The sequence below is a fragment of the Podarcis gaigeae genome (assembly GCF_964106915.1).
Source record: "Podarcis gaigeae genome assembly, chromosome: 17".
NCBI lineage: Eukaryota > Metazoa > Chordata > Lepidosauria > Squamata > Lacertidae > Podarcis > Podarcis gaigeae.
The window spans coordinates 23290714-23361459 of record NC_139694.1 but is presented as its reverse complement, the minus strand read 5'-3'; the positions used below and the strand labels follow the sequence as shown (position 1 = coordinate 23361459).

At 45.6% G+C, this 70746-nt stretch overlaps 3 protein-coding genes across 3 annotated transcripts; 1 reads left to right on the top strand and 2 right to left on the bottom strand.

Moving 5' to 3' along the window:
* Positions 1-16026: 16026 nt before the first annotated feature.
* Positions 16027-17363, bottom strand: LOC310835168 (transmembrane protein 138). Its single transcript, XM_083719968.1, has one exon. It carries the CDS (start codon positions 16922-16924, stop codon positions 16403-16405), a length of 522 nt encoding a protein of 173 aa, XP_083576094.1. The 5' UTR covers positions 16925-17363; the 3' UTR covers positions 16027-16402.
* A 1673-nt stretch (positions 17364-19036) lies between these two features.
* Positions 19037-45910, top strand: PTGR1 (prostaglandin reductase 1). The gene is made up of 10 exons (XM_083719637.1): positions 19037-19196; positions 24928-25043; positions 25927-25972; positions 27341-27400; positions 29859-30026; positions 30973-31090; positions 36030-36185; positions 38795-38900; positions 43663-43781; positions 45085-45910. Exons 2-10 carry the CDS (start codon positions 24938-24940, stop codon positions 45193-45195), a joined length of 990 nt encoding a protein of 329 aa, XP_083575763.1. The 5' UTR covers positions 19037-19196; positions 24928-24937; the 3' UTR covers positions 45196-45910.
* A 54-nt stretch (positions 45911-45964) lies between these two features.
* LOC310835116 (thioredoxin) lies at positions 45965-65598 on the bottom strand. The gene is made up of 5 exons (XM_083719881.1): positions 65438-65598; positions 52598-52702; positions 50516-50575; positions 47942-48007; positions 45965-46179 (listed from the first exon to the last, which is right to left on the bottom strand). The coding sequence occupies exons 1-5, from the start codon at positions 65540-65542 to the stop codon at positions 46117-46119; spliced, it is 399 nt and encodes a 132-aa protein (XP_083576007.1). The 5' UTR covers positions 65543-65598; the 3' UTR covers positions 45965-46116.
* Between the last annotated feature and the right edge of the window lie 5148 nt (positions 65599-70746).

Sequence of the window (70746 nt, the reverse complement as noted above, 5' to 3'; positions counted from 1 at the left end):
CCAAAGGGCGGCGCAATCCCCAGTATTGGGCTTTCCGGCGAGCAAAAAATCGTTGAGATAATGCGTCACCCCAGTTGAATTGGTTCTGTAGTGCAAGGCCCAGTCCAAAAAGGTACCGAACATCTCAAATGCAAAGCATGCTACAGAGCAACCCATTGGCATAGCTTTATCAATGTAATATTTTCCTTGAAATTTAAACCCTAATAAATGGAAATCATTAGGGTGTACAGGCAGCAAGCGGAAGGCCGACTCGATGTCACATTTAGCTAAGAGTGCCCCATGGCCAAAGCCTTGAATAAGTATTACTGCCTGATCAAAGATGGCGTATTTTACCGAGCAGAGGTCGGGTGGAATGGCATCATTGACTGAACCGCCTTTGGGATAGGAAAGGTTGTGAATTAACCTAAATTCACTGGGGGCCTTCTTGGGAACAATACCCAGGGGGGAGATGTGTAGGTTCTGTATTGGGTGGGTGGGTGTGTGAAAATGGGCCTGCCACCCTCCCTGTAGCCACCTCCTTAGCAATTTTTCTTTCAGCTACTTTGGGCCTTTCCCTGACTGACTTCTGGTTAGGGGAGTCCTTTGCAATTAGGGAGCCAGTTACTGGGATTCTAAAACCTTCTGAAAAACCCTTCTAAAGGTAGGATGCTGCGCTTTTCATCCAGATAACATCCTAGGAGGTTGCGAAGGGGGGGGGGAGTTTGATTGGGGAAAATGCTAGACCCAGTGAGTCCCTATCGTCGGTTCCCTGCTGTGGGGGCTCCTCTGGAACTAGAGTGGTGGAACCCCCTGCCCCCCCCAAGGCTGCTTTCCTTTGTAACATGCTGTGGCTGGGTGAGCACCTGCGCATCTCACACACTCGTGTGGATACTTAACACGAGTTACAGAGGTGTGGCTCCACTGGGAATTACAATTTTGGGAATTACAGTTTTCAGTGCAGAAGAAATTGCATGACCTTTTCTGGGCAAAACTCCGAAGGAATAGGTCGGCATATAGAATTAAGTGAAAGAAGTCACACACAACTTTTGTTTGGGCATATTCCGAAGGGCTAGGACTGGTGTTGAGATCGAGGGACAGAAAGGAGGAGAAGGCATTTTTTCAAGGGTTAAGGTGAGGAAAAAAGTAAGAATTTGAGAAGTATAGGTTGCTGTGGTTTGCAGAATCCCACCACTACCCGTTTTTCCTGTTTACACTCACTTTGCAAGCGTGCTGTCTCTCTTCCTTCAGGGAACTTCCAATTTTGAGAAGACAGGAATGTTGGGGAGAGAAAAGTCAGAAGGAAACCCCCCCCCCCAAACATCCGGCTAGATCACCGTTGCTTTTTCCTGGTTGGTTCTGCTGAGGATCCTAGTTAGAGCCGGGACTCAAGGTCTACCGGGGAAAGAAAAGCCCCCCTTGCAAAAGGCTTGGTGCGCTTGGGCTCTCAGTCCCTGGCACCCCAAAAATCCCGGGAAACCAATCCTCCTACCTGGCTCACCAAAAATGTAATAGATAATTAATTGCCTCACCAAGGGGTCCCTGCCTCAGGAGGAGGGACCTCAGGAGTGCGATTGGAGGCTCCGTGTCGGGAAATGACAGAGACCACACCAGGATTTGGAAAAAGCAAAGCCTGATCTTTTATTGGAAAAACAGAAAATGGAAAAAAAAAAACTGTTGCAGCAGGGTCCCCGCTCACATAATGAAATGGCGTGAGACCCTGAACAAAAGGACTGCCTTGACTCATATACCTTTTGATTTCCATACAGACCAATAGCAGCGGAGGTGGTGGGGAGGTGGGAAGCGACATAAAATGATGTGAAGAGTGGATTAACATAAGGTAAGGATGTTGAAAGGCTTTCTGGAGGTGTCAATTTGCTGAAGGTCTGGGATAATATGTGGTGAGCTTCACCCCATTTAATTCTGGATCTGCTTAAATGGCTTTTTCCTTTACCTACAGGAAAATACCTCAGTAACTGCTGATAATCAGTGTACAGATCGTGAGGAATGTGAAATCCTATTCTGCATTGCTATCAATTTGGGTGTGATAGCCTGATGTTTGCATACTTGCTGGAAAATAAAACTATTTTGAACTGCTATTTGTGTGTATTCATGGTATTGTTTGCAGACCCAGTAGATGGCAGTGTGGTGGAGATAGTTTTGGCAGACTTTTGGATACAATATTGAGTTAAGTACATACATTTGAAATACTTTTGATTGTTACATTCTTCAAAACTACATTTTGGATACATTCAGAAAAGTACAGCATAATAGAGCATTTCAGTAAAGATATATTCACAAAAGATACATTTTGTAAGGGAAACACATTTCAATAAAGATACCTTCATGGAGAAAGAGGTACACTTCTTAGAGGAAAAGATAGAGTTCAGTATCAGACAGGAATAGCAAAAGGCACATTAAATCACATTTGATACATGAAAAGACACAGCAAAATGACATATTCCCAACGATCTATTCTTCAAGGCACAGTTTATTCTTGTGGGGCTTTTGGGTAGAATGATAATAATCTGATATCAGTAGGGTCATTTTTCTTTTCCCCTCTTGTTATATTTTAAAATATAACTATATTGAATAATACAATCAAATTTCCAGATATATCTGCAAAAAAACCAAAAACTCTTACATATTTGTCACACATAAACGGAAAGAAAATAAAAAATAAGAGAAAGCAAGAAGAGAAAGAAAAAGAAATACCGGTTTCCATAAAAATTCCAGAATTACACTTACATACATTATAAAATAGAAATCTTGATTAAAATATGTTAAAAGTCTTCCACCGTCTAAACCACACTTACGTTATTTAATTCTCCTTTGCCTCTGTTCTTCACTTCCATCTCTTTAGATCCCTTAAGATCTTCCATAATCCATTAAGTTCTTTATATTCTTTATAGTCCGCACAAGGTTAGTCTAGGCACAACCAAATTTTTGTAGTTGAGCCCTGTTTTAGTAAATACTCATTTAAACAATCCCAGTTTCTTTACCATGTTTTTAGGTTTTCACCTTATTAAGTCCATCAGTTTAGCTAACTTCAATACTCACATCGTTTACTTGACCATTCTCTTTTTGTTGGTATAATCAAGTTCAAGTTTTATTGCGGCAAAAGCCAGTGACATTAAACACCACAAGATCAAACAAAAAGAAATCAACAACATCAGGGGAAAAAAATTACACAAGGGAACTTCGCAGTGTGCCATTCAACAGAAGAGATTTACGCTTCCTGATTACTAAAGTGCAAAATTTGGCCACCTCATATGATACTGAGCTTGAGGAGTCTTCCAGAAGGTATTTTCGTAGAATTTTGGGGGGTAGGATTCCAAATAATGTTGTAGGGGTATGAATTTTGATAAAAGCGGCAAAATAAGTTGAACTCGTTCTTCACTATAAAATTCGCAAAATAGAAGGATGTGTGTGACAGATTCTACCTTATTAGACATACAGGGGCAGAGACGCACCTTTTGGCTAAGATCAAGTGTAGTGTAGTTGGTATATTATTTCCTTTCTAGTAGCTGGCTATCAATATTCTCGCTGCTGTTGTTGCATATAAGAATATGTTAATTTTGTCTTTTGGTATATCTTTACTCACGATTCCTAGTAAATACGCTTCTGCCCGTTGGCTGTATTAAATTTTTATCAATTTTTTAATCTCTTCATGGATCATATCCCAGAACTTTCTAATCTCTGAACATGTCCACCACATATGGTATAGAGTACCCTTCGTGTTGTTACATCTCCAACATTTGTTGCTAATCGCTCTATTCATTTTTTATATTCTGCCTGGAGCCAAATACCATCTGTGGTGGATCTTCATATAGTTTTCCAATCTTCCAAGTCAATTGTATAGCCTAGATCTTGTTCCCACTTTATCATATTCTCCATTGACCGGAAGATATTTTTTCTAGCAATCTATACATTTTTGAAAGTATTTTTTGATTATTTTGCAGTACCTCTTTCAAATGTTGAGATTTTGTTTTCAAAACCCTTAGTTTTTACATTTTTCTCACATGTTGCCTTCAATTGGAAATATTCTAGCCAATTTATTCCCATTGTTTTGAGTTCTTCATAATTTTTTTAATTTGATATTTGTTTGTTTCTTCTGCTAATTCTCTATATGTTGGCCAGATAGTTTTTATATTGTTTTTTAATGTTGAAGTTGCTTCTAGTGGGGAAATCCACCACGGGGTTTTTTCTATAATCCTCTCTTTCGTTCTCTCCCATACCTCAAATAGGGCTTTCCTTACTAAGTGGTTTTTAAATCCTTTATATAGCTGTATCTTCCCGTAAAATAAATATCCATGCCAACCATATATTTTATCCCAGCCTTCTAACTTCAAAACTTCTGTATCTTTTAGTAATATCTACTTCAGCCAGTTCCAGCATGCTGCTTCAAAATATCTTTTTAAATCAGGGACTGCAAATCCCCCACTTTCCTTTGATTTCATCATTATTTCTGATTTTATCCTGGCTTTCTTCCCCTGCCATATAAAATTGGCAAGGTTTCTTTGCCAACTTATGAAATACTTTGTTCCAATTGCTATTGGGATAGTTTGGAATAGGAAAATACTTTTTGGTAATATCACCATTTTAATCATTGATACTCTCCCCCCTAATGATAATTTTAATTTGTTCCATTTTTTATACTTCCTTTTATCTCCTTCCATTTTTTAACATAATTGTCATTAAATAGGTTCCTATTTTTATTTGTAATCCATACCCCTTAATAATTTACCTCATCTTCTATTTTTAGTCCTGTTGTTCTCTCTAATTCATTTCTCTTTTTCACCCATATTTTTTGTTAATAATTTTGACTTATCTTTATTCAATTTAAACCCTGATACCTCACCAAATTCCTTCATATTTATTAGTGCTTTCTGGATGCTTTCTATTGGTGTTTCAGTTGTTATAATTACATCATCCGCGAACGCTTTAATATATAGCATTGTGGTTCTAGGTTTATACCCTTTATTTCCTCATCTTTCCTTAAAGCAATTAGTAATGCTTCCAGTATTGTTATAAATAAAAGTGGTGATGGGGGCATCCCTGTCGTGTCCCTCTTTCAATATCAAATTCTTCTGTAATTTCATTATTTAAAATTAATTTAGCTTTTTGTTTTTTATAAATTGCCTGGATTCCATTTCCCATTTTTAAACTCTAGCAGGTTTTAATTAGATAATTCTATGAGACACTATCGAATGCCTTTTCGGCATCTACCAGTAACATTGCTATATAATCCATTCTCTAGCAGGTATTTTTGAATTTTCTTTCAATTCTGCTTTGTACAAATTTTTATAGTATTTTATGAATCTGTCTTTAATCTGTTCTGGTTCGATAATTTCTCTTTCTCTTTCTATAATTTTATTACTCTTTCTATCTGTCTTTCTTTAATGAGCCATGCTAACATTCTGCCCATTTTATTTGCTTGTTCAATGTATCTTTGCTTTGCCCAAATGATTTCCCCCCAACTTCTCTATTAAATTAGATAAATGAGATTGTAGGCTTTTTATGTGTTGGAGATGTCTTCATTTTTTTGGATTCTTTACCAATTCTTTTTCTTTCTCTCTTACTTGCTTATTTATCTCCATAATATTGGTTTCTTTATTTCTCTTTATCCTCCCCATTTGGTGTATTACGTACTTTCTCATATAGGCTTTACTTGCCTCCCAAATTATTTTTTTATCTGTACCTTGATTCTCATTTAGTTCAAAAAATTCTTTCAATGTTTCTTTTGCTTTTATTACCCTTTGTTCATCTCCTCATACCCCATCATTCTCCACCTCCCCTTTGTATGACTTTTAAATTTCATATGGACTGTTTCAGGGTTGTGGTCTGATATTGATCTATTCAGTATTTCTGCTTTATCCAAATTTAACATCAATTTCTTTGATAACCAAATTGCATCAATTCGCCCCCTGGATTTTTTAGCCTCAGAATAATCAGATATATCTTTGATGCTTGGATTTTTGGTTCTCCAAGCATCGTATAAGTTAGTTTTCTGTTAAATGAAAGGAGGAGAGTTTGACATTCTGTCTCTTTGTGTTCTATCCATTTCTATAGATGTCACCCCCTTTAAGTCCCCCATAATTATTATGCTCTCGTCTGCATAATCCCACAATCTCTCTTCTAGATTTTTATAAAATTCTTCCTTTCTATTATTCGGAGGATATATACCCACCACTATAATTTTTCCTTCTTTTGTTTGTATTTCTACACCTAAGATTCTAAGTAGGGTCATTTTTCTTTATTCCCCTCTCTGACCCTGATTCTTTTATGACACTAGTTAAAACCATACTCGCACAGCAACAATAGTTCAAAACACAGCGAGTAGTCAAGAATCCTTTCACTGGTCAAACGCCCCCAGGCGAAGTACCAAGGCAGGATGTTTTGCATCTGAATTCCCAAATCCTTTTTCGTTGAAAACCACTGGAGGGCAGGTTAGGGACCAATCATTTCCTTAAGTTAATTACCAATTTACCAATGGCTGTATGCTGAGACTATATCTCCTGATTGTCAGGAGACCAGCACAGCTGAACTTTGTTTAGACTCAGAGACCTTAAGATCAAAAGGCTCTTCCTTGTTCCCAGGCCTCTCTTACATGTACCAGGCTCCTAGATTGTAAATGACTTGATAGCCTCCTGTGCCTTTTTTACAACCCAATCCACACTCAGGCCCTCATCTGTGTCAGGGTCTGCAAATCAGATAACATCTCAACCAGCCTAGAGTCAAGATGTAACTGACTCACTTCTAGAGACAGGGAGTTTTACATTTAAAGAGACCAAACACCCATTACCCAGAAGGCCACAATGTTATCTCTCCCACAATGCCTCACTCCTGCATGAACCATTATTTGACATACCAAGATTTCCCAACTTCACCACATCCTCCCCTCTAAGATGAAATTAAAGGGTTAAGCCCCTAAATTTCATCAGTAATACTTACACAATTGAGGTAGTACCAACCAATCTGGGGCATTTAGTGCCTCTAAAATAGTAGCTCACTCCACAGACTGGTACATGTGGAACAGGGTGTCCGCATGTTCAATGACTAGGTTCATTTCCCAGGTACTGTATATGAGAAACTGTGACCTGATATTCTTGCAGGGTCAGACTCCATCTGAGTAACTTCTCGTTAGTGTGTTTCACTCTTTCTAATCAGCACAAGGGTGAATGGTCAGTTTGGACTTCAAAATTATTTCCCCAAATGACCAAAGCCCAAACCAAAGCAAGACAATCTTTTTCAACAGTGGAATAATTCTGCTCACGTGGTAGTAACTTTTTGCTGAAATACACAACTGGATGCCAGGCTCCTTCCTCATCTTGCTGAAGCAGTACACCCCCCCCAACCCTGTTTGGCTAGCGTCTTGTCTGTACCACAAAGGTATGCTGCTGGTCAGGTGCAAGCATTACTGTTGAGCTCACTAATGTCCGTTTTAACATTTCAAAAGCACGCTGACACTCCTCAATCCAAGTCACCTTAACAGGCAGAGATTTCTTACACAAATTCGTCAAAGGGGTGGCAAGGGTTGCTGTGGCGTTTGTACGGAGCCCCCGGTCATCTCACAGACCCTGGTAAATCACTTAGTCTCAGTCAGGTTCTTAAGTTAACAAAGAAGTGTAGTTTATTGCAGACACAAACAAACTAACTGCATTCAAAACGTTGTTACTCTTTACCTTCTTAGTCTTATTTTAATCCTTCTATCCTTATTTTTATTCTTCTACCTCCCCTCTGCCAAACCAAGAAATTTTCAGCTGAGCAGATAAAGAGATCACGCCCAATGCCGGTCCAATACACAATGCTATGGCCCAGAATCCAAATTTGGAACACAGGTGGCACTAAAAGAAAGGAAATGACAAACAGGTAAGTCACATGAGCTGCACAAGAATTATCTCACGTAGCTCCTGAAGGCATCAGACCTCCAGTGCCCAGGATTCTTAATCCTCCTAGTAGACAGGCCCCAATGAGCAGCGGTCATAGCAGCACCAATCCGAAATGAATGAGCTGCATAAAGTCCAGGTGATAATCTGCATGCCAGAATGGCCTTGTGCACAACTCTGGTGAATTGGTTTCTGGTCAATGGGGCCTTGTCCTCATGAACTAAAAATGGGCCTGGGCCACTAGGTCTAATTAGACCTGTGGATGAAAACCAATAGTTCTGCATCCCCAACTGAGAAGTTTGAAGAGTTGTATCTAACTGAATTCCAAGATAGATCAACTTGGTTGAAGGACCTTCCGTCTTCCTGGCTGCCAAGGGAAGACCTAGCTCCCCAGCCAATGAGGCTAAGGATTCCAACAAAAAGGTGCAGTTTGAAGTACCAGCTGGGCCAGCCAATAAAAAAATCATATAAAAAACGAGTGACACCAGACAAACCAGACCAAAAACGCAAAGCTCAATCAATAAAAGTACTAAAAGCTTTGAAGGCTGCACAGGCTACAAAGCAACCCATTGGCATTGATTTATCAACATAATAAGCCAATAAAACTCTTTGGAATTGTGCTAGTCCTGGGGGTTACCGTGCGGCGTGGTCCGAGTCCAGTCTGTTACGGAAAAATCCAGGTGCGAGGCTTCTCTGCCACCTAGCTCGTCGGACTAAGGACGCGGGTCCCTGCGGAACAAAAGGAGTGCAGCTGGAGACTGGAGCAAGGTGGAGGACCCTCACGGATTTTGGAGTCCAGGCTTTTGGCAGGACGGTTCTGCCATCTGGGAGGAGCCAGGTGCCATTTGTTTTGCTAGCGCTCATGGATTCCCACATTGTTTTTTCCTCTTCGGTGGCCGATTGATACATTTGTTCGAAGTCAATGTCTGCAGGGAGTTGTATACCTTGGAACTCAGTCTCGCCATTTGGGAGGCATAGTGCGGCCATTTGGGCTGCCCTGTTGGCTCGCCTGTTACCCTTGGAGACTGAGTCCCTCCCCCTTGTATGTGCTTTGCAGTGGACGACCGCTATTGCACTAGGCATGTGGATGGCTGTTAGTAACCTTTCCACTAGGGTGGCATGGGAGATCTGAGAGCCAGCTGAGGTCAGAAAGCCTCTCTGAAGCCAGATTTGGCTGGTCGTATGTACCAGGCCTCAATCATAGGTGTCAGTCCTTCTATGGCCTCTTTTGGTAAAGGGTATTGCTTAGTGCATGGGAAAGGAAGATCGGTCCTGTAAGTAATCCTGACCGGGGTGACCGATTTTAAAAGTCCCACTGGAGTAGACTCCGTACCCCATAACCAAGGGGGCATTTCATTCTCAAGCTCAGGAGGGAGGTCCGGAAATTGGCGCTCCAATTGCATCTTGCACTATGCCTTGGAAGGTGGGGACGGATTCTTTGGGCATGTATAGATATATGCCATCTCTGGAGCATTTTATGGTGGCGTTTAATTTGCAGAGTCTACCAAGTAGGTTTACGGGGCTACTAGTTAAGAGGGAGGTGTTTTCTGCCAGCAGGGGTCCCAGAGTGATCTTAGCTGGGTTTGAGAGTGGACAAGTGCGGGGTATCCCGTCCAGCCCCATGACTTTTCTGGTCTCTGATCCAGGTTCAAGGTGGCTATTTGCTAGGGTGGAATAAGTGGCTCCCGTATCTAGTAAACATTCGTAGGGATGCCCATCGATTTCAATTGTGCAGATGGGATCTTCTGGTGACAGTGCCAGGATGGGGCAGATAGCTTGGGTTTGGTCGGGATCCCCTTCTAATTGTCAATATGGCTCTGCATCTCCCATCAGGATGTCGAGGGGAGGAGGTGGCTGATTTGGTGGGTGCATAGGTGGAATGGCAGCATTGTTTCGGTGGGAGTTAGGCGGGTTTAAGACGGGCATTTGAGGTCTCGCATTTGGTTGCGTTCAGTGGCTCTGGGGCGGTTGAGATGGAGGTATTTGTGGGCCATACGGCGCAGGAGGCACTTGCGGGGTATAGGGTCAGAAGGCGCTTGTGGGGCATAAGATGCAGGTGGTTGGTTCCCATATCCCTGGGTTATATCGGGACAGGATGGGAAAGGGGCTTAACTGGTTTTCTCATAGGGAGGTCTGAATTCCTGCCCCCCATGGGCTCCTGCGTTGAGATATGGACAGAACCTTTTTATGTGCCCCTCCTCTTGGCAATTATAACATCCTCCGGTGGTGGGCCCCCACTGTCTGTAGGGGTTAGGGGGTCCTCCTCCCCGGACCCCCCTTCCTTGTCCGGTACCCCTACCCTGGTTGGGGTTGGGTTCTATACTCAAGGCTAACACATGTTCATTCTCCTGCTTGGGCTTTTTACGTTTCCTCTCGTCCCGGGAGTTGTACACAGACTTAGCTATCGACAGGATCTCACTTACGCTTTTCCCGTCGTAACCGATTTGGAGGTTAAGAGCCTTCCTGATGTCTGGGCTAGCTTGGTCTTTAAAGAAGCCCTTTACAATAACATTGTGTTGGGTGTTTTCTGGGTCTATTCCTCCCCATTTTTTAATAGCTGATATCAGCCTGATGTAGTAATCTGAGGGATGTTCATTCGGTCCCTGTAATGTTTCGACCTTTGTCCAATTGACGGTGCGCTGACCAGCAGCTTTTATGCCGTCCAATATGGCTTTTTTGAATAAATTCAAACACCAGGTCCCATCCGTGGTGTGGTAGTCCCAAGACGGTTCGTTTCTTAAGACCTGGGTGGTGAGTGCTGCTACCCGTGTGGGTCGGCCAGCCTGATAGTCCAGGAGTTCCAGCGCCTCCCCTGCTTTGGCTATGATGTCTGCCTTTTCAGCCTCGTTAAAGAGGGCGTTTAGGAGGACATGGATGTCTGGCCAGGTAGGGTTATGGGTAGAGAAGATGGCAGTGACTTAGCCGTGGCACTTTTCTGGGTCATATCTCAAGGAAGGCATTTGATTCGACCATGTAACTAGGTCTGCCGTGTAGAAGGGGTGGTGTGTGTATGCCATCCAGGGGGCCCCATTGGGATCTAAAGGCGGAATCAGTAGAGCCCTTAGAGGCATTTGAACCGCTGTCTGGTTAGAGGTTCCTGGTGGTTCTGTGGATTCATCTGATTGAATGGAGTTCTCTGGGGTAGCACCCTTCTTTGCCTTAGCTTGCTGGAGGGCAAGTACTTGGCTCGTGCCCCCCCCCCGCTCCTTTCCTCGATTCAGTGTCACTATCTGCATTGTTGTTTGGGGCGGATGGTGTCAACCCTTGATAGTAGAAGGGGATCAGGGTTCGCTCGATGGAATCGTCTACGGGGTGTCCCTCGTAGGGCGGGGCAAAGGCTGCTTTCTGGGATTTAGCACGGGCAGCTCCCCTTTGGGAGCTTGAAGTAATCCTCTGACGGCCTCGAAGGCGGTTAAAGATTCTAACTGACGGGGCTTCTCCATCAGGTATTTTCTTAGATGGCTTAAGTGATCTTCGATAAAAGAGCCTCCTATTGGCCAACGTAGTTCTGGATTTGCGGAGGCGGTACTGGCGGGCCAGGATTTTCTGCAGAGGTCCTCTAACTTTTGTCTAGACAGTAACTTATGGCCAGGTATCGACTTCCAATAGGCCAAAACGAGTTCAAGAGGGGAGTCAGGGTCCATCTGGGATTGGGATGGCTTTCTCAAAGCCTTCCTCCTGGAGGGAGGCCACTCATTTTTGGAAGCCTGGGTACCCATGTTTTAATCCACGCATGTCTGGGGTAGAGAGGGGAGAAAGAGAGGGGGGTTGATAAGGATTTTGGGTAACTCGCACAGGGGTTTTTCCTACGGTTCTATTTCTTGTTGCTTGGCAACTTCCTAGTGGTTTATCAAGCCCTAGCTATCGGGTTACCTCCCCAGACCTTCAGCACTCGTTCTTTCCATTTCGTAATCCTTGGGGTGCTTTCCCACTCTGCCAAATCCTGCCCAGTTCCTCCCAGGCTATCCCTCCTGGCAACCTCCTACTTATCGTCACAATCTTAAGGAAAAGGGGCCCTACTGGACGCCCGTGCAGTGTGGTGCCAGATCAGGCTATCCCTGGATAGAGTTTTCGAACCGGGAAAAAAAACCCCTTGCTTTCAGAAGCGGGCTTACGCACGATACACATGTTAAGTGGCTCAACTGGGGCGGCTGGGGTTTGAGATAGGAAAGACAGTGTGCTGGTCCAGGGGGGAGGTTACCGTGGGGCGAGGTCCAGGACCTGAGTTGAGGGTCGGCAGACAGTCCTCCTCGGGCGAAGCGGGGCCCACAGCGGGAAGCCGGGCAAGGACAGGAACTCTGGGGGAAACAGGACTGGATGCTGGCCGAAACAGCTCATCAACAACATTGCTCCCGCAACCTGGGACCGGGCTGACTGGCCTTTATCTTCTCTGAGGCCAGGGGCGGTCCCGGCCCCCAGGAGACCCGCCTCTCCTGGCCTTAAGGCGAGCACTCCTCCTGGGAGAAACCAGTTCCCTTCGCCTCTCTGCCCTGAGCCTCTGCAGTTCAGGAGAGGCTGAAGGGTTACTGGGCCCAGGGGGAGACTCACCTGTAGGCACTGAGTCCTCAACCACCTCTGGAGCCAGAGTGGATTCACCTGGTTCCTGCTCCTGAGGATCCGGCACAGGTGCAGGAGCTTCAGAATCAAGGCCCTGCCCCAGTTCAGCCGGCCCTGGAGGCGGGGACTCCTGTGCAGGCTGGGATTCCTCCGGTTCAGCCTCTGAATCGGATTCCCAGGCCATCACAGACAGACCCTTCTGGCCCCTTTGCCAGGTACTTGGAAGTTTGGAAAAAGAGCTCTAACTCCTTGCTTTCAACGAGATGCCCATTGCAGTGAGTCGGGTTTTAAGCCGGTTCTCTCCGTCTTACTTTTGGTCTCTCGGTTGGTGCGGCTGGCTGGAGAATTTGAGATAAAGACATAGAGCTCGGAACCCCCCTTCCGGGTTGAGCAGCGGTCTGTGGAATCTCTCACTAACCAGACCAAGAGAAAGGTAATAAGGAACGATAGAAAAGAGGGCAGAGAATTCAATTGCCAGTTTCAATTTCCTTATACTCATGCATCTTCTGCTGCGATCCCGGGATCGTTGAATAAGCCGGCTGGATCTCTTTGCTCCCTGGCGGAACTCCTGAGGCTGGCTGATTACCACCCGGAAGATGGCCGGAGGTCTGGAGGGGTCTTTCCAGGTAAAACGGCCTGGTGCCGGCTGAAGACTTTGGGCCCCCCGGTCAGCAACACAGGAGAACCGCCGCCCCACGTTGGGCGCCAAATGTTAGGGTGAAATATAGGTGCGTGGCTGCTCTACCACCTAGCTCGTCGGACTGAGTTCGCGGGTCCCTGCGGAACAAAGGAGCGCAGCCGGAGACAGGAGCAAGGAGGCGAAGATCGAAGTTTATCGCACAACAGGTTCAAGGCAAGATTGAACCCCGAGAATGGGGTGACATGAACTTTTAAAACTTCCCACCATTACCCATGATACAGTGCAAAAGCATCATCAACACATCACAGTTACATCATGATTACATCAGGAAAGGGGTGGGTTACCCGGGATTAACATATCCAGGAGGGAAGGGGAATATGCAGAGTCAGAACATGTATAGATAAGTACCTCCTGAGTACCAGAATTGAGAGAACAATGGGGTCCTAGTTTGCATAGTCTGTCACCCGGCAGTGCCCGGAGGAAGGGCCAGGCTGGACGATTAGGCATGATTAAGGATCTTACTGAGTGTACATGACCTCCCGCTTGAGGGCACTGGAGCAGGCTTGAAGTCTGGAGGAAATTGAGCAGGTAGGCGTTGAGCAAGAAAATTGGAGGTACTAGCGATTTTCTACAAATTTCTATATATTTTTAGTCCATTTAGGTAGCGACAGTCCAATTCGGAAATAATTAGATACATTGTAGCAAAAGGTTTACGGGGTTTCAGTTCCATTGTTCCCGCAGCGGGGAGCCGTCAGTAGCTTGTCAAAGGGTAAATGAGGCGTGCAAGAGCTCGAGCTGAGCTAATCTGCAAGCCGAATGCATTATTTTGATTGGGCAGGACTCTCCAGTACGCAAATAGGCTTGTTTGTTCATAAGATACATAATACTACATCGTACGGTCTACCAATGAAAATAATCGGGTGGGAGGGAGGAATAAGGCGCTTGAATTTATGTCGCCCGGTCTATTCATTGAAATGAACGGGTGTAGGAAGGGGAAAAGGCACTTTTATTCATGGGTCTTGGGGTTATGTGTGGTGCTTATGCAAACTGGGGGGGGGGAGGGGCTGAAGGGTTCATGTAGGGCCGGGTGCCCCCGAGGTCATCGCCTCAAACCCTCTGATGGTTGGTGGAAAGGGGTTTGACATGCATGCCCCCCTTCCGTATTACAGTTTAGATACGTAATCTTAGCCATGGCCCAGCCCCACTATATATTTAGTTGTGGGTTGGTGGGTTGGAAACTCCATGAGAGCTTTGCAGAATACATTCTCATTGTGATGTGGGGGAGAAAGACAGTAGAAATAACTGGGCAGTGAAAGGAAACCATGGCTGCTCCAGAACACACGCCAAATCCTATGGAAGTGCATTCAAGACCAGCCCCACCAGGGTTTCCCGTCAGCAAATTGAAGCGGCAGCTCAGATCAAACTTCTCAAACGGAACTCTACAAAGTGGGCGGGCGAAAACCTCCTTGAGCTTCCGAAAGAAAGTGTGTGGTATAGGTGCAATAATGAACTCTCACACCTATCTTTGTGGGCGCCCTTTGTGGGACTGCGTGCAGCACCCCCAAGCCACATGGGACTCACCAGCTGGGTGGCCTCCCTGTCACCTTAGTTGTTTGGGGTTCCCGACAAACCCCAGTTAAACCTATCAGTGGCTTGCTTGGAGGCGGTGCCAGCCTAGCGGACCTGAATGGGCAGGCTTCCCATTGGTCCGCTTTGACGTATAAATAGGGGGTGAAGCCATCAGCAAGCATGCAGTCGGCTCTGGAGCTTCAGGGAGAAGGGAAGATCTATGGATTCCTGCTTCGACTACGTTGGGGTCCCATCACTTCCTCTTCCATGGCTCCTTCTCCCCATTGCGCTCCTTGCAAGGAGCTGTGACACCTTCCTTACCCCCGTTCTTCAACACAGCCTCCCTTTCTCCATTTCCCATGCCCCTGGTGGTGATTGTTGTGCCGCTGGGTGTGTTCTTGTGCCGGATCACACGACCTTCCTTTCCCCCTTCACCACCTCGGCCAGGGAGCCGGTGAGGGGGGTTCGCGTTGCCTCCTTCACCTACATACTCAGCTTAGGGGAGGGAAAGCTTCGGCAGCCTGGACGGCTGCCATTTTCCATGCTCCCGGCAGCCTTTTCCGCCTTTGCCACCTTCTCAGCCTGGGGGGAGGCCTTGGTTGGCGGGCCATTGTAATATCACCTGATTCTGTATGCAGAGTCACTGACTTGTAGTACCAAAAAGCATAGATCATAGAATCGCAGAGTTGGAATATTGAAGAGGAAAGGCATCAACTGACGTTTTTTTCGGGTCCAAAATGATCTACAGGAAGTAAAATCATTTGTTCCTGATGTTTCACAGATATAATAGCATCTTATTACTTGAAGGTTTGACATGGCATGCTCAGAATTGCATCTTCCTGTGGATTCTGGTCAGGGGTTCTGGGGCATGTGCAGAGTGAGTCTAGACAGCATAATCATGACCCCGCCTTCATTGTACACATCATAGCATCTACACAGCATTTTATATAAAAAATAATAATTGGACATTCAGCTATAGATAGTTCACCATAACCTTTCTCCCAGGGGTCAGCAAACTTTTTCAGCAGGGGGCCGGTCCACTGTCCCTCAGACCACTGTCCCTCAGACCGGACTATATTTTGAAAAAAAAATTAATGAACAAATTTCTATGCCCCACAAATAACCCAGAGATGCATTTTAAATAAAAGCACACATTCTACTCATGTAAAAACACCAGGCAGGCCCCACAGATAACCCAGAGATGCATTCTTCTATGAGAAAAATTAAGTGACTCACGTAAATGTAAACTAAGCTTTAATAATGAAGAAAGCTGTAACAAAATAACATGTTGAGAGAAGCTAAATACAACCTGAGGCAAACCTGAGGCAAGAAGAGGCAGTTGTTCCTTCTTAACTGACATTCTTAACTGAACATATGAATGAAAATGCTGAAATATTCTCAAGGAGGAAAAGGCAGCATTGCTACTCAGTGGGGGTTCTCAGCCAGATCTGTTTGGCTCTTCAAATCGTTCCTCAGTAAGGTTGCTGCCACATCCAGAGTGCAGTTTGCTGAACTGACAGGAGGATTGTGGAGAGCTTGGAGACTAGGCGTGTATGAAACTGCTCTTTTGTGGGTACCCTTCTTGCCACTATATGCTTCTCAATGTGAGTGAATCTAGGAACGGGATGAAGTCATTTGACCACATGAGATTTAGAACTTGACTGCAGGAGACAAATTGTAGCGGGAGGAGGGGAACTTGCAAGACACTGGTAAAATCTCTGTGGACATTCTAGCAAGCTGGCCTCAGCGCCAAATGATCCAGAAGCAGCTGTCAACGGTGCGCTTGCGCAAACTCTTTCCGTAGCCAAAGAGAGTCCTGGTAGAAACGCGGATCTCCCAAGCGCAGAGACGTCCTCTTATAGAAGTAGTAGTATAGCACAGCCACCGTTCTCTGGAAAACAAAGAGAGTCTGCAGCCCATCTGTCCACACAAAATAGTTGGAATTTTTCCAGCGGAGGTTCATGACCCAGATGTGGAAGGATATGCTCAAGGCAAGGTATGCTGCTGACAGGATAATGGTCCCTTTAAATTTCTGGAACAGAAGATTAACCAGGCCAGCCTGGAAGACGAAGGTGTTGAAGAACATGAGGAAGATGATGATGATGTTGAAGAGGATGGCAATATCCTGAATGATGAAAAGCACAAGCTGGATGACGGGCGCCATGCGCAGCAGCTCCGAGAAGGAGTTGACAAAGAGGTCATAGAACAGCAGTAGGAACTGAAAGGAAAGGACCAGGCTATAGTTGCTGGTTTGGAGCATCTTCTCAGGGCCCAGATGAGAGGGACACCTCATGCTCACACAACAGAGGGATACAAGCTTTTTCCTCCAGCACAATCATTCATAGCTCCCTTTGGGCAGAGACCTCAAACCTTATCTTGTTGGTGATCAAGGTTTCGATCCGGGTCTGTGGTGCCAAGACATGTGCCCTGGTTCCGTGGGCTCCCAAGCGCCCTCGACCTCACGCTCCCTGTGTTAAGCAACGGGGCATTGCAGGTCACCGAGAGAAAAGCCCGTTGCCACGCCTGCTCACGCTCTTTGCTCCCGGCCCTCCCCTGGCACCGGCGCCGCCCGTCCCTATGGAGACGGTGCAGCCGTCTTAACTGAACATAACGGAACACCCACTGAAGGGAGGGGCTGATTCCAGAGCAAAACACACAAGCCCCGCCCACCAGATACCCAGCACTCTACTATTCAAATTAGGCCCCAGTGTTGTTCTTAACGTTTTCACAGGACTCCCATCATCAATCACACAAAAAACGGTTAGGTAAACTGTCATATAACTTAAGAAATCCTTTAAATTTTGTGTATCTGCATGAACTTTCTGCCTTCTAAATTGAATGGTTTTAAGCTCTTGTCTGTTGAGGAAATGCTTCGCTGTAAAGATGTAGAAGACATGTTGAGGTTCAGGCATCAGCTTTATGAAGAAATCCGTCTGCGGAAACTGAAAGGGGAATCTGATTTGTGAAAAGTGTATGGAAGTGTTAACATTTCTCCCCATTCTTTAATTTGAAGAGGATTGGTTGCTTTCAAGCTTGCGGAAACACAGAAGCAAGCAGTACATATACTTTTCCTCCCGTTTGTCATTCATTGAAGTAGAAATAATGAAATTGCATTAACAGTGTTATTGTAGCATAACATTAATAATGCAAAAAATGCAGATAAACTATCCTTTTGATGAAAAAAATTAATGAAATATTTCACATCTGTAAAAACACAGAGGCAAATAGCTGTCTATTATTATTATTATTATTATTATTATTATTATTATTATTATTAATGTTTTTGTTTTTTAATTCAAGTGGGGAACAGAACTTATTAAAAGTTTTATTTTTTTTAAAGAAATATACTTTATTTGACAAACAACAATTACTAACATGACAATCCACCATACACAACAATCCACCGTACCTAACAATACACAACAATACACAACAATACAATACATACAGCACCAATCCAAGTTTGTATCAATGTCTATTTTCTATAATGAAAGAAGAAAGAAAAGAAGAGATGAAAAAAGAGAAGAAGATTGAGGAAAGATAAAAAAATTGACTTCCGATTAAACTTGTTACTTATTTTGTTGTTTTACACACAGCGTCATATTATTTTGTTTTCCTAGTCTATCCATGCTTAATCTATCATTTATCTGAAAATATTGCAGCCAATCCATCAAGTGTATCCTGATTTCTTCAGATTTTTTCAAGTTTAGTTAAATGTCGTGCAGAGGTCCAGTGAGTAGAAGTATTTGCGAAAGAATGAGATTCCAGCTGCATGTCTTGTTGAGATTTTTGCAGCATGACCTAGGTGCCTCAGGTAAGCTGGATACTTTTAATAAAATAAATCAATAAAGTTTGTAATGAAAATAAAGCATTTGCAAACTGCAGTTATGATCTTTAAAGGCATTGGTATTTTTTGTTTTAAATGTTGGTGCTTTGATTTTTAAAAATTGGGAAGTTGTGCCAGAAAAATGAAATGAGCTACATTCCCCTTTCTGCCACAGTTCTTTTGTTAGAAAGCAAGTTGCACTTCCTTAAACAGACGACATTCCTGGTCTCGTTGCCAGTAAAAGGGAATTGCTTCAGTGATGCTTCTAATACGTTTCATTGAAGCCATTTTCTTTTGCTGGCAACAAGTCCAGGAATGCCCTGTGCCTGTTTCAGGAAGTGCAGCTTGCTTTCTAACAAGATTTACATCCGATAGAAAGAACTTGTAGTACCTAAGTATACAGACTGTGCGTTTGTTGAATGCAATTTGTGGACACCCCTGTGGCATTGTGTTAATTATGAACCCATTAAAAATTGGTTTTTAGAAAAGGCAGAGAAGAAAACGAATAGTTCAGGGCAATTTTTTCCAGCCAAGTGTAGAGTGGAGATCTTCAGCTTCCCAGCTTCTGCATCATTTGCTAGTGTTGACTTGTAGTGTTGCAGAGGGACAGCAGGAGGCAACCCAGAGTACTGTATATAAATGCTTGCACACACCCAACATCCTCTCCAAACCCCGTAGTGTGCCAGAAGCAAAGCTGGTTTTTTCGGCTGCAAGGCAGACTTGTCAAACGGCCACACAGGTTAGTAATTGATAGCAGGGAGCGGAGAGGGAGCAGAATGGGAAATTGGAATCAGGGTGTTGCAGTATGCAGACCATTTTAAATCTTCTAATTTCTTAATAATCCCTCAGTGTAGTCCAAAGTTCAGGTTTTGTAATGGGAAAAACAGGCTTGGTTTGAAGGCTTTCTGGGAATGATGAATTGCTGACATTCTCAAAGTTACCTGTTTCTGTTTGGTGTTTTGAAATTGTTAGCATGTTGCTCTGAGTATTCTCAAAACAGAGAGAATCTTTTTGGTCCATTCATCCAAAAGCAGAAAGAGAGAATCTTTTTGGTCCATTCATCCAATTTTATTTTTATTTTTGTAGGGGGAGGAGGAGGAGTGTTGATAACATCTGTCAGTCAAGCACAGTCCTTCCTTAACCATTGACAACTATTGGGTTAATTGATCCGTCGCTATAATGCTTTCCTGGCTTCTTTTGTAGCTTATCTTTTCCTTGTCTTTGATTCAGTGATCCATTCAGGCGGAACGTAAAAAGTTCTGGACACTAGCTTTGTTATGTACTAAGCTTGGATCCTAGAACAATAGGCAAGTAGGATCCTAGAATGCAACAACTGATTGGCCTGCAGGAAAAGACCAATCAGGCTCCAGGAGGGAAGCAGACTCAGCCAATCAGACGGGACTCATTTTGTAAATAATGTAAATGTATGTAAATGTAATATAAATAAAAGCCTGAGGTTTTTTTGGGGGGGGGCAATTCTTTTTTTAAAAAAATAATTTTTATTGATTTTTCCATGTATACTTCTAACAATATATCTTTAACAATTTTTCATATTTTGACCCTCCTCCCCTGGACTTCCCCCATACTCCTGTTTTGTTTTATTTCCATATTGTTCACCCTGAGTATTGTTTCCCCAAAATTTTCTCAATACATATAGTCTTATTTTTGTTGTATACAGTTGTGATTGTTTACTCAAACCCTGCCACTGAGTCCATTTCTTTATGTTGCCTCTTCATATATGTTGTAAATGGTTCCCATTCTCTTTTAAAGTCTTTGTTGTCCTTTTCATATAATTTTTCTGTTAGTTTTGCCAGTTCTGCATATTCCATAAGTTTCCCTTGCCATTGTTCTTTCGTTGGTATTTCTTCTGTCTTCCAAGTTTGTGCTAATATAATTCTTGCCGCTGTTGTTACATACATAAATGACTTCCAATTTTCTTTTTTTACATCTTGGTCTAAAATTCCTAGAAGGAATGCTTCTGGTTTCTTAACAAAGATCTTTTTAAACATTTTTTTCAATTCATTAAATATCATTTCCCAATAATTTCTAATCTTTTTGCATTCCCACCACAAATGATAGAATGTCCCATCTTTTTCTTTACATTTCTAACAGGTTTTTGATCCCTTTTTATACATTTTGATCACTTTCTCTGGTGTTATATACCATCTATACATCATTTTCATATAATTCTCTTTCAATAAGATACAATCTGTAAATTTTAGTTTCACTTTCCACATATTTTCCTAATCTTCAAGTTGTATATTATGACCTAAATCCTGAGCCCACTTTATATGTGCTGACTTTACTATTTCAACTAACGTTTCCCCATAAAGTAGGAGATTGTACATTTTTTAAAGTAATTTTGTGTCACTCTCGACTATCTCTTTTTGAAAGTTTGAAACTGTATAACTAAAACCTTTCTTACTGTCTTCCTTAAACTGTTCATTTAATTGTCTATGATGTAACCAACTTTGTAAAAAGGTCTTCAGTGCCTCATATCCTTTCAGCCTTAACCCTTTTCCCACCTCTATTAACAATTCTCTACATGTCGGCCAATGTCCTCCTTTACTAAGTGGTTTTAAGGCTAATGCTTCCACTGGCGAGAGCCACCATGGGGTTTTTGGTTCTAAAAAGTCTTTATATTTATTCCAAACTTTTATAAGCATTTTTCTTATTATATGATTATGAAAACCTTTATGTTAGGTTTGGGGGGCAATTCAATCACTGTTTTATAAGCTGCAATAAAGGTAAAGGTAAAGGGACCCCTGACCATTAGTTCCAGTCATGACCGACTCGGGGGTTGCGGCGCTCATCTTGCTTTATTGGCCAAGGGAGCTGGCGTACAGTTTCCAGGTCATGTGGCCAGCATGACTAAGCCGCTTCTGGCAAACCAGAGCAGCGCACTGAAACGCCGTTTGCCTTCCCGCCAGAGTGGTACCTATTTATCTACTTGCACTTTGACGTGCTTTCAAACTTCTAGGTTGGCAGGAGCAGGGACCGAGCAATGGGCGCTCACCCTGTCCCGGGGATTTGAACCACCGACCTTCTGATCAGCAAGTCCTAGGCTCTGTGGTTTAACCCACAGCGCCACCCGCATACAAGCTGCAATAAAGAGCATGAAATCACTACAGGGCTCCGAGTATATTTCACGATCCCTGGCCAAATCTATCACATCTTCTTGTGTTTTCCCCTTAAATTGCATCTTGTACATTAACTTCTAGGATGTCAGTAGCTTTGACATAATGCAAGAGAAAACTTGCAAAACGTAGCATTCCATTTATGAATGAATCACCAGGAGAATGTATGATCGAGCTTTTGTTGCTCATGCTCTTTCACCTCGAGGGAGTGGTGGTTTCATAATTCTTCTGATTATTAAATCATAATTCTTCTGATTATTAAAGCAAAGCAAGCTCTTGACAGAAGATAAGCTAGAGAGATTAACAAATTGAGGTGGGCAACACCTGCCTTTGTCCAGGGTTTAAGGTACTCCCTCGCTGAGGATTCTGGGAGTTGAACTTGGAACCTTTTTCATGCGAAACAGATGCCAAGCTGCAGCCCTTTGCCCATATACTGTGCATCCATATCTTTTATCTAACAAGGAAATTAGATTTCGTACCTGGCCATTTGCTGGCTGAGTCTTTTCTCGTTAGTTGATGGAGAATAATTTTTTCCCCTTCAAAACCTGAGCAACCCAAGCTCAGTTGGTTAGAATGTGGTGCTGATAAAGCCAAGGTTGCAGGCTTGATCTCTGTAATGGGAGAGCTGGATATTCCTGCTTTAGACTAGAGGATCCTGAGGGCTACTTCCATTAGGAAATGGTATGCCCTGCAGAGGACCCCAAGGTCCATGAAGAATAATAGCTTAAAGGTCCCAGGCCCTAAGGAAGCCAGACTATCCTCCACCAGGACCAGGACCTTTTCAGTGATGGCTCCAACCTGGTGGAATGCACTGTCGCACGAGACTGGGGCCCTGCAGGACTTGATCTCCTTCTGCAGGGCCTGTAAGACAGAGCTGTTCTGCCAGGCCTTCAATTTGAATTAGCCTGATCTTCTATTGCCTTTTCCCTTTCCTCTTCCATGAAGAAACCCTTTCTGGGACCCCACATTTAAATTCTTCCTTGGTCTCCTTGCTGGCCCTAGTAGGACCAACTTGGCCAGTTAGCCCTGGTGACCATTTGATGTCTACAGCCTGGGTTTTGTCCTGCCCCCCCAAAAAAATGACCCCTGAATTTTTGAATTCTATTGATATTGATGCTGCATTTTATGTTCTATTTTATGCTGCTTTTTAAGTTGCATTTTAATCAATGTTTTATATTTGCTGTTCACCGCCCTGAGCCTGGTTTTTAAACTGGGAAGGGTGGGGTATAAACATATTATTATTATTATTATTATTATTATTATTATTATTATTATTATTAGGGTTCCCATACATCCAGGAAAACCTAGACATTCTCCTCTTTTGGGGGGGCCCTAACATGCACATGTGGGTAGATTTTTTTCAATTCAACGGAAATGTTGGGGGGCACACATATGCTTGGGAGGGCACTGTGCCCCAGAAGCAGTAGCAGCACAGCAGAGCAAGGCCTTTGCAGTGAATATCAGGAGCTGGGGTCCTGCCTCTGCTCTGGCTGATCTGCATGCTGCTGCCAGCCCGAGCTGGTGAAAGAGGCACACAGGCATTGCTGTGGCAGCCCCATGTGCCTCTTTCCCTGACTCGGGCTGGCAGCGGCTTGGCTGCCCTTTTTTGCTCTTCAATATATGGCAATCCTGCTTCCATCTCTACAATTCTATGATTGTATGATAATTATTGCTATAGCGCTGGTCTAGTCCAGAGATGGGGAACTTGTGGTCTTCTAGATGTTGGATGTTCACCACCCGGGGAACCTGTGGTCCTCCAGATGTTGGATTTTCACCATCCCTGTCCATTGGTCATGCTGGCTCTAGGACTCATGGGACTGCCAGCAACATCTGGAAGACCAGATTCCCCACCTCTGGCTGAAATTAATCTACCACATCTTGTTGCAGTTTCCCACAAGTTTGAATATGCTAACGTTTAGGGTGTGTCAGCAGCTTTGGTAATAATACAAAAGAAAACTTGCGAAAGGTAATGTTCCCGTTCAGGAGCGAATCGCTAGGAGAAGGCATGAAGCTTGTGTTGATCATTCACAGTGAAATGCCCTTTCACACAGAGAGAGTGGTGGTTTCATAACTGCTCCGGTTACAAAGCAATCTCCTTGCAGTACAACAGAAGAAAAGGGCAGAGAGATTGACAAATCATTGTGTGCAAACCTACCCTTTAGTTACACATCTCAGTGCCTTGTTTAAATCTTTAAAAGGGAGTGACTTGGATGGAGAAGAGAGGCTGTCTAAGGAGACTTTAAGCAGGTATATAAAACAAAATCTAGTGGCAGTGATTGGAAACCAAGATTATATTCACATGACAATTTGTCTCAAATTTCCTGACTTTTCTCTAACTTCTACATTACATCTGGCCCTTTCACATGATGTAAAAATCTGCTTCCAGAAATATAGCAAAATCTAGAGCAAGGATTAGTGCTTGTTTCTGCGCTGTTGCTTCAAAAAGCACCCATTTGCAACCGACACAGAAAGGAGTGCTAACTTTGTTCCAGATTCTGCTATATTTCTGGAATTGGATTTCACATCATGTGAAAGCTGAAGCATAATGTGGAAATTAACCGTTAGGGAAATATTGGAGAAATGGACTAATCTGCCATGTCAGTGCAGCTCTCTTCCACAGTCCTTTACCCAAAAGAAAGGAAGGATGCATTGGGATTTTGTCAGCTGTGCTATACAGCTGATTGTAAAAGGTAAAGGGACCCCTGACCATTGGGTCCAGTCGTGACCGACTCTGGGGTTGCGGCGCTCATCTCGCTTTATTGGCCGAGGGAGCCGGCGCACAGATTCCGGGTCATGTGGCCAGCATGACTAAGCCGCTTCTGGCGAACCAGAGCAGCGCACGGAAACGCCGTTTACCTTCCCGCCAGAGTGGTACCTATTTATCTACTTGCACTTTGACGTGCTTTCGAATTGCTAGGTGGGCAGGAGCAGGGACCAAGCAACAGGAGCTCACCCCGTCGCGGGGATTTGAACCGCCGACCTTTTGATCAGCAAGTCCTAGGCTCTGTGGTTTAACCTGCAGTGCCACCCGTGTCCCTATACAGCTGATAGGCATGATGAAATCTGAAAGATGCAATGCTTTCATCCAAAGGAAAGAAGAGAGCAGGTTGCAAGAAAATAATGTTAGTTGGGGTATCCTGCAATTGCAAGGAGGATACCCACCAGCCTGTTGTTCAGGGAGCTGATTAAGAAAATAAATCACAGAAATTTGTTCCCAGTTTTAATGTGGGGCTGGGGAGACCTTTGCTTCAGCAATTGAAGAGTGTGGAGACCAGCACACAGGCAATTCCTCTAATGGTTTATAACTTTGTGTAATCTTATTTGATCACTCAGGACGTGAAAGATGGTGCGTGCGAAGATTTGGATCTTGAAGAAGCACTTTGAGGGATTTCCTAAGCACAGTGATTTTGAGCTGAAAGAGGTGGAACTGCCGGCACTGAAGGATGGAGGTAAGAGGGATTTTTGCCTTTGTACTCAAAGTTTTATGTGAATAAACTGAAGGGGTGAATCCAGTGACTCGTTGTTTTGGCCCATCAGAACATGAATCTCAATAGGATGCATGTGGAACATTTGCTAAGAAGAAATGATTTTCATTGCATTTGATTCCAAGGGAGGTGGAGCAAGCTTGTATTCTGCTGCTCCAGAGAATTGGACAGGTCAAGAGTTGTTGGATAATGGAATGCACTGTCTCAGAAGGTGGTAGACTCTCTCATTCACTGGAGGTTTTTAAACAGAGGTTGGATAGGGACAGTGGTGTAGCTTGGGTTGACAGTGCCCGGGGCCACATAGAGCGGGTGGAAGGGAGGGAAATGGATGGAGTACACATGCACATTCAACGCCTAATGGCATCCACGTCACTCAGGATTTTGCAGCTGCAGAGATACGGAAAGAAGAGTCATTGTCTGGAGAGGTCACTTCCTGGTTTGCATGGAAAAGCAACGGCGTACAGTGACAGAAGCGTGCAGCTATATTCAGGCAGCACCGGGTGTTGAAATTTTGTGCCCCTAATCATTTTGCAACCGGGGCAACTGCCCCTGTGCTCCCCATTATACACCATTGGATAGGGTTTCTTTCGTTGTGATTCCTGCATTGAAGAGGGTTGGACTAGATGACCACTTGGTCCCCTTCCAACTCTACGATTCGAACTTAGTAAGACTTACTACTGAGTAAACATGTCTTGGATCCCAGCCTGAAGCCTTTCAAATGCCCCAACCCTATCTGGTTCTCCCTTCCCATGGTGACTATTTTTTAAAGAATTTAAGAGGCTAAGATTGTCTCCAATCTATGGTCAAGTTTGTCCATTAATCTACTTTATCATATTCTGTATTTCAGAGGTTCTGCTCGAAACTGTGTTCCTCAGTCTTGACCCATATATGAGGTATTGTTCTTTTCGTTGGACTTACCCATTGAAGTATAACCCTGAAATTTCAGTACAGCGTGGCTATACCTCTTGCCTAGATTTCCCTACTAAATGTTAACTCTGGGCCAGTTTGGATGCAAGACGAAACCATAGTTTCACATTATGTGAAGGAGCCCACAGCAAACCTTAGGCTCTCGCACACTCCTTTGTTGCTGTGGCCATCAAGAAGAGTTCAGAATCTTTCACTTCGGTTTTGAAAGTTTGCAAAACTTGCTGTGTTGCCCAAAACTCCAACTAGATGTAGCTATGTAGTCCTAGCTATAGTTAGTGGAACCAAGCCAACTCCAAACCATAGCTAACAAATTTGGCTCGTTTCCACTAAGCATACATAATAAATAACTACAGACAAGGTTTCAGACATTGCAGGAAACCACAGTTATTCGAAAGCGGAAGTTTCTAATTTCTTCACGGCCGTGAGGAAAGAGGAAACCAAGAGTGTGAGCCCAAGAATAGCTGAATCTGTGGTTGAGCATTGTGTTGGAGCACAGCTTTTGTCTTCCCTTGAGAGCTTATTCTGTAGCAGAGTTTTAACAGTAAATTGGTGTACGCTTCCAGAGGATGTCTGTCACCACAGCCTACGACTTCAGGATTTGAAATCCCTGTACGGAATTCTCCTATGAGCAAGTTGTCATTAAAAAATATAAAATAAGATAAAAATATACTTTCAAATGCTGAGACCATGACCAGGAAGTAGCTGAACCTACTTCATTATACTATGACACGTTTTTGAAGAACGTCAACAGGCAATTTTATGAAATTTCAAACACTGTAGAGAAAGTTCCTTGTGAAAAATTACAGACTGACCACCCATTGTTAACAGCTTATTCTGTCCCATGTGTGGTCTTGATCACCCATGCATTATATTGCCATTAGTATTTTGTTTCTGTTGCTTTTGCCATAAGTAGGGCTGTTAATCTTACCAATTCTTACCAGTGCCTTTAATAGCAACTTCTCTCTGCAAATGCTGGTAGTTTAGAACATTTATATGCAGACTGTGTGAAATTGATCTATGAGTTGTTCTGTAGTTCTGCTCTCCAGGTTGTTGTTGACCGTGCAGGAGCAGGCCAGGCCGTTGCTCTGGTCAGTTGGCAAACTCCGAGCTATACACCATAATGAAAACATTGACTTGGATAGCATGCCTCTTCTTGCACACTCTTGTGTTTTGAAGCGGTCGTGGTTATCAGAAGTTTGTAAAGGCAAAAAACAAGAAGCATAGTAAAAGGCTGGTTCTGGGTTCGAATCCCAATTGTCAGTGCAAATTGCTCCCATTCCTGCAAAGGCATTCTCTGACAAGCTTGTCTTGTTGGTGTGTTTTGTTCTCTACAGACCATACAGCAGGATTCATCTGAAGGAAGGGGATACAATGTTAGGATCCCAAGTTGCAAAGTAAGAACCTCCATCAAACTCTCTCTCTCTGTGTGTTTGTGAAAAGATTTTGCTGATGTTGCCAGCTGTGTTGCTGCTGCTATCATTGAGTCTTAGTTAATATAAAGTAGTTCTAGCATATCTGTTGCACTTTGCAAATGTAAAAAAATGTAAAAAAAAAATGTAAAAAAGAGCCAGTGTGGTGTAGTGGTTAAGAGCGATAGACTCGCAATCTGGGGAACCGGGTTCGCATCTCCGCTCCTCCACATGCAGCTGCTGGGTGACCTTGGGCTAGTCACACTTCTCTGAAGTCTCTCAGCCTCACTCACCTCACAGAGTGTTTGTTTTGGGGGAGAAAGGGGAAGGAAAATGTTAGCTGCTTTGAGACTCCTTCGGGTAGTGATAAAGCGGGATATCAAATCCAAACTCTTCTTCTTCTTCTTAAGGTGGAGTTCTTTAAACAAGCATGCGTGCGTGTGAGAGAAGGAGAGAAACAGACTGGAAACAGAATTAAGATTTCAGGGAACACATTATATTTTAGCAGTGCTTTTTTCTGGGGAGGACACAGGCGGACACATACCCCTAAACATACTGTGAATCTTTGTACTTTAGGCATTTACTGTATTTCTTTTCCCCGATTTGAAGTATAAAATGGCGATTTTCTTGAGTCAAAATGAGAGTACCCCTAAACATTTTTTTTTTTTAGAAAAAAGCACTGTGTTTTAGTAGATTTGTGGTGATTGATATTAGAAACGTAGGCAGCTTCCTGACTTAAACCAATGATTCCTGTATCTGAGTACAGTCCACACCCATTAGTGGCACCTCCCCAGAGCTTCAGACAGTCTTTCTCAGTCATAGCTGGGGATGGGAGGATTTGAAGCCAGGCATAGCTATAGTGCAGAGCTATAGTGTCAGGAGCCCTGTCTGTATTGTATGTGAATTTTGGGAAGAGGTGTAGCCTTATTTGAGTTCACCGACTGGGTCTGCATTGCTCCGGGACAGGAGGAAGGAAGTCAAATGACACTGAGGTTGGTTCAAAAAAGAGTTTATTCTGCTATCCGGATAGCAGAAGGCACTTGCGTGATCAAGTCCACAGCAAGTCCAAAGAAATGACAAGTTCCATGCAGTATATATATCCTCCAGGCACCCTCTCCCTCCTTCCCATATAAATCCAACCACGTCAGCCTATGTACGCAGGTTGACATCACATATGTTCCTGCTCTGGTACTCTCAACCATAAAAGGGAATTCCTTCCTGTACCTCTGACCATAAAAGGATCTTCCTCTTCCTACTCTTATCTGGGAGGAAGAGGTCATCATCTCCAAGAACACCCTTCTGGTGTTGTTCCCGGACTTACCGTATTTTTCGCCCTATAGGACGCACTTTTCCCCCTCTAAAAATGAAGGGGAAATGTGTGTGCGTCCTATGGGGCGAATGCAGGCTTTCGCTGAAGCCTGGAGAGCGAGAGGGGTCAGTGCGCACCAACCCCTCTCGCTCTCCAGGCTTCGCGGACCTCATGCAGAGTTGCCTGCATGCCGAAGCCTGCCGAAGCCTGTGCGCGCTGAGCTCAGTGCGTCCAGGCTTCTCGGACCTCTCCGCAAGCAGCAGGAGCGGTCCCGCTGCTTGCGGAGAGTTGCCTGCATGCCGAAGCCTGCGCGCGCTGAGCTCAGCACGTCCAGGCTTCGCGGACCTCTCCGCAAGCAGCGGGAGCCAGCGCTGGGCTCCCACGGCTTGCAGAGAGCTGCCTGTTTGGGGACTGGGGTCGGGGGAAGCTTTTTCCCCCTTTATTCCCCCCCCCCAAAAAAAACTAGGTGCGCCTTATGGGACGGTGCGTCCTATAGTGCGAAAAATACGGTAGGTCTGTGTGTCTTTTGTGGTGAGGACATGAGATAAGGCACTGACGTGTCTTCTCTGTTCTACTGGTACAGTACAGGGTCATCCCTGACGTCACAAACTGATAAAGGAGAGAGCTGTGTTCTTGTTATGCATTTGCTGAACGGCTCAAGTTTATGCATTTTAGCTAAGGAAAATAGGCATTTTGGTGCAGTTTAAAACTGCCTGCACAGTCAGTTTTGGGTTTGGGAAACCCATTCCTTCAGAGGAAGTGATGGTTAAACCTCTCTGGGAATTGTAGCTCTGTGGAGGGAAGAACTCTCAGCTAATAACCCTCCACACTCTTAACTAACTACAGTTCCCACAATTCTTTGGCAGAAGGTGTGACTATGGTTCGGCACTGCATTAAGTCTGTAGAGCAGACGGGGCACCCTTATCAATGGAACCTGTGTCCCATCTTTGGAGAGCATGCTGCCGATTCTATGCAAAAAAATCCTCTCCGGTACCTCTCTCTGCACAGTAAATCGTTGCAGCAGCTTGATACCTGTTTAGAAATAAATGACAAAATCTGCTTTCACTTTGCTGTATGCAGAGCAGTTTTGCTGATGCAACTGTGCTTTTTTTTTTAACAAAAAAATATATATAGAGTTCTGGAAAGCAAGTGCCCCACGTTCCCTGTGGGTTCCTTCGCCATAGCGAGAGCAGGCTGGACAACTCACTTCATCTCCACAAGCAAAGAGCTGTTTCCTATGCTACCTAACTGGCCGGAAAAACTGCCCCGATCTTTGGCTCTGGGAGCTATTGGCATGCCTGGGTGAGTAGCTTTGGAAGTGGCACAGAAGCTTTGGGGATGAGCTTCAAGTGTGTGGCTTTCACTCACTTTTGGGCACTGACGCATCGTGGCGCTTGTGCCACATGTGAGAAGGCATAGACCCGGTTGTGTAGCCGGTTGTGTAGCTCTCCCCCCTCCAGATCCACAAAAGCCATCGAAAAGCATTGAAAGCACTCAATTAACGGAGGTTCTGCCCCCATGACCCAAGCCTGCCCCCCATAATGTCCCCTTTTTATGGATATACAGTGGTACCTTGGGTTAAGAACTTAATTCGTTCTGGAGGTCTGCTCTTAACCCGAAACTGTTCTTAACCTGAGGTACCACTTTAGCTAGTGGGGCCTCCCGCTGCCACTGCCATGTGATTTCTGTTCTCATCCTGAAGCAAAGTTCTTAACTAATTATGGGTTAGCGGAGTCTGTAACCTAACGCGTATGTAACCTGAAGCGTCTGTAACCTGAGGTACCACTGTATTTAAAGGTAAAGGGACCCCTGACCATTAGGTCCAGTCGTGGCCGACTCTGGGGTTGCGGCACTCATCTCGCTTTATTGGCCGAGGGAGCCAGCGTACAGCTTCCGGGTCATGTGGCCAGCATGACTAAGTTGCTTCTGGCGAACCAGAGCAGCGCATAGAAACGCTGTTTACCTTCCCGCCAGAGTGGTACCTATTTATCTACTTGCACTTTGATGTGCTTTTGAACTGCTAGGTTGGCAGGAGCAGGGACTGAGCGATGGGAGCTGTCTGCACCAGGCGGGGGGATATAGAGGGCAAAGGGAGCCCACCGAATGCCAGCCCAACCCTCGCTGCTGCCAGAGTGGTACCAGCCTCGCAAAGCAGCTTGGGGAGGTTGGCGTGAGAAGGACGCCATTCTCCCTTCAACATCCTTGACAAGCTAACTTTTTCTCCCTCCCTCCCCTCTTTCCCTCCCAGGCTCACTGCCTACTTTGGCCTGCTTGAGATCTGTCAGATGAAACCTGGAGATACCGTCCTGATCAATGCTGCAGCTGGGGCTGTGGGGAGTGTGGCCGGGCAGATCGCGAAAATAAAGGTAAGGGGTCGTGGAAAAACAAGTTGGTATTATGGGCCCAGAGCAGAAAGCGCAGGGGGACTCAGAGGAAGTGTCTGTAGGAATGAAAATCACGGGAGATGAGTAGTAGGTGTCATATGAGAGGCGTCTGCCGGGGAAGCCCCGGGAACTCTCTTTTATTGAATATTACAAACATTGCCACAGGTGTGGTTGTGGCTGATTGGTTGATACAAACACAAAGAAACTCATTGCCTATTGGTTAATGCAAATGCAAGGCGGGAATTACATGTGAGGGGTGGGAATTACATGTGAACATTAATCACTGGTAGATTAAAGGCTGGGAAACGAGGTTGGGACTAGACAAGCATGAAACCTCCTAACTAAAGATTAATATGGCATGAAACAATTACTAATGATTGATCATAACATGAAAGAATACAATAATCAAGTTCTATAGATGTGGTCAGCTATGCATGGAGTACAAGTCACCATGAACTTTAGGTGAACGGAGCGATGAGGGAATGTCTTGGTGTTTGGAGCAGGTTCGTACAGTGTGTGCAGAAACAGAGAGAAGATTATAAGCGAGACTTCCCAGAATGCAAGAGAAAAGAAGCAATACTTCCCATAGCAAGACTTCCCATAAGGCCACAGTTATGTGTAGAAAGAGATGCAATGCTTCCCTATAATGCAACAGTTATGTGCAGAGGGAAAACATATGTGCAGAAGGAAAACTTCCCTTTAAGTGTCCCAGGCAGTACATACTGCCTCTCCTGGTATGCCCTGCAGAGGACCTTAAGGTCCATGAATAATCATAGTTTAGAGGTCCCGGGCCCTAAGGAAGTCAGACTATCTGCCAGGGCCTTCTCAGTGATGGCTCCGATCTGGTGGAATGCTCTGTCCCATGAGACCAGGGCCCTGCAGGATTCAACTTCCTTCTGCAGGGCCTGTAAGACAGAGCTATTCCGCCTGGCTTTCAATTTGGACTTAGCCTGATCTTTTATTCTCCTTCCTTCCCTCCCCTCCCCTTTTTATGAAGACCACCCGATCTGGGATCCCACAGCTAATTCTCCCCTGGTCTCCTCGCTGGCCCAAATAGGACTAATTTAGCCAACTAGCCCTGGTGATCATCTAATGTTTATTGGATGGATTTCCCCCCTAAATTGATTTTTGAATTCTGAATTTATTGTTATTCACGTTTTATACTGTATTTTATGCTATTTTTGGTTGCATCAATTTAAGTGTTTTAAATTTGTTCTTAGCCGTCCTGAGCCCGGTTTTCTGAACCAGGAAGGGCAGGGTACAAATAAAATTTATTATTATTATTATTATTATTATTATTATTATTATTATTATTACATCTCTGCACCGCTTGATTTGATGAGGAATGGGACAAGAATGTGTGTGTGTGTGTGTGTGTGTGTGTGTGTGTGAGAGAGAGAGAGAGAGAGAGAGAGAGAGAGAGAGAAATTAGGACAAAACTACTGTGATCCATCCACCCTGAACCTTAAAAAAGGTGTGTGCACGTTCCTTTTTTGCAAAGTAGAACAGTCTGAGAAGCATTTCTCTCTTTAATAATCATCCTGTGAATTATTCAGAATCCAGATGTGGAATCCAGGTGGAAATTGGGGCCTCCCTTTGTTAGGCCAGTTTGACAGTGGCTCTAAGTCTGTGCATGTTAAGAAAAGTGAGATATCGGCTGGTGTGATGGTGCAAAGTCGTGGCCTTAGGTACACGTTAGCACCTTAGCGCATCTTAGCATCTTGGTGATGTCGCTTACCTGCACTGTGTTTCCAGTTGCGTTTTTCCTTTGGGGTATGCACCAGAGAGGAGGCGGGGTGGGTGTGTCTTGACACAATGCGCCTTGCTGGGTTTCTCTGCACCTGCAGCCCCCCCCCCCAATTCAGTGAAGCTGTCTTCTGTACGTGTGCAATGACAGCTTTCAAACATACACACCTTTGCTTAACCACGGCCTGTATTTTCAAATCGGAGGGAAGCTGTTTTTTTTTTAACAATAATTTTTATTAAGTTTTCCATTTAACAATCCAATCATATCTCATTAATTATTCCAAATTATGCCAATACATATCATAAAGTCCAAATATTTTGCCAAATTATAAATTTTTGTTGGGGGTTCCCATGCTTCCAGTTCAGTAGGGTCCAATCATCTCATATTTCTGCTGCTTTTAGTGTTCACCAGTCCCATCTTTCAATCGTCTTGTTGTTTTCCTTTTTCTTCCTAATAGCCTCTGAGTTGTTTCCACAGGTGAGTTAAAGTAAGCAATATTATGCTTCTGTGTGAACTTTGTAAGGCTCTCCCTTTTTTTAAAGCTGGTAAGTCTTTTGTTTGTCATAAATCCTCACACGCTGATCCAAAGTCCTCCTCGGGTGGCAGACGCCATATTTCTCAGTTCCGATGAAATAAAATCTAGGCGTTTGCTCATAAAGTTGCTCATAAATCTAGGCGTTTGCTCATAAAGTTGCTCATAAATCTAGGCGTTTGCTCATAAAGCTGCACCATAAATTAGTCTTTCCAGGGAAGAATTGCCAAGTCGAACCTAGAATACAAACATGATAACAGAGTAATGGCTCGCCTCCCCCTATGACTGTTAATCTCGCAACATAGTCTGTCTCATAAATGCGGATCCTGATTAAAAACTGCGTCACAAGAGAGCCTTTTATTTTCTTTCCATATATTTCAAAAAACAAAGGCTTTAGTTGATATTTTTATTTCCACACAGTTTATTTTCCAATCTCACTTGCTATAGGTCATATTAACGATTCTTCTAGGAGGGGGGTTGTTAGGTAATATCGTAATAAGAAAATAAAAAGTCCCCCCCCTTTCCATTCCGTTTCAACATACCGGCATAGATGTTATTCTTTGATGTTATCTCCTTTCCAGTCCAATCCATCACTCTTAACTTCTCAGTGGCAAGCTTAATTAGCAGCTAACATACCCCTTTCTTCGCTCTTTGGATATATATAATCTTATATCCAATTTTTCATCTTAAGAAATGCAACTAGGGTCGAACTCGGAGACAGCGTCCGGGAGATTCAAGCTCGCTCGAGGGTTTTCCGTCCAGCGCCCTCACCCCCTCCTTCTTTCGAACTTGGGGTTGATTTATGGGCAACCGCGGACGAGGCTGCATCTTCCCTTACACCGGGAAGGAAAACGGGAGGCTGATTTACTTCCATATCAGCCCCTTAATTACCTCGTGTGAGCTGGAGAGATGGTATTGCCGGCCATCTTCCAAGGTGCCCCTAGCGGAGCCCCTCCCCCGGAGGGAAGCTGGTTTGAGGGGAAACGTGACAAAACAATAATAGTTTTCAAGAAACGGCGGGGGCTATGGATTTTGGCTGGCATCATGTGTGCTCGGCTGCCATTAGGCCTGCGTGGATATTCCAACAGGAGTCTTGGGTTGCTTCTGCCACAGTATCCACAGGCTGCCGAATCTTGCAGCCACCTTTCACCCCCTGCCCGTCCCATCCAGATAAACTCCAATGGCACCAGGGTTGGGCTGGTGGCTTGGCACCTCTGCCCCACCATGCCAGCTGCTATGGGAGAAGTGTATTATCATGCAATGTTCACTTTGCTCCGATGGCAGGAGAGGGTTTCTCTTTCTGCAGGCATGGTTGTCTTGAAGAGACAAAAGCGCTGGCGCTTTGGCTTCTGTCCCGGTGTCTCGAGATTCTTTAGTTTTTGTTAATCTCCTTTGGCCCTTTCGCTTGTTGTCACAAAGCTCTGCCCGTGACGATGACGCAGAGTTCTTTATCGTGCATGGGCTCGTTCGGCTTGCGCAGTCAGGAGAATTAAGGATGCTGCAGCACTCCAGAGAGGAGCATGGATGAGAAATGGCAGGAAGAAAGCTGTCAGTCCGGTTTCCTTTTGAGCGTGTAGCGTTGTGATGGTTTCCTGAATGGTGTGAAAAACAAATGGGTTTTGAACATAGCTGTCAACTTGCAGATTTGAAAATAAGGGACCAGCAGCCTCAAAAATAAGGGATCAGCAGCCAAAATAAGGGATTTTAGTCAACCAGCTGAAATGCGAAGTTAAAAGGGACCAGATAATTTGGGAGAGCAGCGCCGGTTTCTAGCCCTTCATTTCCAGAGGTTGCTGCTCAAGACACCAGCTGATGAAACACTGCAGTTAAATAACTACAAGCAGCAACCACTTTTCGTGCAAAACGAAGTCCAAGTTACGAAGATGCTGCTGCAGTTCTGAATCTTTTCTCTTGTGCTCCATCTGCAGCTTTTAGTTCCATCAGGCGGGGCAGGAGGAAGGGGGGGGGGAATAGCACCCGAAGTAAACACGCAGATCAGATGATCTATGCTAGTCTACCACTACAAATCTATGGGAGAAGCGCTTGCGATCCTTCCTCTGCTTTCCCCCTCTATGGTTAGCCCTTGGAACACCTGCCCACGCCTCTGCCTCCTCTCTCTGAACTGCTTTCTCTGTGGTTGCCCTCGCTCTCCTCTCAAGGCTCCTCAGCAATTCATAGGCCGTGCCAGGCTGCCCATCTCCTCTGGGTCCTTCGGCGGTGCAGCTGCAGTACGGCCTAGCAGTGGTGGCGGTGGGCAGAGGGGAGGCCCCAGGCAGAGATGCTCAGTTCAGCGGCCGCGAGGAGGATGGCGGCAGAAGGGTCCGAGGCTCCCGCCAGTCCCGGTGGGGAGGGGCTCCCGGGGGCCGAGGCTAGTGAGAGGAGGCCGGAGGAGGGCGGGCCGGGCAGCCAAGCAACACAGTTGGAGCCTCCCTCCTCCCTGGCCAGCAGGGAGGGAGGGAGAGGAGCTGCTTCCTTTGAAACCCGGGAAATTTAAGGGACATCATCAATAAGGGACAGCAGCAGGACACGGCGCTGGGATAAGGGAGTTTCCCGCCAAATAAAGGACGGTTGACAGCTATGCTTTTGAAATGGCACGAGCAGTGCGAGGAAGCATTATATAACTTATTTTCCTTATCCTGCAGGGTTGCAAAGTGGTTGGCTGTGCAGGTTCGGACAAGAAAGTGGCCTTCCTCAAAGAAATTGGCTATGATGAAGCCTTCAACTATAAGACCGTGGAGTCTCTGGAAGAGGCCCTGAAGAAAGCTTCGCCCGACGGCTACGACTGCTACTTTGACAACGTAAGCTCAAACGGAGCGCCAACTCTTGAAATGCGGAGGCCGCTAGCGCCGTTTGCTGGCACCTACGGCATGTGCGCATGCACACTGGGGTGTGGTGTGGAGGGTGAACAGAACCCACCGCCCCAGTTGTTGGTGCCAATGTCGCCAGGTGGGCATGGAGGGCTTATGGAGCCCGTGGCCGAGCCCTTGCAGCTGGAGCCAAGCAGGGCTGCGCTGTGCCAGCTACTCACACAGGAATGAGCGCAGCCAGCCGGTGCGGCCCTTGGCGGTCTGTGGCGATCACACAGGGTCCTCGGACGTTTCACTGTCTGTTGATCCCTGTGCCACCAATTTATTTTTCGCTGCCACCAGCCAGACCCTACCTGGTACAATACTGAGTCCAGTCAGGGTTAAATTGGAACACAAACTTTTGCTTATTTATTGCAGTTTAACAAGTGTGTGGTTTCATAAACGGTATCAGTCAATTACAAATATGAGGTGCCTATCCAGACCTATAACTTCCGCTACTTGATCTCTCTCTCACTAAACCACCTCTCAGATATTTACTTGTCTCTCTAGCCCCTAACTGTTCCTGACTCAGCTTATTTCACTACACGAACTCAACTTCCCCACAGACTCTATCCCAATTCACTCCCACTCCACCCAGCTCCCAACAAACTCCTCCCTTCGGCCCTCCCAGAGCTGGTTTTATAGTCCCTCTGACTCCACCCCCTGGGTTCTGACTGGGTAACCTGTTTAACTATTTCACCTCCAGCGCTCTCATATGTTAACATCACACGGTTGGGTCCCCCTGGCGCTGGCCGGGCGACCATTCAGCAAGGGGGCCGGGGATGCGGATGCGAGGCCACGCTCTGGGTCCCAGAGACCCCTAGCAAACAAGCAGGGCAGGACGGGGACGCCTGGTTCACCCCCCCCTAAAAATTGTGCCTCCTGGGACCCCCGCACGCTCCACCCTTGATTGAAGGAAAGCTTTTTGGTATTGTTTGCTTGTTTGGGGTGGGATGCTGTTAAAAGCTTTTGGTCTAACCTCGCTAGAGCAAGGTTATGCAAGTGCACAGACTTCACTGTAGCAAGTGAACTGCAAAACATCCTTGGTGTTGGGCAAACAACAGCCTGAGGCTGTCCCAATGCGAAGAATCGTAGAGATGGAAAGGGGTCATTCTAGGGTCATCTAGTCCAACCTGCTCCAATCCAGGAATCTCAGCTAGATCATATATGTCAGGCGGGATAGGTGCTGAGCGAGCCACAGTGACTTACACACCTGCAGCAAGTTGGAGCTAAGATTTGTGTGCTGAACCAGAGAAGCCTACCTTGTAAAAACAAGCCTGCCTGGAATAACTTGAACACCTGCATTGACTTGCCAGTTTGATCTTCCCAACGTATAACTGCAAGGGCCTGGTTCCTGACCTCCTCAATTTCCTGGAAATAATAGATACTGCTTGCAGCAAATTTTTTCGGTTTGAAAACTTCGGCCCCATCCGCAGAATACGCTCAAAGCAGTATTGTACTACTTGGATATTGTCATTTGTAAAGGGCACCAAGAGTTTTTACCAGACCTCTAGAGGTACAATTCTAAAATGGTTTAACAGGCAGTTCCTGTTTCTAGGGAGCTTTGGGAATTGTAGTTCCTCTTGTCCAGACTATAAACATACCTAGTTCCTTCAACCGTTCCTCTTAACGGTTGAATTCAAACGTTTTGAATTCCTTACAAACACGCACCACTAGATGGCACCAGAGAGAAAACATTTTCTATACTTTTTTTACATTATGGTTCCCCCCACCTTTGTTATAACAATTTAATTTCTGACTTATTTATAGAGTCGTCCCTGCGCCCCCGTGTGTAGATCCACCCATGGCTTGGTTTCCAGTACATAAAGCCACCTTTCTCCCCTTCTGGGTAGTTTTTCAATAGTAAAGAAAACTGTCAGAGTGTCCAAACTCCGAAGTTGATTTTATTTAAGCCGATATGCATGCAAAGTGCTTCAGGAGGGACCTGCCTCCCTTCACCAAAAAAATTAAAAGTGGCCAGCCTGCCTGAATGGAGAGAGAAAAGAGAAAGAGACTGTGGTCAAATCCACATGCACACCATGCATTTAATAATGCATGCTTGCACCAGTTTAGCAGGGACGCGGGTGGCGCTGTGGGTTAAACCACAGAGCCTAGGACTTGCCGATCAGAAGGTCGGCAGTTTGAATCCCCGTGACGGGGTGAGCTCCCATTGCTTGGTCCCTGCTCCTGACAACCTAGCAGTTTGAAAGCACATCAAAGTACAAGTAGATAAATAGGCAGGAAGGTAAACGGTGTTTCTGTGCGCTGCTCTGGTTTGCCAGAAGTGACTTAGTCATGCTGGCCACATGACCTGGAAGCTGTACGACGGCTCCCTTGGCCAATAAAGCGAGATGAGCGCTGCAACCCCAGAGTTGGTCACGACTGGACCTAATGGTCAGGGGTCCCTTTACCTTTACCCTTTACCAGTTTAGCAGTCATGTGTTTCCCCCAAAGAATACTGGGAAATGTACAGTATGTGCTGGGAATTGTAGCAGAAACCCCTTAGTGTTTTTTTCAATGCATTGCATCATGGCACATTGTAACGGTCTTTATCTGAACAGGTCGGAGGCCAGTTTTCAACTGTTGCCCTGGGCCAGATGAAGAAATTTGGGAGAATTGCTGTGTGTGGCGCCATCTCCTTGTACAATGACACAGTGCCCCAAACAGGTAAAACTTTTATTTTTATTTTTGTCTGTGGCTTTATAGCTTCTGGGGAGAAAGGGTCAGGGGCTGATAAAGGCACAAGTTTATAATGCTTACATATGTCACACTTGGCAATTTAATGGGGCTGTTCTTCAGGAATTCCATTGCCATGTTTAACAGGCAAAACAACTGCCAGAAGCTGCCAATGGAAGCTTTTAAGTAAAAGTTCAATAACTCAGTTGGTAGAGCACTTAATCTTAAAGTTGTGAGTTTGAGCCTCTCATTGGGCAAAAAGATTTCTGCATTGCAGAAGGTTGGACTTGATGACCATTGCGGTCCCTTCCAACTTATTATTATTAGTATTGTTGTTGTTGAATTTATATACTGCCCTATACCCAGGGGTCTCAGTGGTTCACAGAATAAAATCAAAATATACAATCACAAAATACATAATAAAAATAAAAACAACAACCTAATACAGACCCTTTTTTTAAAAAAAGGGCATAGGATGTCAAACAGATCAACCAAAATGAACGTTTTTGCCTGTCGCCTAAAGGTGTATAATGAAGGTGCCAGGCAAACTTCCCTGTGGAGAGCATTCCACAGACAGGGAGCCACTGTAGAGAAGGCCCTGTTCTCGTGTTGCCACCCTCTGGACCCCTCAAGGAGACGGCACACGAAGGAGGGCCTCAGAATATGATCTCAGGGTCCAGGTAGGTTCATATGGAAAGAGGCGGTCCTTGAGGTATTGTGGTCCTGAGCTGTTTAAGGCTTTATAGGTCAAAACCAGCATTTTGAATTGGGCTCTACAAGAAGACAACACGCAGGAAGCTCTGGGATGCAATGGTTCAGTGGCATTGTCTGGGTTTGCCCTAAAACGTGAGTCAACGAAGGATGGCAATTCCATTTTAAACGGTTAGTGCTTTGTTGTTTAGTCGTTTAGTCTTGTCCAACTCTTCGTGACCCCATGGACCAGAGCATTCCAGGCACTCCTGTCTTCCACTGCCTCATGCTGGTAGCTTCGAGAACACTGTCCAACCATCTCATCCTCTGTTGTCCCCTTCTCCTTGTGCCCGCCATCTTTCCCAACATCAGGGTCTTTTCCAGGGAGTCTTCTCTTCTCATGAGGTGGCCAAAGTATTGGAGCCTCAACTTCTGGATCTGTCCTTCCTGTTATGTACTGAAGTTCTCACCCTGGGCCAGCAGGGGGATACTGTAGATAGTTTTCACTCAGGTCCACGTCAGTTATTTTAGGCGGGAAACCCTGGGTTGTTGTTGCTACAATGTTGACAGCCGGCTGCCTATAAAAGCAGGCTGGCTGAGCTGTTTGCTGTGCAGTTTCTGTTCCAGCTTACAAAATAAAGAGCTGCTTTGGAGAAATCGCTGTGTCGTCTGCCATGTCTACCCACTATTCAACACTTCCAGTGAGCACTCAGGGCTGATTTCCTTAAGAATGGATAGGTTTGATCTTCTTGCAGTCCATGGGACTCTCAAGAGTCTCCTCCAGCACCATAATTCAAAAGCATCAATTCTTTGGCGATCAGCCTTCTTTATGGTCCAGCTCTCACTTCCATACATCACTACTGGGAAAACCATAGCTTTAACTATACAGACCTTTGTTGGCAAGGTGATGTCTCTGCTTTTTAAGATGCTGTCTAGGTTTGTCATTGCTTTTCTCCCAAGAAGCAGGCCTCTTTTAATTTCTTGAGTGCTGTCACCATGTGCAGTGATCATGGAGCCCAGGAAAGTAAAATCTCTCACTGCCTCCAGTGAGAAATGGAAATGGAGGCAGTGAAAAACGGTTAGTGAAGGGGTCAGCAAACCTTGCAGGAGGGGCTGGTCCACTGTCCCTCAGACCTTGTGGGGGGCTGGACCCACCTCCTGAAAGGACTCCCCCTCTCCCAAAAGAACCCGCCACTCATGCCACCGCCACCTCGTCTTCAGCAGCGTCGTCATTGTCCTCTGCCTCGGCCAGGGGTCTGCGGGGCGCAGAGCCCATGCTGCTGCCCTGGGCGACAGAAGCAGCCTCCCTGCCACCACCACTTCCTCCCTTTCGGCTCTTGGCCATACACGGCTGCCTCAGCGGGAAGGAAGGGCTGTCACCCAGAGGCGTCCGCGGCTTCGGATTGGCTGCAGGAGCTTCCTGCAGGGAAGTCAGTCCCCGCATGGCGAGGTGTCTGCACTGCGTTGGTTTAACGGGACTGACCGAGCAGGCGGCAGGGTCCGCAGGCTGGATTTACGAGCCCGGTGGGCCGCATCCGGCCCCTTAGCCATAGTTTGCCGACCCCTGGGTTAGTGTGTGGAAGCAACCTGAGTGTAGACGACAGAAGCTCCTGCTCAAAAACAACAACAAAGGCTATAACGTTTGCTGGATCTTTTCAGGGATCCTTTGTGTAGTAGCATTCAGTGTAGCTTGATAAGGCCATACAGGCAACATTTCTGAAATACCTATTTGAGGAGCCGAATAGTTTGACACCACAAGAGGTCCGTAGTGAGCTAGAAACCACTTGCTGCTACTGTAATCAACAAATTAGGCTGGTAGGACTACAAGACAGTTTTGTAAGGAGAAATATATGAAATATTGCAAAGAAGAGAGATGCTAGTTTTGAGAGTTAAATGTAATACTGGAAGTAAGAAATGTATATTAAGTGATTAGATTGGAAAATTGTCAGATGTGATTGGTGGAAGTAAAAAAAAATGGTGTAAGAAATGAAAGTATGTTTAATTACTGTTGAAGATGATAAGTTGAAAAATTAATGAAAATTTATATATATATAAAAGAAACCACTTGCTGCTGCTTTGAAAATAATTTCAGCGTTCCCCCTTATTGTAGCAGCACAGTTGAGCAATTGAAACTCTGGCTTCTAGTTGGCGAGAGTTGGGTTAACTGGCTCTCCACCACAGTTTCCAAACACTCCTAGTTTTCTGAAGTCATTGGGACTGTTGGTACAAGTCAGCTCACCATTCCTCTTGCAAAGCACTTGGAAGCCGTAGCAAAATTTGCTAATCACTGGTTTGCAATTGGCATCCACGGTTACTCCTTTCAGCCGCTGGGATGTAATGAAAAAGAGTATCGGGCCTAGAAACCTCGGTTAAAAATCGCTGTGGGTTAAACCACAGAGCTTAGGACTTGCCAATCAGAAGGTTGGCGGTTCAAATCCCTGCGATGGGGTGAGCTCCCGTTGCTCGGTCCCAGCTCCTGCCCACCTAGCAGTTTGAAAGCACATCAAAGTGCAAGTAGATAAATAGGTACCGCTCCAGCGGCCAGAAGCGGCTTAGTCATGCTGGCCACATGACCCGGAAGGTGTCTGCGGACAAACGCCGGTTCCCTCGGCCAATAAAGCGAGATGAGCGCTGCAACCCCAGAGTCGGAGACTGGACCTAATGGTCAGGGGTCCCTTTACCTAACTGTACAGTTTGGGCAGAATTAAGCAAGAGGCAGTGCTTCAGTGTTGCCTACCTCACAGGGCTGTTGGTAAGAATGACAAAGCGAAGAGTGCAGTTTTTTGTGGGCTTTAAAAAATTTATTTTAAAAAACAACAGTTCTGCTCTAAGCTTATTTTGACTGTTAGGGGGAGCTGTGCAGCAGGATTATATGAAAGCTCTGCGGTCTTTGCTGGAATGGGAAGTTGCGGAACAATGGTTAACTAGGCTTTGCTCAAAGATGGCATCTTTCCTCTTGGCAGTTCCAAGGTGACTGAGTTACCTGACCTTCTGCTCCATCAGGTTCCTTACCCCAACGTTTCTTCCAGCAGACAGGAAGAAGCACAGGGAAAACAGGGAGGAGGAAAGCAATTTGGTGATGAAAAAAGTAAGAAGTGAGAGGGACCAAGCACGGCTTTTCTATCTTAAACCCCTAGTGCAGAAGCACCTCTGGATTATGACAGGAAAGAATGGGGGGGGGGCACAAGTTATCAGCTAGGAAAAGCCTGCATTAACTGCAGCTGAAATATTTGCTCAACTGGATTTGCAAAAAGATGGGGGGAAGACACTTGTTCGTATTGAAAAATACGCATGATTTCCTTTTTTTGAAGAGAAATGAGCTTGCACGCTGCCTTGGTCTCCCAGGCAGTGATAGAAGCTTGCCATGAAAACTACAGGAATGTAGGAAGTCTCCTTGCACCAAGTCAAACCATTAGCCTGTCTTGCTCAGGTATTGTCAACCCTGACGGGTTGTGGCTCTGATGTTTCAAGCAGGGGAAATTGCCAGCCCTACCTGGAGATGCCAAGGGACACGGGTGGCACTGTGGATTAAACCGCAGAGTCTAGGACTTGCCAATCAGAAGGTCAGTGGTTCAAATCCTCGCCACGGGGTGAGCTCCCGTTGCTCGGTCCCTGCTCCTGCCAACCTAGCAGTTTGAAAGCACGTCAAAGTGCAAGTAGATAAATAGGTACTGCTCCAGCGGGAAGGTAAACGGCGTTTCTGTGCGCTGCTCTGGTTCGCCAGAAGCGGCTTAGTCATGCTGGCCACATGACCTGGAAGCTGTACGCTGGCTCCCTCGGCCAGTAAAGCGAGAGGAGCGCTGCAACCCGAGTTGGCCACGACTGGACCTAATGGTTAGGGGTCCCTTTACCTTTACCTGGAGACGCCAGGCATTGACCCCGCAAGATAACTCCGCCACTGAGCCATGACTAGTATTTGCACCCTGCACTGAGTTTGGGGGGTTGAAATAAATGATGTCCGATGTCCCTTCCAACTGTGCAATTCTAACATGAAGCTAAAACTGGTGCAAACTGCCTGTAGCGTGCAAATTTCACTAACCCTTTCCCCTCGTCTCTCTTCCAGGACCTTACATGCAGCTTATGATGATCCTTAAAGAGCTGCGCATGGAAGGGTTTGTCGTCCAGCGCTGGGCAGATAGGAGAGAGGAAGGTATGACGGCACTGTTGAAATGGGTCACAGAGGTAAGTTTGTTCTGTGTTGTCTTTGGACCTTAGAATTGTGAAGCTTGACCCAAGTTCGTATTGTGATATTGGTCTCATAATTTATGACCTGGCAATATATCATGAATCATGATGCACGTTAGGGCTGGACGATATATCATCCGAAACCGGTTTGAAGTCCATATTGTGATAGCGGTTTCGTAATTTTTGAAACTCTTGGGAATCCCCAGAGAAGGCGCCAGCAAAATTCGAGATGCAGGGAAAACCCGAAAAGCCAGCCACCGCCTCTACGTAGCTCCATCCTTATTTCAGACATCATGATCTATCGGTATACAGTCATGCCTCTACATACGGGACCTTTGGGTTACGGCCATGGCAAACCTGGAAGTGTGTATTAGTGGTACCTCAGGTTAAGTACTTAATTCATTCCGGAGGTCTGTTCTTAACCTGAAGCACCACTTTAGCTAATGTGGCCTCCTGCTGCCGCCGCCCCACCAGAGCCCAATTTCTGTTCTTATCCTGAAGCAAAGTTCTTAACCTGAAGCACTATTTCTGGGTTAGCGGAGTCTGTAGCCTGAAGCGTATGTAACCCGAGGTACCACTGTACATTCCTGCTGTAAAACAACTTAAAAGTCAAACTGGGAAAACATAGAAGGTCAACCCCAAAGAAGGGCTTCCCTCTGGGCTTCAGCCCAATTCAGGGGTCACAATGACAGCCAAGGTTTCATCTCCTCATACCGGACTGAAACAATTTTTTGATGGGGGAGGGAAGGAAGATTTTTGGCTGCCATGAGGGGTAAGAGCCTACAACAGTTGGAGATAAAAGAACCCTCCCCCCAAATGAGAGTGAGGGTTGGGAGTGTCTGTGCTACCCCAGGTGAAAAGTGGGGCACCTGGGCATTTGCATATCTGAAGCAGCGTCTCCACCCCCATTGTTCTGCCCGGACACTGAGGTCCACCTCCGAGGGCCTTCTGGCAGTGCCCTCACTGCGAGAAGTGAGGTTACAGGGAACCAGGCAGAGGGCCTTCTCGGAGGTGGCGCCTGCCCTGTGGAACGCTTCTCCCATCAGATGACAGGGAAATAAGCAACTATCTGACTTTTAGAAGAAAAACCTTTTTGAAGTTTTATTCTGTTTTTAGTGTTCTGTTGGGAGCCGCTCAGAATGGCTGGGGAAACGCAGCCAGATGGGCGGGGTATAAATATTATTATTATTAACCTGGCTCAGTGCCCCCACCCTGATACAGTAAATTAAAGTGGAAACTTTTTCATGGATTGTTTAGAAACAAACTGAAATCTAAAACCCATTTTTTTTGTTTTGTACAGGGGAAAATTAAGTGCCAAGAACACGTCACCCAGGGCTTTGAAAACATGCCGGCAGCATTCATGGGAATGCTCAAAGGAGAAAACACTGGGAAGGCGGTCCTAAAAGTCTGACGGGCACATGGCTTACTCTAGCAAGAAATTCAGCACAATAAATGACTACTCCCTCTTTTAACTGCCAAAATCTCATTCATAAACATGCCAGTTTGCTCCTGTTGCTTGCGTAACACGAATATGCTGAAAGCCTGAGTCCGTGTACTCCAAGGGTTAGGTGTTGGGAAAGATTTGTAGTAAGTAGGATGTCCAATTTTAAGGAGTGGTAGAGGCATGTGTAGAATCCTCTGTCCTCTTTTATTACCTTACAAGCCTGCAACCATTTTTCTTCTGGAAAACATCTGGTATGAGCGGGGGGGGGGGGTAGATTTTATTGCCCCCATAAGGATGCTCAAAAACACCCTCCTTCCAATCCATAGTGGAGGTTACAAAATTAATGCTGGATTTCTACCCTTCACTGCATAAAAATGCTATTCTTTTAATGTGTGGGTATTTTGAAATAAAAATGATTGAGGTAAACCAACATATTGATTACATGTTGTCCATACCCTAAGAAAAGGGATCTTGGTTGAGGGCAGCTTACAATTGTTTTGAGCCCTTAAAAAAAAATTGCTACCACCCGTTAAACATACCCATAAATATTTTGGCGCCATGCATTCAGCTCAATGTAAAACTAACCCCCAGCAAGGTTGTTTTCCTTAAGTTTTAAACTCTGCTTTCTTCTAAATTTGCTTACTTTCTTACTGACAGCTGTAATAAAGGAATACATAGCTGACGCTTGTTGTATTGTGTTTTTTAACAGCAAAACCACAAGATTCATGCAGCGACACCCGTTTTATACATTTTTATTCTTCTCATTTACAGGCCAACGAGTCAAAAGTGTATTTGGATACATGATCTAACTTGATCAGTTCATTATGTAGAAAAGGCTATAATTTAACAGTCAGCACTTTTTTATGATTTAGGAATCTGTGGGTTAGGTTACTTTAGATTCTTGATGGTTTCTTCCAGCTTCTCTTTGTTCGCTCCAGAGAATTCATGCACCTGAAATACAGGAATTCCAAGTTCAGGCCTTTCTTTCAAACCATCACTTTTGAAGTAACAAAGCAGACAAATTGAGAACATTCAAAGTCACACAGAAATGCACACTTGCTAAGACTTATAGTTTATGGACGCTCAAAAGATGCGTGCTTTTCGTGTCAAGACGATTGTAATTTTCTCCTGTTCCAGACAGAAGTCACCAGACACAGGTTTCTTAGCAGCTTCATTCTCAGTTTCCAGCCTCTCTCTCTGTCATTCATCCTAACCTCAGAATTCCACTTTTGTTATTACTTGTGCAGTGTTAGAAACTCAAACATATAAGGCTAATTGTTGGGTGTTCTATTGGAGTAGAAGAAGTGAATGTTGTTTACATATAGCAGACAGAAGAATCGGAAGTCCCTTCTGAATTTTATTTTCTCCCTCTTAATCTTTTTTTTTAATTAAATCTTTTTCTTTACCCCTTTCTCCTCCTCCTCTTTGTTTTTATTGCATTTAGATAAGATTCAGTTTGGACAAAAAAGTTTTGTACTTTTCTCTATAAACCCTAATAACATCCCACACATATATATATGGCACCTTAAACCAAGGTTCCATCACCACAAACAAATATTCCTTTTAATCAGCAAGATTTTATCATTATTCCTCATTTCTACGCTGCTTTATATTTTAAAGGAAAAATCTCTAAAGTGGTTGAGAGCATATCAAAACATCAAATAAAACAATCTGGAATAAAAGAAATTCAAGCTTCAAGGAAAATATTTCAATCGTTCTCTAAGGAACATTTTGCTTCCCCCCTATTTATTTATTTATCTGCTTAATTTATAAAGCTGCCCCAGAGCAGAAGTACTCTAGGGAGGCAGTGTGGTTTAGTGGTTAGAGTGTCAGACCAGGACCTGGGGGATCAGGGTTCAAATCTCCATTCCGTCCTGAAGGTCGCTGCGTGCCCTTGGAGCTAGTCGCAGCCTCGTAACCCACCTCACGGGGTCGTTGCAGGGATTAACTGAGGAGGGGGCTATAAATGCAATAAATAAGCTTTTCTACTTACCTGCTCAAGAAAGCTGGAGGGACCAGCCAGGTGGAGTTGTCTGTTGCCAGCCTGGCACCCAGAGATCTCCACATGGCAGAATGGGACCCCGGCCAGTCACAAAACATGCCTGGCTAATTTTGAATACTGCCAGAGAATTGCAGTATTCCCCCGGCCACAGCCACTGCTACCCATAACCTAACAAGTGATGCACATGAAGCAATCTGGTGCCAGAAGCCTCAGAGGTAGACTCAAAAGGCATCCCTTTGCCACCAGGTGTGTCTCCCTGTATACAGTGGTACCTTGTTTCCCGAACGGCTTGGCTCCTGAACAAATCGGCTCCCAAATGCCGCAAACCCAGAAGCGAGTGTTCCAGTTTGCGAGCAATTTTCGGAAGCCAAACGTCCGACACGGCTTCTGCAGCTTCCCGACTAAGTGCAGGGAGCTCCTGTAGCCAATCGGAAGCCACGTCTTGGTTTTCGAAACGTTTTGGGAGTCGAACGGACTCCCGGAACGGATTAAGTTTGAGAAGCAAGGCACCACTGTACATACAACCTTGTATGGAGTGTTGGGTAGGAAGGGCAGAAATCCAGGTAGGTTGAGCCAAGAGGGATGCCTCACAAGACACCCAACAACTGAATATAGTGCCTCCCTTCCCCACCCAAAAATAATAATTCTGGAGGTGGTGTCCCATGCCCCCCCCCCAAGATGTTTTGCCGGTAAATGTGGGACTACACATACCTTTTGATTGTTCTTGTAGAACTGGAATGTTGGCATGCACTTGACGTCACAGTGAGCGGCAACATCCTAGAGGAGATGAAAGAGGTTATCTGTATTAGTCTCAGGTGAGCACAGGAGGTGGTACCCAAGATCAGGAAAACCTGAAAAGAAGCTGAACCACTTATAAAGATTCGAGGGGGAGGGGGAGAGGAGAGGGAGGGAAGGAGAAGAATAAGATGCAACAGGGATATTTTCCACAAGGCAAGGAAGAAGCTGCAGCTCATTTAATAATAATAATAATAATAATAATAATAATAATAATAATAATAATAATAAATATTTATACCCCACCCTCCTCGGCCAGAGCCAGGCTCAGGTTGGCTAACACCAGTAAAATTACAGCAAACTCATAATGGGGGGGGGGGACCAATTTAAAATACAGGTTAAAATGCAGCCTCATTTTAAAAGTAGCCCATAGATCAAAATCATAAGGGGAGGAAAACAAAGGTCAGACTGAGTCCAAACCAAAGGCCAGGCGGAACAGCTCTGTCTTGCAAGCCCTGCAGAAAGATGTCAAGTCCCGCAAGGCACCGGTCTCTTGTGACAGAGCGTTCCACCAACTCGGGGCCAGTACTGAAAAGGCCCTGGCCCTAGTTGCGACCAATCTAACCACCTTGCGACCTGGGACCTCCAAAATGTTGTCATTTGTGGACCTTAAGTTTTGCCTGCACCAAGGCAAACCATATTATGCACAAGTCGCCCATTTGCATTTCTCTTGGCCATAGGGGAATAAAAACTATGGAACAGCAATGTTCCAATTGCACAATGTCATGCTCGTCTACCCTTAGGGCTAATGGAGGAATAGCCAATATGTATTCTAAACTTCTATACCATTTCTATACCCCCCCAAAAAATTTTTTTTGTAAATTGCAGCTGGGTAAATGCCGAGAATTGCAAAATATCACACCCTATCTACCACACCACGTAGTGAAGCTAGTTTAAACAGTAAATTTCCTCTTGCCTGGGAAGTTTAGTTCTGTGAAGCCAAGGCTGGAGAATGGAATGGTCAGCACTGGTCAAGCTACAAGTTCCCAGGGCTCCTTGGCAAGAGAAATTCTGCATTTCGAGCAGTTTTAAAAGCCCAGGCTCACCTTTACATAGTTCCATCCTTATTTCTGGGATTGCGATAGCATGAAGCTCTTTTCAGTTTGTTCTGGTGAAGCCTGGGGTTGTTCGTTAAACATAAGAGACACCCTTTCTCCCAGAGGAGGCCAGGGTGGTAAACAACACAGGACTAAACAATGATATATCCTAAAAGCATTCCCAACAAAGGCTGGGAAAGGCGGCAACCTAAACGGCTTGTTGACAGAGGAAGGTCTTCTGCAGACCCCAAGAAGAGGCAGAGCCCGTTGAGTGTTCAAGGAGAGGGAAATTCTGAAGTTTGGGTGTCAGAGCACTAAAGGCTGATCCCTGTGTTGCGCAGAACAGACCTCTTGATAAGATGGGCATCTGCAAGAGGACCCTTCCACAGATCGCAGTGATCCAGTTGGTCTAAAAGGGGTGAGACCATGTGTCAGGGTTTCAGGGACAGAGAGCGAGGGGGAGGGGTCCCAGGGTGACGAGGAAGAGGACGACGATGACCCGAGGTTGTCAGTGAGTCCGTCTAGTGAATCCGAGGATTCCCAAAAGGGAGCCCCCCTGGTCAGGCCAAGGGGCAGTAGAGAGGGAAGCAGTCAGAAGCAGGGGAACGAAGAGGGAATCCCCAGTGGGGGTTGGAGATCGGGACCGGCCTCTCCGTCGGAACGGAGTGAAGGGGGTGGAGTTACCAGTGTGTCAGAAGGAGCAGAACAGGGAGCAGAGAGGGGAAGGAGTTCGGAGCAGAACGTCCTGCCGGAAGGGGAGGAGTGTAGTACCGAGAGTAGCGTAACGGTCGAAAGGAAGGTCAGAGGCAACGTACGCGCGCCAAGTTCAAATGTGGAGGCGCGCGGAAATGAGGAGAGCCCTGAGGAGGAGCCTGGTCCCAAAGCACGAAGGAGGGGGGAGCAGGCGTCAGAAGACTCAGCCTCGGGGGAGTCCCGAAGGGAGGGAGCACAGGGGGGCAGGAAGACCCTGCGGAAAAGGAAGGAGAGGAAAAGGTGGAGCAGTACAAGCCTCTTAAGCTGGTGCAGGGGCGGGACTGACTCAGAGGGGACTTCAAACATCTAAGGGTAACAGATGCTGAGCCACGGAGCTTGGATGTAACGACAACAATGTTCTTCAATAAAACCTTTTGTATATAACTTGGACTGGATTTTGGTCTCTTGTGAGCTGGGACCTCGGGTGGCTCTGACACCATGCTTCAGGTGGTCCCGGTCCCAAGCTGAATACTTGGCAACGAAGTCTGAGTGCCCCTAGGAGGACACTGTCCAGAACCCTCTGCAAAGTGTGAGAGTTTCCCCAAGACACGAGTCCTTAAAATGCATAGCTACAGCTTTCTCTCTCTCTCTCTCTCTCTCTCTCTCTCTCTCTCTCTCTCTCTCTCTTACACACACACACACACACACACACACACACACACACACACTTCAAGTTTGACAGCCACACTCTAGAATTTACCTGAGCATCATCCACATCGATTTCAATAAACACTACATCTGGATACTTTTCGAGAAGACTCTGTTGGGTAAAGAAAGGAGAGAGGGTTATACTAGAGATACCATTGCTAAGAAAAAGAAGAAGAATCAACCTTGCCCAGCTGGTTGGGTTGTCCCAACGACTCTGGGCAGCTTCCAGCACATATAAAAACCTAAAATGTCAAACATTCAAAACCTTCCTGAAACAGGGCTGCCTTCAGATGTCTTCTAAAAGTTGTCGTCTTCATCTCCTTGCCATCTGACAGCAGGGCGTTCCACAGGGCGGGCGCCACTACCGAGAAGACCCTCTTGCCTGGTTCCCTATAGCTTCCCTTCCAGCAGTGAGTTATCTACTCTCTCATACATGGAAGCCCTGTTAGCCACCCCCAAGCAAGTGGCAGAGATGGTGGGGTCAATATGAGCATAAAAGGAGTTGACATGTTGGGTAGAGGACCCTTCAAAAGGCTGGGCAAGGTTCATCTTTGGGAGCCTTCCACTTTGGCCATGGGTCATTCTCGTTCCCTGGCAGCTAGGGCAAGCAGCTGAATCAGTGGGCAGAACCTTTATTGCTCTGCTCTCTCCTCCTCAGGGTTCATGGGCTACGGGAAAGCCGGAAGGAAGCTGAGGGGACAATTCAAGAGTCCGCCCTCTTGATGTTTGAGGCTGTTGAGCAGGACCAATGTCAATTTGCAAGTACCTCCCATCCACACAAGCCCATGAACAAGGCAACCATGGCTTCTCCCACAAATTCTAGTCCTCAGTCACGTTCCAGCCATCTCTCATGATGAGCAAGATGCCAAGTCTGGTCTGCAGGCAAAAAGGTGATTGGCAACTGCCAAGGGGAAGAAGATGACAAAATGGTCTCATCTCCTGTTGTGCTGGGACGGCAGGGAGGAAATCAAAGTGCCCCATCTTAAAAATGTATAGGAGCACTATTCAGGGTTCAAAATTAGCCAGGCACCAGGGCCAAATGTAAGTTAAAACATATGCAAAGGGACTTGACAGGAAGTCAAAGTTGAAGAAAAGATTTTGGAAGATAAAAGGGGAAAAAATATTTACTTTCATTATTATCATTTTCTGTGCAGGTGTGGATGTCTGCACATATGTGTGTTGTTGCATGCAATGTTTGGGAGGAAATAAGACGGTTAATAACAAATAACAAACTAAATATTGATGCATGTAATTTTTATTTCTTAATCATATTTAGTGGTGGTATGGCTGTATTGTTTTTTGTAACATAAAACCATTCAATAAAAATTATTTTTTTTAAAAAAAAAGAAGATGCCTGGGCACCATGATGGCATGTGACATCTCCACATTCTGGGGATCTTTTCACACACTCATACCCCTTCCTGTAGAATTCTATCGGTTATATTTTATCTGCACAACCAGAATGAATTTCTGGAAGAAAAAATCTTTTTCTGTGCAGCCTGAGCAGGAGTAGTGAACGATGTGATAGCTCACTGTTGTCACTTGTCTCCACCTACCCTGTCCACTGCCCTGCTCACAGTTGTGAAGAACATTCCTACGTTATGAATGGTTCATGTCACCATTAAGAAAAAGAGGTAAGAACAGGCCAGTAGATATGCGGACAGTCCCTGGAGCAAGGGACTTCTCTCCAGGTTCTCTAAGCTCTTAACCTGCCTCAAGGTTGCCATATCTCAACTAGCCAGATGTTTAACTGATAGTAAGTCCACCATTTGAAAAGTAAAACTTTAGAACCCTCTTGCCCCAAAATGACAACTAGATATTCAGGGTGGATTTGATTTAAATCAAATCGATTTAAATCACTAGTCAGGAAGACTTGATTTAAAGCATTTTATTTTATTTTATTTTAGTTTAGTTTTTAGTTTTAGCACACATGAAAAACTTAAAACAAATCCTTATTTCCTGATGAACAGCCTTTGGACTATAATGTAACTTAAATGGAAGCTATCTTTAGAAAGATTTTTGCTCCAAAAGCATTTTATTTTAAAAATCTGATTTAATTTTTTAAAAAATCTGATTTTTTTTTTTAAAGTTCATTGATTTTATCCACCCGGTAGACTCAGAGCAGTTTACTTACGTGGAAGAACGGCTTGATCATTTTGCATGGTCCGCACCATGTGGCAGAGAAGTCGACGACTATGAGCTTTCCACCAGCATTTGTCAATTCTGCCTGAAATTCCGTCTGGGCAGGGTGAGAGAAGAGAGAGAAACCAGTTTATAGGGGCAGTTTCAATTAATTCAGGCGCCCCTCCTACATAAAAAGATGCAACTCTGTTTCTGAAGCACTTTTTCAAAGGCCGAATCCAAAACTGAAACAGCCTGTCCCAAGGTCCATACCTGCCCCCCCCCCCCCCACGATGCAGGAAGAGATTTGGAAGTGCTGCGAAAAGCAAATAAAGGCACGCCGAAGACTTGTTTCTGTTTCGCCTTTTGGAAAATGCCTTCCAGAGGGGTGGTCTGCATTCAGATCGCCCCAGAACCTGACAAAAAGAGCAACAGGATGGAATGCCGGCTAAAAGCTAAGGAATCAGGAAGCACATCTGTTGAGAGCAGGCAAGCATTGCAAACCCATGTCACCACGCAGTTGCCGCATGAGAACACTTTGTGCCAACCTTTAACCACATCAATTTGTTCCGAGCTCTGCAATCCATGGAAGTTACTAAGCCCACAGGTGCCCTGGGAAGCCGTCCTTACAGGCCATAACCAAGTGGTTGTTTACATCCTTAGGGAACGGCCTTACACCGAGCCAGATCAGGGCTCCATCCAGTATATTTCTCACTGGCTGTTCAGGTTTTCCAGGTTTCAGAATAAATTTCTGGAACCGAAAAGCTGTTTCTGTGCAGGAGAAGTAAACATTATATTTAATGGTTGTTGCTTGGCTCCACTTGCCATTGCCCTCCTCACAGTTGTGAAGAATATTCTCGCATCTTAAAAAGCAGAGACATCACCTTACCAACAAAGGTTCATATAGTTAAAGCTATGGTCTTCCCAGTAGTGATGTATGGAAGTGAGAGCTGGTCCATAAAGAAGGCTGATCGCAGAAGAATTGATGCTTTTGAATTATGGTGCTGGAGGAGACTTTTGAGAATCCCATGGACTGCAAGAAGATCAAACCTATCCATTCTTAAGGAAATCAGCCCTGAGTGCTCACTGGAAGGACAGATTCTGAAGCTGAGGCTCCAATACTTTGGCCACCTCATGAGAAGAGAAGACTCCCTGGAAAAGACCCTGATGCTGGGAAAGATGGAGGGCACAAGGAGAAGGGGATGACAGAGGATGAGATGGTTAGACAGTGTTCTCGAAGCTACCAGCATGAGTTTGACCAAACTGTGGGAGGCAGTGGAAGACAGGAGTGCCTGGCGTGCTCTGGTCCATGGGGTCACGAAGAGTCAGACATGACTAAATGACTAAACAACAACAACATGAACGTGTTACCATTAAGAAAGAGGTTGGAAGAGGCCAATAGATATGGGGACTGTCCCCAGATCAAGGGACTTTTCTTCAAGTTCTCCAAGTTCTTAACCTAGCTCAAGGTCGTCCTCTGAAGTGGCCAGATGCTTAATTGATAGCCAGTCCACCATTTGAAAAATAAGACTTTAGAGCCACCTTGCCCCAAAATGACGACTAGGCATTCCGTTTTGGCGACTGTGACCTTGGTTTAAGAGGCCATTTGGCGCCTAGGTTATATACCTGAGTTTCTAACACTGGGTGTAAAGATCTCTCTGCGGAACAAGCTGTAAGAAAAGATATTGAACACAGCCTTTGAGTGCAGCCTTCCGCATCTCCCCAACCTTTGCCCAGGGAATGCAGCTTTCAAGTTAGATTTTGAGAACTCACTGGAAGGTTTTGGGTTGCATTCCCCAGGGCCTACCTAAGTGCATGCACTTTGAAGTTGGCATGCTTCTTTGAATGTATCTTATGTCAATATCCATTTCCATTACTTTGGTGGACAGCTTCAAAACCATTTCCCCGCAGTCAGCGAGGCTTGAATAATTTCATCTTCCTGGAATCGCTACTAGCCAGAAAGTAGCACAACTAATGGAGGGGAACGTGGCATGTCAACACAGCCCACGCCTCCAGCCACGAGTCCGGTGAACTCGGCTAGTAGCCAAGATTTAAACATTTAAACAAGGGAGGCTGAGGGGTGAATCCCATGCTCTCTGAAACTCTCCCTTCACCTGGTGCTGGGTTAGTAGCAGGGTTCGAAATTAACAGGGCGCCAGGTGCATTTTGCGCCTAAAGATTCTCCATTTGCGAGCCCCTCAAAAAGTCTGGGTGCCATTTTTGGAGCCTGGCTGACCCTCCAGGATGACTGAAATGTATGTGCTTTGAAGCTCCCGAGTACAGTGGTACCTCAGGTTACATATGCTTCAGGTTACAGACTCCGCTACATATGCTTCAGGTTAAGAACTTTGCTTCAGGATGAGAACAGAAATTGTGCTTCTGCGGTGCAGCAGCATCAGGAGGCCCCATTAGCTAAAGTGGTGCTTCAGGTTAAGAACAGTTTCAGGTCAAGTACGGACCTCCAGAACGAATTAAGTACTTAACCTGAGGTACCACTGTATATGTTAAGGATAGGCAAAACGTTAAGGAGTTTAACAATAAAGAGTAGTGTGTTTTGAAAACTGAAGTATGGTGCCCATATTTTTATTGTCAACACCCAATTAAACAATTTCTCTTAAAAATGTGATATTAACAATGTATCGCTTTATGTGAACTGTGTATTACTTCATGCTTATCAAGGTAATAAAAAGTGTTGCCGCACACACCCCAAAATGACAACTAGACATTCTGTTTTGGCGCCCACAACCCAGGTCCCAGGAGCCATTGGGCTTCTAGCTTTTCTATCCCAGTTTCTAACACTGGTTAGTAGAGCAGCACAACAGGAGGAGGAGGAGTGGGAGAGTGCAAGCCACTGAGTCTTCAGTCAAGACCCAGGATGGGGTTGCAACCCAAATCAAGGCAGACTGCAAACAACAACATATACAGGAGTGGAATTAAGAATGAAGATCTACTGAGGTCGAATTGCCCTGCTGCACAATGCGGTCCACAAGCCACGCACTGAGAGTTGTAATGTTTTCTCAGCGTTCATCCATGGAAACTTTTCTAAGAAAAACCTGCACAACCGGTAGCGTGACCAAAAATACAACTATCAAACAGGGCCGTTTGAAAGTTGCAGGTGCACTTTGTACCCTAGATGACTATCCTTTTGGAAGAGTATAAGGAATGCACAGCTCTTTGGATATACAGTTTACATACGTTTCAGGTTATATATGCTTCAGCTTACAGACTCTGCTAACTCAGAAATAGTGCTTCAGGTTAAGAACTTTGCTTCAGGATGAGAACAGAAATCGTGCTCCGGCGGCGCGGCAGCAGCATCAGGAGGCCCCATTAGCTAAAGTGGTGCTTCAGGTTAAGAACAGTTTCAGGTTAAGTACGGACCTCCGGAACGAATTAAGTACTTAACCCGAGGTACCACTGTACCAAAATTCAGTACATTTTAAAACTGTTTTCAGTAACGTAAGGCCTTGCCCAACTTTACATCATTTAAAACAGAGAACATGTACACCATTCCTTTTTCATGTCTCTTTATAGCAAGTTTTAAGCAGCGCTCAAAATTCGCCTGGAGTATTTTGCACCCGGTTATCAGCCACTTGGAACCAAGTGAAGAAGTCTGGACGCCCAATTGTTGCACTCAGTGAACTTTTGCAAAATAACCTTCCTGGAATTGTACTGTGTATGAATTTGGACCAAGCTGTCCGGAGAACCACTGTGCTAGAATCAAAGATAGGTTCGTGCCTACGGCGATGGCCTTGGCTTGCATTCAAGTCTTAAGAAATTCAGCAACTCCAAATGCAGTCAAGCAAATTGGAAAGAAAATTAGGGGTTGGGGAGGGAAGAGAGAGTCCAAGTCTAAGAAACTGCTGCATTCCCCTTTGGACATTATATTCAGAGTGTATTCAAGACAAAGAAAACAACATTCTTATCCCAGCCAACTTTGCCATTAAAGATTATGAAATCTCAGCTGCAATGCACCCCTGGCATGCACCATTTTGTTGCTGGCTGAACATCGTGTATCCACATTATAAAAAAGAAATACCTTATACTAAGAAGTTTTGAGAACACCCATTTCAAAAAAGGATTTTTTTTGGGAAAATGGCATACACACAGCTATCTTGGACAAATAAACCCAAGTCCAAGGACGGTTTACAAAGCCAAAAAAAGGGAACCTGCCCAAATATTTTGTAGCCATTTCCGAGATAGAACAATGTAACAAGTGCTAAGAATAAGCAGAGTTCAAAGATTTTGCTCTTTAAGGAGGAGGACACAGGTGGCGCTGTGGGTTAAACCACAGAGCCTAGGATTTGCCGATCAGAAGGTCAGTGGTTCAAATCCCCGCGATGGGGTGAGCTCCTGTTGCTCCGTCCCTGCTCCTGCCAACCTAGCAGTTCGAAAGCACGTCAAAGTGCAAGTAGATAAATAGGTACCGCTCTGGCGGGAAGGTAAACGGCGTTTCCGTGCGCTGCTCTGGTTTGCCAGAAGCGGCTTAGTCATGCTGGCCACATGACCCGGAAGCTGTACGCTGGCTCCCTCGGCCAATAAAGCGAGATGAGCGCCGCAACCCCAGAGTCAGTCACGACTGGACCTAATGGTCAGGGGTCCCTTTACCTCACAGGATACACAAAAGGAGCTGGGCAAGGATATAGGATACCGCCATCCAAGATATTGAGACAGAAAGGTCCTCAAGCTTAGAAGTGGAGCATTTGATGTGCAGGCAGAAGGTTCCACACACAATCCTTGGTAGCTCTGTAGCATCAGGAATGCCCCACCCAGTGTTAGAAACTAAGATATACAAGCTGGGCAGCAAATGGCTCCTTCAAGCAGGGTTACAGTCGCCAAAACTGAATGCCTAGTTGACATTTTTGGGCCAGACGGCTCAAAAGTCATATTTTTTGGTTCCATAAATTCATTCTGATTTTGCAGATAAAACACAGCAGATAGAATTCCCCCATCCTGTAGAATTCTTTGTGAAAACAGTCAAGATCCAAGGATCCCCCAGGCAGCCACCTCCAGACAGTGTTCAAAATTAGCCAGGCGCCAGGCGCATTTTGTACCTGGCCGTCAGCCACTTGTGACCAAGATGCCTGGGCACCAGGATGGCATCTCCACCATCTGGAGGTGCATGCCTGGAAATAACTGGACCCAGACTGTTTTCACACGTCAATACCCCATCCTGTAGAATTCTATCAGTTATATTTTAACTGCACAATCGGAATGAATTTCAGGAACCAAAATGCTTTTTCTGTACAGCCTGAGCAGGAGCAGTGAACGACGTTACAGTGAATGGTTGCAGCTTGTCTTCGCTTGCCCCGTCCCACTGCTCTGCTCACCGTTGTGAAGAACATTCCTACGTTATGAATGGTCCGTGTCACCATTCAGAAAAAGAGATCAGAATAGGCCAATAATGAGGGCTGTCCCTGGATCAAGGGACCGTTCCTTTTGAAGTTCTCAAAGCTCTTAACCTGGCCCAAGGTTGTCCTCTGAACTAGCCAGATGTTTAACTGGGAATCAATCCCAGTCAATCCATCCTTTGAAAAAAAAGGAGCCGTCTTGCCACCAAATGGCAATCTGAGATTCCATTTTGGTGACTGTAACCTTGGTTTAAGGAGCTATTTAGCATCTAGTTTATATATCTGAGTTTCTAACACTGCCTTCAGATGGAGGAGACCTCAGGCGCCATATTGGCACCCAGACATCTTTACTCGGTCGCTAGTGGCTGATACCCAGGTGCAAAATGTGTCAAATTTCAAGCTGCTGCTAATTAATGTAGACCAGGGACGTCCTATAGGTCGATCGCGATCTACTGGTAGATCCCCGGGAGGTTTTGGTAGATAGCGGTCGATCGCAGGGTCCCTTTCCTTAGCACTGCTGAAATCATTTTCAGCCGAGCCCCCTTGCCTTGCCCTCCATTGTTTCATGATCTGCAGAACAGAAGATGGAGTTTACTGAGTGAGGCTGTTTCCCCAGCGATTTGTTGGTGAATGGCTGTTCCTATGTTTTCCCCCAAACCCTTAAAACCAGGGCTTTCCTCTTCCCTAAAAAAAACTCGAGAACTTTGACCTGAACCCCCGCCCCCCAAAAAATGGGGGTAGATCACTGCCAGTTTTTAATTCTGCAAGTAGACCGCAGTCTCTTGGGAGTTGACCACCCCTAACGTAGACAATACATTAGAGGGTCCAGCGATCAAACTCTATAGCTCCCTATAGACCTACCGTTCAGCAGAAGCATGTGCACCAGCCACAATAGCTGAATGAGCCGTCAGACAAGTCCATTAAACCACACTGACTTAGGAATTCAAGAAGGCCCTCTCAAGGTGTCACCCAATTGTTAAAGCGAGAGAGCCCTTTCCTCTCACAACCACTGAAGAGATGTTACTTGGAAACTTAAAAGACGGCCATCTATGACTCAACCCTTATTACAGTTCACATCATTTGTTTTAGCATTTGAAATTGTAAGCTGCTTTGGCAGAAAAATCAACCTGTGAAGGTCACCAATGAATGGCCAAGAAGTCCCAACAGTATCTCTCAAATTTCCTTTGTGCCATACAAGGCAGCAAGCAGTCTGTTCCTAATGACAAGGCAACAGTCTACTCCTAATAAGCTTATTCCACATTTCCATGTTAAGTTGCTGTTCAGAGAAAGCTTCTTCTGAAGTCTAAACTAATAGATGCTTGCCCACAAATTACAGGCCAGTTTAATCAAGAGGCAGTCGGTTGCAACAATAATAACATGGTACTTGCTCAGAAGATCTTCCTATTTGCCAAGGTATAAATATATATCTACAAAGCTCACAATGATAATCATATAGGGCATTGTGGAATAACCCAGGCTTTAACCTAAGTGGCATTTAAAGAGGATGGTGTTCATTAAATGTTTACTATTTATTATTGTTTACTATTGTTTACTATTAAATAAACAGCATTCCCTCCAATACAGTGGTACCCCAGGTTACATACGCTTCAGGTTACATACGCTTCAGGTTACAGACTCCGCTAACCCAGAAATAGTACCTCGGGTTAAGAACTTTGCTTCAGGATGAGAACAGAAATTGTGCTCCGGCGGCGCGGCAGCAGCAGGAGGCCCCATTAGCTAAAGTGGTGCTTCAGGTTAAGAACAGTTTCAGGTTAAATACGGACCTCTGGAACGAATTACGTACTTAACCTGAGGTACCACTGTATAAACGAAGACACTACAAGTCCACAGGTGTTATAAGTGGAGAGGAGATGAAAGAGACAAGCTAAAGATTCAAATCACTCTTAAACAGGTGGCAGAAAGTGCGACACATAGGGATTGCTGCCATTTCGGGTTACGAGTGTTCAAAATTAGCCAGGCGCATTTTGCACCTGGCCATGAGCCACTTGTGACCAAGATGCCTGGGCACCAGGATGGCATCTCCACCATCTGGAGGTGCATGCCTGGAAATAACTGGACCCAAACTGTTTTCACACATCAATGCCCCATCCTGTAGAATTCTATCAGTTACATTTTATCTTCACAATCGGAATGAATTTCAGGAACCAAAATGCTTTTTCTGTGCAGCCTGAGCAGGAACAGTGAACGACGTTACAGTGAATGGTTGCAGCGTGTCTTCGCTTGTCCCGTCCCACTGCTCTGCTCACCGTTGTGAAGAATATTCCTACATTATGAATGATACCTGTCACCATTAAGAAACAGAGGTCGGAATAGGCTAATTTATATGTGACCTGTCTCTGGATCAAGGGACTTTCCTTCTTGCAGTCTCCAAGCTCAAGGTTTTCATCTGAACTAGACAGATGCTTAACTGAGAATCAACCCGTCAGTCCATCATTTGGAAAATAAAACTTTAGAACCGTCTCGCCCCAAAATGGCAATTAGGGATTCCGTTTAGGCGACTGCAACCTACGTTTAAGGAGCCCTTTGGTGCCTAGCTTATATATCTGAGTTTCTAGCACTGCTCTCGTGGGATCTCAACATCCAAGGTATTATTCTCATGGTGAAACTGGATGGCACCACAGCAATTATTTTTAGAACACTTGTGGCTTTTGCTGCACACTGTGAAACTGGGACCGATTTGCCTGATTTCAATTTGCCACACGGCGTTTCATTCAAAACTGGCATTCTGGACTTCCCAGAGTTGCAATATTTTGTGTTACAGCTGGCAAAACAGAAACCGTGTGACTTCTGTTTTTACAAAGCACAAGTTCACCTGAGGAAGCTAAAGTCTTTTCACACATCGCACCGACCAGACCTCGGGGCCTCTTCACATAGGTGTGAATGTGGTCCAATGTGGTCTGGTGACATGTACCTTTTTTGGATTCCTGCAAACTTTTTGTTTTAATGGGGATGGGGTTTCAACTTGAATGGGTGCTGTTTATTCCTACATTATGAATGGTCTGTGTCACCATTAAGAAAGAGGTCGGAAAAGCCATTAGATTTGCAGACTCTTCCTGGATCAAGTGACTTAAGGAAAGAAAGTTCTCAAAGTTCCTAACCTAGCTCAAGGCTGTCATCTGAACTAGGTAGAAATCTAACTGAGAATCAATCCCGGTCAGTCCATCATTTGGAAAATAAAACTTTAGAGTTGTCTTGCCCCCAAACGGCAACTAGACAATCTGTTTTGGCAACTGCAACCTTGGTTTAAGGAGCCATTTGGCGCCTAGCTTGTATATCTGAGTTTCTAGCACTGCAGGTCACTTAAAGGAATAAAGTAGCAGCAACGCCTCACTGGATAGCAAAAAGGCTAGATTCAAGCACGACACCAAATTTAAGGGATACTGAAAAAGCAATCCAGTGGAGAGTTAGAAGAGCATTTCCAGCAGGGAAACAGAATGTGAAAGGATAGTCTGTATGCCGTATGGCAGAGCGCAAGCTGCACATGTTTCCTCAGAAGCGAGTCCCACTGTGATCGGTCGTGCTAACTTCCTAGTAAGTGCTTACAGTTACAATCTCCCTGTACAGTCTAACCGTGGCCATCTAACGTAATCCGTTCTGGAAGCCCATTTGGCTTCCGAAATGTTTGACAACCAAGGCACAGCTTCTGATTGGTTGCAAGAGCTTCCTGCACTCAAGCGTAAGCCGCGTCAGACGTTCAACTTCCAAAAACATTCGAAAACCGGAGCATTTACTTCTGGGTTTTCGGCGTTTGGGAGCCGAAACGTTCCAATGTTCAGGGACCGAGGTTTGACTGTATTTACATAAAGGGGATGAGAGCAGAGAAGGAATACCCTTATGTTTCAACTATATTAAGAGGCCAGCAAAAACAATTCAACATGACTGAGAAGAGCTCAAGCGGCAATAACCTAAAGATCACAGTAGGGAGAAAGAGTCAAGCTAAAGGTTAGGAGATAACAGCTCAGCAATGGACTAGAGCTTAGTAAGTTACAGAGCTTCCTTCTTTGAAGCTGTCATGGAAAGAGCTGGGGCAAACATCTTCCAGGAACTCTCTATGAAGAGGCAGAAAATCCAGATCTGGGGCTGGATTCTTGCTAAATTCCAATGAACGCACCCACAGACACTGGGGGACCTCCATAACTTTAGCCTGTAACAGGTCAATGTCTTGTTAAAGGGGAAGCCAGGAAGTTCATCTGTCATCTGACAGCAATAAGCTCACTGGCTGCATTTTTTGTAATCGATCCCACCCTGAAAAGACTGGCCTACCTTACCAAGTCACAATAGGCTTAAAACTGGAAGGAGGGAGAGAAAGATCTCTACAAAATGCAAGTTTTGTTGTTGTTGTTTTAAGATGCAAATGCTTTTAGTTTTGTTGCCTTCTGGCATTTCCCTTCAACACTCCAGCCCTCCTCTCCCAAAGCAGTGTTTAAGCGCTGCTAACCCAAGACAACCTTTTATGTCTCAATGATAGCAGATGAAACCAGCCCGAGAAAAACTTCCCTGTGCCACTGTGAGTCATTTCTCAGACATTGGGGTGGCTACCGGAAATCTCTGCTGAGGGTGGAAGAAGCAAAAGACAGTCATCCTTTCAGTTTCATCCCTAGGGCACGTCAGGATTAGAAAGCTAGCCACATTTCAACTTTTCCGCTTAGGCCAGGGAAGGGATGCTAGAAAGAGGAATACAAGAGAAAGTAGAGCATGAATTGTGGGGATGGAGAAGGAGAAGCCGTAAGGGCTTAAAAAACCAAAAGCAAAAAAAACGGGTTAGGCTCATACCAACTAATTTTTTCCAAGCAGTAGTTTTCCTTCCCAAATGAGCAAAGCCACACAACCACATTCAGCAAACATCAAGAAGCAAACAGCTGGTTACCGATATGATTGAGGAATAAATCAAGGATGTCTTGTCCCCTCCCAAATCACAGGAAACAATGCATTTGAATAGTTGTTTATAACTACAGTATGTTCCAGTACACCTCTAACACACACCCTCTAAATTGGAAGAAACTTGTATCCTAACGGCAACTCACCAACTTGCTAACATTAAAGGTAAAGGGATCCCTGACCATTAAGTCCAGTCGCGGACAGGTCTGGGGTTGCGGCGCTCATCTCGCTTTACTGGCCGAGGGAGCCGGAGCCGGAGCCGGCGTTTGTCCGCAGACAGTTTTTCCGGGTCATGTGGCCAGCATGACTAAGCTGCTTCTGGCAAACCAGAGCAGTGCATGGAAACGCCATTTACCTTCCCACCAGAGCAGAACATTATGTTGTCATTAAAGAGAAAACTTATTTCCCAGTTCTCAGTACAGACATCTTTGAGTGTGCAGCAGTGCCCTGCTTGACAACAGAGTTGGATGTTTCTGCTCTGCAATCCTTATGCTGCTTCTGTAGTCCAGGAAAATTTAAGCCTTCCTAGGGCTGAGCACAGCTGGTCACAGGGATGGGGGTGGGGGTGAGGTTTGAAAGCAGCCACTTCCCCCAGGGCATAGGGCACTAGCGCATGAGCAGTTTATGTAAACAACAGAGGAGAATACTATGCTACAAGAGTCATAGAATTATAGAGTTGTAAGGTAGCAAGCTGGAGAAGGAACTGGCAACCCACTCCAGTATTTTGCCATGGACACTCCATGGACAAAAGGAGAAGCTTTGAGGAGAAATTCCAACACATGGTTCATGGGGTCACAGAGGGCCGAGCACGACTAAGAGGACTGAACAAGGATGAAGGCAGCAAGCATCTCTCCCTCTGCAATTAACACAAGCTTCCCTTCAGGTCAAGGAAATGAGGGATGGAATCCTTTTTTTTACAAAAAAAAGGGACAGCCAGGAATCTCTTAAAATGCAGGAGCTTGTCAGAGAGAGAGTGTGTGTCTCTGCAGCGGCTTATTACAGCAATTGTCGTTTTTTTGGCTGCAACCGCCGTCTCTCCTCCTGCCATTTGCCTCCTCCCTCTGTGCCCACGCTGCTGCTGCAACCGTTCGCAGCAGCCATTAAAGTCTGCCGCAGGAAAATCCAGAACAGCAAGAACACAAGAGGCCCTTCGCCGGGGCAGTGGGGCACAACTCTCCAAACAACAAGGCCTGGGCTAGGCAAAGAGGCGGCCGCAGCTCAGATAAGAGCTTGGCAATAACTCTTGATGTTCAAAGCGGGAGTCGGAAACGGGGAGTTGCCAGAAAAGCTGCCGTCTCAAGAGGACCACACTTTGGTCGGCGGCGGACTTTACACATGGGCAGAGTTGTGCCGCAAGATTCTTAACTCTCCACGGCAAGGAGGCGATTGTACCTGCCGCCACTCCTTCCACTGGGGGGCAAAGTGTCCTTTCTAGGTAGCCAGCCCTGTGGAAGAGTTTAATCAGGCAGATCCAGGGGGAGGAGGAAAAGTGCTGGGGGGGCCGCCATGGTTGTTTTCTCAGCAAGCAGAGAAGGAGGAGCCCCCGTACACAGAGCTAGGAAGGGGCTCTGAGATGATGCAGGCAAGGAGAAGAGGGAATGGAAGCAGACAACAGCCCTCGCTCCCATGCCCCAATGCTCCTCTTAACTGGCACATGCGGAAGCAGATGCTGATGCAACCCCAATGAGCCTCTGGGGCAGGTTTTCCTGGTGGCAGAGGCAGCCGCAATGCCAGGCAGGGAGAGGAGGCGGCCGGTGGAAGAAGAAAAAGAAGAAGAAGGGACACTTCAGGAAGTTAGAAGCGCCTCTTCCTGACCCCTGCAAAGCCACCATCAGCGTAAAAGCCCTGCATGTATGTATTTATTTTCAAGCGCAAGGAACTAAGAATGCAACAGGCACCCAAAGGATCTTTTCCACACTAGATAAGAGGCAAGGAGCCAACTCCTAGGGGGCCAAGGTCCCTTCAGCCCTTCCCCAATAAAATATTGTAGGGGGCTGGAGCCGCTCTCTCCCAAAGGAAACGGGCATTGCCATTCAAACTGGTGTGCGCCTTGCGATCCGGTTATGCTGGACGACAGGGCTTACCTGGGCCCATGGGCGTTGCTGGGTTGGGGGGCAGCTGCTCCCCCCCCTAAATAAATAAAAATACTTAACTCACTGCCCAGTGGCACCTTGGATAGCTCGCCCCCTCCCAACATAAATCCTAGCTACTCCATGCTGGGGGGGGGTGTCCCATGGGCGTAGCCAGGATTCTTGGGGGGGGGGGGGTTGTTGAGCAGACTGTGGAGCAGAACCACAGTTAGTTAAGTATTTTTAATTGGATTTTAATTGTATTTTTAATTGGATTTAATTGGATTGTGGCTACGCCCGTGGGTAAGGGCCCCCCAAATATTTCATTCAAGTTGGTACCTCTGCAGCCACCACCCCCGGGGTTGGGGGGGTCAGATCAGGTCCCTTAAAAGGAGAGGGCGGAGGAGTTAGGGGTCAGTAGCTGCAAATGTTGCAACCCCGGGATTTTGCACGCGCGCTTCTCCCGCTGCGGTGGTCCTCCCTCCCGGGCCTTGGCGTGGGAAAGACGCCCCCCAATGCAAGGGGGAAGACCCTTACCAGGCTGCCCACGGTCTTCACCATCTTTGCGCGTCCTTCCGGCGGTTCCTGCGACTTCTCGGCGGCGGCTGCAGCGGCTCTTTCCGTAGCGCCGCCTCCCTGCATCGCCTTATGTATCGCAGGGCGGACAGCCCAGTCCGGGGGGAGGACGAGGAGGCGGCTGCGCAGGCGCGCGGGGCTCCGTGGGAGGAGGAGGGGGACACGAGGGGGGAGGGTTGGCTGGCTCGCTCGTGCGCAGGCGCGGAGTTTCCTGCCTTTCCCTATCTCCTCCTCCTTCTCTGCCCCGCCCTCCAGGGAAGTCCCTGGGCTTCTGATGCGGGGGAGAGGGGGGAATCCCCCCCTTTTCCCCCTGCCCCGCTCTCCTTTTCCCAAAGGCGGGTTGGCGTTGGAGAAAACAGGGAGAATAAATAAAAGGGACATGCCTATTTATTTATTTATTTACAGATTTTTGCAGCCCGTGCATACTATGTGCAAAATAAAAAAGGTTGAAAAAAATCTGAAGGCAGCCCTGTTTAGTGAAACTTTTAATATCTGATGAATTACTGTGTTTTAATATTTTGCTGGAAGCCGCCCAGAGTGGCTGGGGAAACCTTGCCAGATGGGCGGGGTATAATTTATTATTATTATTATTTATTATTATTATTATTGCTTGAGCACCCACAAAAATCCCCAGGAAGGGGGGGGGTCGGGCACCCACAAATTTCGTTGCCAGGGCCATGGCACCCCCAGGTCCAAGCCGACAGTTCTATGTTGCTCAGAAGTGAGCCCCCACCGAGATCACAGAATGGTAGAGTTGGAAGGGGGGGGGGAAATCTAATTTAACCCCCCTGCAATGCCGGGATATTTGGAATCAGCGGCAAGGTAGTTCCAAAACGTGCCCAAGGGGAAGGCACGGGATGGAGGCAACTGCCCCCCCCCCATCAAAGTAAATCAATAAACAATACTTAACTAGCTGAGGTTCTGCCCGCCGCTAAGTCCTAGCTTTATGTCCAAGGAGCAAATGTGGTGCGAGATGCTGCTCTCGAGTAGGTGGGCGTACACGATCCTGCATGCGCGTTTGCACAGCGTTGCTCAGTGTAAAACAACAACAAAGAGAGTCTTGTGGCATCTTTAAAGACGTGCGGATATATTGCAGCAACAAGCTTCAGTGGTAAAAAAAAAAGTAATAAAAATGCTTCACTAAAATTTGAAAGATTTTGACCTATTTTTCTGAGCGCTTGGAGTCAAAAGAAAGTACAACTGCGGTTGAGATGTTTTCTTCCAAATCTGCTAGGCAGAACCTGACAGAGGATGATACAGGTGGCTGTCTTGCCACCCGCCCCAATAAATCCTGGCTATGCCCAGGGCTGTTGCAGACCACGTCATCTAATGCACCTTGTAGGAGCAGGGACACGGGTGGCGTTGTGAGTTAAACCACTGCCTATCAGAAGGTCGGCGGTTCAAATCCCCGCAACGGGGTGAGCTCCCATTGCTCGGTCCCTGCTCCTGCCAACCTAGCAGTTCGAAAGCACATCAAAGTGCAAGTAGATAAATAGGTACCGCTCCGGCGGGAAGGTAAACAGTGTTTCCGTGCGCTGCTCTGGTTCGCCAGAAGCGGCTTAGTGATGCTGGCCACATGACCCGGAAGCTGTACGCTGGCTCCCTCAGCCAGTAAAGCATGATGAGTGCCGCAACCCCAGAGTCGGTCATGACTGGACCTAATGGTCAGGGGCCCCTTTACCTTTACGCCCAGGGCTGCTGCAGACCACTTCATCTAATGCTCATTGCAGGAGCAGGTATACAAAGTTGGGGAGCACCTGTAAGCTGAGATCTCGATGGAATTAAATGCGGAAAAGTACAGACAGGGATAATTACACAGGCCTACATGCGAGGTGATTGAGAGCACAGAGTTCTTGGCATGTGAACAGTTAATTCATATTTTTTTTGTAGTTTTGTTAGAAGTGGGGTATGAGCAGGTGTAGCTTGTGAGGCCAAGCCTACCTGCTGAAATCCCTTCTCCTGTTAAAGGTGCAGGATCTGCCCTGCATCTGACCCCCCCAATACCACGGTGTGCTTTTGCTTGTTAATTAAAATGAAGCGGAGGCTGTGGAGCTGCAAATATACATGTATATTGGGAAGGAGAATACAGTTTCCCCCATACAATTATTTTCATTATGAAAAGGAAAGCAGCCTCGGGCAAGGTTGGCCTCGCTGCCAAACACCTGAAGCCTACATTTGCAGTCCTAAGTACATGCGCTAAGCGATAAGTTCCATTGAACTCAGATGAATTCTGAGTAGACATGCATGGCAATGTATGATCTAAGGATGTTGTTTGGTTTTTTAAAAAGGGGGTTGAGTGAGATTGCATTTCATGCATCCATAATATAAAGGTAAAAGCTTCGTTGTCTGCAATGAATACTCATTTTTAAAAAGGGTTGCTGAGTTTCCTGCATTGCAGATGACACTTGGCTAGGGTTACCAGACATCCCCGTTTCCCTGGGACTGTTCCCAGATTTGCGAATAAGTCCCTGGACAAATTCCATCCCCAGAAAGTCCCCAGATTTCATCTAATGTTCCCAGGAAACACAGCAGTGTCAGTCTCAGCAGCCTGGAGCAGTTGGCTCTGGCTGGCTTCAGGAGGTGCTCGGAAGTCCCCATATGATGGTGGTGCAGGGGCTCAAAGATGCAGATTCCGGGCTGCCTCCACCTTCCCTGACCCCAGTAACTAAGCTGTGAAGGGAGGCTTCACGCTGAAAAGAGACAGAAGCCTCCGAGGAAGGGGAAACGTGGTGGTTGAGGTCAAGACGGCGGCTGCCCCTCTGCCATCGCTGCAGCATCAATGTCTGAATGTGTAATATTTATTTACTTATTTAAAGTGCCCCCAAATTCATTCTGGTAACCTTACCCTTGGGTCCCATCTCACTCTTACGATTCTATAGCTTTGGCGTCTTGGCCAGAAAATCCAATCCAAACCACTCGTGGCAGTAAAAAGAGAATGAAGTAAACAAATGACATTGTTCTGCCAACTTGTTGTGGTCCCAAAACTGGTGCACGAAGCAGCTTGCCTGCCATTTCCTAATAGCAAGTCTGCACTACAAAGGCAGTTTCCATAGGCCTGCAGAGACAGATTTATTCAGATGTTCAGGAAAAAAACCACAAATGCACACACACACACAAAAAACCCCCTGCTTTTTAAATTTATCAGTTTATTTAAATTATTTGCAGATGTATTTATCTTTATTGTTGGCACAAACCCAGAACGAGGAGCATTACAAACAGCAGAAGCAATATTCCAGTTCAATGCAACTTGTTAGAAAATCAAACAATATGCTAACAACTACTTCAGCCAAGACCCACTTAAGCTGAATGCTTGAGGGAAAAGCGACATTCTTATCTGGCATCAAAACTCCATTCCTGTTGGTTCAGATCACACCTGAAGTGAGAGCATTCCAGAGTTGGGGAGGCTGGGGAGCTGCTATCGAGAACTTGTTGGATATTATTATTATCATTATTATTTACATTTATATACCACCCTATACCAGTAAGTCTCAGAGCAGTTCACACAATCCAAAGTTACAATATACAAAGCACAAAATACATAATAAAAATAAATGTAATAAAAATAATCAAAACAATCAACATTACTAATATATACACACTACTAAACAATACACACCCCAACAAAAGCTCATCCTAAACAATAGTCCAGCCCTCAAATACAAACACGACAATAAAAATTAACATGTAACATTTAACAACAATTATTTTAAAACAACCCCACACTCCAAATAAACAGCACCCACCCAAGTTGAAAGCCCATCCCCATTAAAACAAAAAGTTTGCAAGAGTGCCAAAAAGGTATATGTCATCCGATCACATTGGACCGCATTCACACCTGTCCGGAGAGGCCCTGAGGTGTGAAAAGACTTTAGCTTCCTCAGGTGAACTTGTGCTTTGTAAAAACAGAAATCACACAGTTTCTGTTTTACAAGCTGTAACACAAAACAGCGTAACTCTGGGAAGTCCAGAATGCCAGTTTTGAATGAAACGCCGTGTGGTAAATTGAAATCAGGCAAATCGGTCCCAGTTTCACAGTGTGCAGCAAAAGCCACAAGTGTTCTAAAAATAATTGCTGTGGTGCCATCCAGTTTCACCATGAGAATAATACCTTGGATGTTGAGATCCCACGAGAGCAGTGCTAGAAACTCAGATATATAAGCTAGGCACCAAATGGCTCCTTAAACGTAGGTTGCAGTCGCCTAAACGGAATCCCTAATTGCCATTTTGGGGCGAGACTGTTCTAAAGTTTTATTTTCCAAATGATGGACTGACGGGTTGATTCTCAGTTAAGCATCTGTCTAGTTCAGATGGAAACCTTGAGCTATGTTAAGAACTTTGAGAACTGCAAGAAGAAAAGTCCCTTGATCCAGAGACAGGCCACATATATTGGCCTATTCTGAGCTCTTTTTCTTAATGGTGACAGGTATCATTCATAACGTAGGAATATTCTTCACAACGGTGAGCAGGGCAGTGGGACGGGGCAAGTGAAGACAAGCTGCAACCATTCACTGCAACATGGTTCACTGCTCCTGCTCAGGCTGCACAAAAAATGCATTTTGGTTCCTGAAATTCATTCTGATTCTGTAGATAAAATATAACTAATAGAATTCTATGGGATGGGGTGATAGTGTGTGAAAACAGTCCAGATCCATTGATCCTCAGGCATGCACTTCCAGATGGCGGAGATGATAGTTTTGAACAGTGCTTGAGTGCCAACAGAAGGCTGCTTCTGAAAGGTGATTTTCAACTATTCTCCTTTCTCGCTACAGCCCCTTTTGTCCATCGGAAACTGCTCTGGAAGGCTGGGGCATAGGGGCTCTTTGAAACAGGCATGGAAGAAAAAAAAACCTGAGACAGTGACAACTGCCTCTCCATCCCTTTCGCCCAACTGGAGAGATTCCTGGATGAAAGACTCTTCCACAAATGAGAGGTGCAAAACCTATGCTTGTTTTCTCAGTATAGTGGTACCTCTGGTTGTGAACGGGATCTGTTCCGGAGCCCCATTCACAACCTTAAAGGAACGCAACCTACGCAGGTGCAGGTCGTGATTCGCCACTTCTGTGAATGCGCATGACGTCATTTTGCGCATCTGCGCATGTGCAAGTGGCAAAACCTGGAAGTAACCCTTTCCGGCACTTCCGGGTCACTGTGGCGTGTAATCTGAACCGAATGTATGACTGTAGTATGTCGCTCCATGATTGATGGGGCTTATTCCCAGACAAGGTGCATAGACATCCTAACATGAAGCAAACCAGACTCACATCTGAATA

Bases quoted from the DNA above. Each gene is read 5' to 3' on its own strand.
- LOC310835168 (XM_083719968.1), bottom strand. From the start codon at position 16,924: ATGAGGTGTCCCTCTCATCTGGGCCCTGAGAAGATGCTCCAAACCAGC.
- PTGR1 (XM_083719637.1), top strand. From the start codon at position 24,938: ATGGTGCGTGCGAAGATTTGGATCTTGAAGAAGCACTTTGAGGGATTT. The intron at 31,091-36,029 runs GTAAGGGGTCGT...CTTATCCTGCAG, and splicing joins GGCAGATCGCGAAAATAAAG to GGTTGCAAAGTGGTTGGCTG. The intron at 38,901-43,662 runs GTAAAACTTTTA...TCTCTCTTCCAG, and splicing joins TGACACAGTGCCCCAAACAG to GACCTTACATGCAGCTTATG.
- LOC310835116 (XM_083719881.1), bottom strand. From the start codon at position 65,542: ATGCAGGGAGGCGGCGCTACGGAAAGAGCCGCTGCAGCCGCCGCCGAG. The intron at 50,576-52,597 runs GTAAGTAAACTG...TTTACCCAACAG, and splicing joins TGATCAAGCCGTTCTTCCAC to AGTCTTCTCGAAAAGTATCC. The intron at 46,180-47,941 runs GTATGTGTAGTC...CCTGTATTTCAG, and splicing joins TCTACAAGAACAATCAAAAG to GTGCATGAATTCTCTGGAGC.